This window comes from Electrophorus electricus, chromosome 4, assembly GCF_041902795.1.
Source record: "Electrophorus electricus isolate QZ-2024a chromosome 4, ASM4190279v1, whole genome shotgun sequence".
Lineage (NCBI taxonomy): Eukaryota > Metazoa > Chordata > Actinopteri > Gymnotiformes > Gymnotidae > Electrophorus > Electrophorus electricus.
In genome coordinates this window covers 40,203,011-40,274,572 of record NC_137500.1, presented here as the reverse complement: position 1 = coordinate 40,274,572, position 71,562 = coordinate 40,203,011, and the positions used below count along the sequence as shown (strand labels likewise).

Sequence of the window (71,562 nt, the reverse complement as noted above, 5' to 3'; positions counted from 1 at the left end):
ATAAAAAGGGCGAGTACCTGGCGCGCTTTTGCCCACGGTGATGAAGCCGTCTCTAACAGCTAAGATGAGTGTAGAGGCGTGCTTGCTGAAGAAAGAGTGGCTGCTCAGGAGATTGTGCGTCAGGGGCTCTGAAAACGCAACGTGTACGTTCAAAATACTGAAGAACACGCTCCCACTCTATCAAAAACTATAGGCTTTTGCAGACAGACAAGTGAAAAGCAAAAAAACGTGAATGTAAGCATCTCAGCATGGGGAACTCGCAGTCGTAGTCCTCACCGAGACTGAGTTGCAGTTTGCTCTTGGCACCAGCAGCGGCAGCCTGTGAGCCTAGAAAGTAGTGTAACAGCATTTCCAGGCCCAGCAGCTGGATGGAGGTGTAGGACTGGGGCAGGTTCATGCTGCTGCCCAGGCTGGCACGAGGGGTCGCACCTGGAGAGCTACACGACGGGACGCCTGAGACTGAGCCATGGAAGAAAGAGAGAGGTAGGAAAATGACTGACAAACGTACATGCCTCAGTTAGCCAGGATGATTAATACAAACGACAACATACGAAAACAAATACCAGTTAACAAATGTGAAAATAAAAGCATTGTTTCACTTCGCTATTATTAAAAGGTGTTAAAGCTAGAAACTGTATGAAAATACAGGTGTTTGACAAGAACCTGAGCTGGAAGAACCAAGTAAGCAATGTTTGTAAAATGGCATTCTAGCACTTGAGCAATATATCCAAATCAAAGTACTTTATTTCTACATCTTTAAACAAGGATTTTCAGGAAGTACTATAGAAATAAAACATATTACTATTAAATAGGTTACACGAGGGGAAGAAGAATGTGAAAACACTGGTAAAGAAGAAGTGGAAATTGACAATACCTGCTTTAGGAGTGGACAGGGCAATGCCATTACTCTGGCTAGCACCTCTAGCAGGCGTGACTGAGGACTGCAGGGAAGCGTCTGGGGGAAGTGTGCAATGCAGCAGTGGTACACCAACCTTTAGCCATCAAGACAGATGAACTAATCAAACAGAGCAAACTGATGATACAGAATACAGCGGCGTTCCTGCTTTTACTCAGGCTGGCATTCCTCATTTTTGCTTACCTGATCAAAATTAGCAGCCAGGTTGGGGCCCAGTTTGACCACCAGGTACCACCAGACTTCGAGTTTGGTGAGCAGCAGGGCTTCAGTCCTCACCAGGATGGAGCTCAGGGGCTGCATGAGCAGCTTCAGCCGTTTGCTGCTACAAAGGATGTCTGAGACAGATAAACAGCCAACCCGAAGGAAGGAGAGACTTTTAATGCACAACTACTCAGAGGGGACAAAGCATGGCTTGTTCAGTCTCAGAACAGGTTTCACACAATCTATATCAAAAAGGCATGAGGCAGACGTGTGTAAATCTTAGAAATACATGCACATAAATAATAAAAGCACTGAATTCAGATGGGATAGTCTGGATATCTGCTTACCTGGGTTAAGAGCAAAGTTATCGATGAGGCTCTTCCAAGCGATGAAGGCAATTTTTTTAATGCTTGGAGAAGAGCTGCGGAAACCCAGCTCTTCTAAATAGAGCAGGGAGTTTATGAAGGCGCCTCCTTTATGAAGCAACTGAAGAGAGAAGATTACTTGCACCGACAATTATCTCTTCATAGAAAAAAAGCTTATAAAAGAAGAGACCATGAGTGGCATGCTACGTCTTACCTTTCCCAGAAGCCTGACAAATAACGGCCAGAGTTTCAGCACATTACTCTCATTCTTGGTAGAGAAGAGCTTCTGCATCTCCGGGATGAGTTTCTGAAAAGAGGCCAGGCATGGGAGAAAGTGGCATTGTATCGCATTCATGCACTTCCACATATGAACCATCTACCCGAAAGACGACAGGTTTGTTAACCTGGGAGTTGCTAAGAAACAGCCAAATATGTCAAGGCAGATTACAAGATGAGATCCAATTAAGGTTACAATACTGGAAAAATTACTGTTTGTCCTCAAGCTCAGTGAGCTTCAGCACCACAGCCGCAAAGGCTTACATCAGCAAATCTGATGCATCAAGAATAATGAAACTCACAGATGACATCATGGGCTCTACAATGGCTGCCACCTCCATCTGTTTCTCCAGTAAAAGAGGCATTCCCATTTCGAGGGCAGCAGCTGCACGCAAGCGCACCTTCGAGGCTGAGTGGACCACCAGAGGAATGATCAGTTTGGCCCAGCATGTAGCCCCTTCAGTCATTTGAGGGGGAGCCTGCTCCAACAATCTGCAATTGACATTCGACCATGAGCAGAAAAAGAACGGCCTGCCTGACTCATTACATCTTAGGAGAGCGAGCAAAGCCAAAATGGTTCTTCCAAAAAAAGTCAGTACAAGAACTACGACTTGGTTAGCAGATTACCTGAAGTTGTCCCACTTGCAAGTGGTTCACAGTAGTTCAACAAAATTATAATATTCTAAAGAAAAAAAGCTTTGCGAATATTTACTTTATGACAACATTAAGTGACTCATGATCCATTAGGATTGACTGGATGTCTTTTGTCTGCATGGAGTCTAAAGTCTTGAGGATTTCTGGTGTCTGAAAAGTAAGAGGAGAAGGAATGTATATATGGCTTGCCTTGAAATGGAAACAGAAGAGCTGAAAGTACCGAATGCGTTCTGTTTACTAACCTTCTTGGACACCACTTCTGCAGGGAAGTTCTGCTTTGAGATCACCCATAATGCTCTAGTGCATGTGTTCTTATCTGTAGACTTTAATACGAGGGCACAAAGCACTGACAAGATCTCCTCTGCAAAATTTGCTATAAAAATAAAGAAATAAATAGGAAAACAGCCTAAACACAAATGATAAGTGGGTACAATTTTTCAGGAGACATGCAGTGCAGCCATGGTCTTTCCATCCAATTCTGTAATTTACCTGGGATGCCAGAGACAATATTTGTGTTGAACACACAGAAGCCCAGAGCTTGAAGTGCAGCCTGGCTTAGCTCCTCATTCTCACTGGATATGTGAGTCTGACAGGAACAGAACAAAAAGGAATCATTGTATCGGGCATAAATAATGTAAATGTTCATGTGAAATGAATGCACATGAAGTGGATAATTTATGGAACTATCGCACTTGGGCCCCACTCTTACCTGAAAAGCTTTACCCAGGCGTGAAAAGTGTTTTACGATTATAGGAAAGAACTGCCGTCCATCTTCTCCGCTGAGTCGACTAAAAATAATAAACATAAACAAACAATCTCTTTGATGGTGAGTCAAGGATGTTAACGGATGGCATGGGCTTTGGTTGCACAACAGTAGGCATAACACTTTAAATAACCAACATGACCAATGGCATCTGCAAGCAGAGTGGACCGCTCACTTGGCTATGGTGAGGTAGGCGTCGGTCTGCTCAGACACTCCAGCAGTAGTGTCTTCCAGGGATTCCAGGAGAGGGAGGAGGCTGGAACTGGAGAGGGGTACCGTGGCCATCATCCTCACGCCCTGCCAGAGTACAACCATTTACACTAGTGTTTCCCCAGCTCCAGTCCTCAAGATCTCTCAGTACTGCACAGATTATGGTTTTTCTACCTCCACTATGCCTGTCTGAAATGATCATCTAATTAACAAGCCCTTCACTGAAAAGGGACGTGTAGGTGTGCTTTCTATTTCTAAGCATTCAGGGATCTTTTGCATACAGGGAACTAAACTGTCTGTTAAAGACTCCTGGATGTGTGCGTGAAAAGGGATCCAACAAGATCAACGTTGGGTAGATGTCCAGTGTACCGAGATAGCTAGCCTTTACTGGCTAGCAAAGCAAAGTTCAGTTATACACGCTTTTTACAACAGCTGTTGTCACAAAGCAACTTTTAGGGCTTTGACCCGAACATATGTAGCGTTATAGATCAAGCCAAAGACGACAGTGGTAGGAAATACTCCCAAAGGCTGAGAGGAAGAAACCACAAAGAAACCAAGAGACCAGCTACAGAGGTACGTGCATCCAGCTAACAGGTGGCACTGATGCTAAAGACGGAAATGATCAATTGTGTTATGTAAAAATATCCATATTCAATTACTCTCAGCCGAGGAACCGACAGCAGAAATGGTCATTTAGAAAAAAGTGAACTGCTAAACATAAGCGGAGAATCTAGCTAGGTTAGCTTGTAGCTATGCTACCTAACTTCTTGCCCCATCCTTGCTGGGTGTAGGCCCAACGAACGGTCAAGTAGGTCAGGTTAGAGACACAGCTATAGCTACAACAATGAGAGTACCAGCTAACTACCTAGTTCGCCACTTTTACAAATGTGAGGTTTGCCTGTCATCATGCGTGTCCCCATTGCCCCAAATGCAGCTATACGTTTACAACAAGAGAGCATAAATCTAGTAACGTTAGCTAGCCATTTAGCTCACTCTTATCTCGTAACTGCCCTATTGTGTAAATACACGTTACCCAGCTAGCTACATAGCTAATAACATGCATCCAGAAAACCCAAATATTGGGCGTTAACAGTTCAAAATGAGCACACACAGCTAGACATTATACTTTGTAATGAGCAAGCAAAATACGTTTGTCGTTCAGCGAGCAAGCTAACGTTAGCCATTTCCTGACCCTGCAGCCCAACTCCTAGTGTAGGCTTGGTTACTTATTTATTTTTGGCATAAGCGTTAATTTGTGGAGTTTATAACATAAGCATGTTGTCTAATTAGGACAGCTAGCGTTAACTAACTAGCTAGCTAACTAGCTAGCTAGCTAACTTACCCAACCCCCTTCCCTGAAAACAGATACCAGTTAACTAGGAAACACGAAAAACGTAGCATTCTCTCACCTCACTGTTATTAAAAGAACAAAAACAACAGCATGAACGAAGGAGTTATATGATTCAAATCAAACAAGGATTTTTTTGCAAAAAAAAAACCTAAAAACTAAAAAATAAAGGTGACTGTACTACTGCGAAGTCCCCCTTTAGCCCCGCGAAAACACTGGCGCCAAACAAGCCACGCTGAGCGTCACCTTTCACCCGACGTGCTTACCACCCACTCATGAATAATTCAGTAAATCCACTACGGCGTGTCTAAAGTTCAAGCCAGTCACACTTGAAATAATTATCTCATCCTAATTTTCAGGACTTTTTAAATTGTTGAGTGTGTTGGTTGTTTCTCTTCTGGATTACGGTATTTGATTTTTTTCTGGATATCATGTAGACCACTTTCTCCGACATGAGGAATACTATGAATAAACTAACCCAAATCCTGTTCACAGTAACATCACAGACTGCTATTAATGCACATGTTTAATTGCAGACTCTGTAAAATACAGCGAAATAAAGATCTTTAACCCAAGTTAGCCCAGGTGATGAACATAACAGCATTTTAAACCAAGCAACAAGAGGCTGAACTGGAGTCAAAATATCTGAAGGACAAGTTTTGTCAGCTAATTTTCATTAAATCACTGCAGTTGTTTTATGATAACTTGCAGTACCTTTATTCAGCTGCCACTTGCAGAAAAAAAGTATATGAAAATGAAATTACAAAAAGAAATGTAATACACTAAACATTTCTTTACAAGGTGGATTACAAACACATAACTTAAAAAATACAAGACAGTGTCAAACAAAAGTATCTTTGTCATTGCTGAAGTGCAGAGAATCATCTACAGCTATGTACTGTAGCTGAAATCCTCCTGCAGAAACAGAAGAATCTGAGCGGAACTTCAGTGTCATGACATTACCTGTAAAAATGACAAGATGAGAATGTCAAAGACGAAACTACATTGCTGTGAAAATCATAGGCCTGCCAAGAAATTATTGACTATTTATCTGTAAAGTAAATGTTTATTTGTAGAAACACTATAATACAAAAATACAAATGTAAATGCAATTATTGCAAGTAAACATTAATTAACACAATATTTATTCATTCATTTTTAAATTTATAATACATAAGACTGGCCCCAAACCTCTAATTTTATTCAGTTGTTAAATAAAACAATTGGGGGCAGTGGTAGCTCAGTAGTTGACTTGACTTGTAATTGGGAGGCTGCTGGTTCAAGCCCCACCACTGCCAAGTTGCCACTGTTGAGCACCTGAGTAAGGCCCTTAACCCTCAATTGCTCAAGTTGTACTCAGTTGTAATTGTAAGTCGCTTTGGATAAAAGCATCAGCTAAATGTAAATGTAAAACCTTGAAAGCATAATGCCTTCAAAACATGCTGAAATACAAAAAATAACACAGAGTGCAGAGATGAAGTTACACAGGATCAATTGCACAGAACAAAAAGGATCCAGAGTAAAAATAAGTAGTTTGGGAAAAATGTAACTTGGGATCACTTTTAAACGAATAAACACTTAGTGTTCTGATTAATAACTCTAAACAATTTTCTGGGTTGTCTAAAATATTTGCACAATTCCGCATATCTGCCATACATGACTGAATGATTAGTCCACCACCCAAATAGAAAGAAATAATCCAGTCATTTCTAAATGAAGGTAGTATCAATTGCTCACTCAATTCAGGAACTTTTGGCAAAAGTGAGCGCACAGGCCAGCTGGGACTCAAAACAGAGTCCTGAAAGATTTGTAAATAATGTCTTCCTGAAAATCTCAGTGCTCGTCTGTATCAAATTAGAAAACCAATTCTGAGGAAGACTGGACCAAGAACCCACGAATAAATGTTTTATTACTAGACAATGTGTCTAAAAAAATCATTACATCATACCTGTGCTAAAAAAGTCTTCAGGCAGTTCATACCCACAGTACCTACAGAGATCAAACACATTAGAAGTAATAAGAACTGTATGGTATATACACTGTAAAGACTTGCATTGTAAAGACTTTGTGAGAAAAACTTCAAGACCTCTAAAAGCTACTAAAATGAGAAAGATGTTAAAAACGTGTTGATGCCGCACCGTCCAGCAAGCCCTGTGATGTCATCATAGCTGTCATAGATCTCCAGGTAATCACTGAGGCAGTCTGTGTCATCCTCTATGTCAAACTCCAGGAAATGCAGTCTGATTCTCTGGCCATAGCGCAAGCGGATGTGCCAGTAACATATCTGTTCGTCAAGGTACTCCTCTGGAAAACCAGGAGACTGTAAAACCTTTACCGGGTCGGTATGCACACCACCACACTCTTTTGCTGCAAAAGTTCATACAGGTCATTTTTAAATAAAGCCAGTTTTTAATACTTTCTCATGCCACATGATACAACTATGAATAAAGAGATCTGTGGTAAAAATTACTTTTTTTCCCATGATAGATCAACTGAAGTAATCTTCAGCTACTCTGTACCACTGTATTGGTCTATACTCGTCTATTGAATTGCATTCCAACTCTTAGATGTAGTGACTTTGTAGAATTTTGGCAATTTAGTGTAATTATTCTGTGCCATAATCAATACATGTCTTATCTAAACCCTAAATGACCATTACCTTAGTACCCCCACCCACTTAAACACATTTTCATATTTTTACTTCTTGCATCGCATCAGGAATTGTTATACTAATGTTAAATTAAAAGAAGCCATAATAATACCAATTCAACATCCTGTCCAATCTATTCTATTCTAAACTCAGCTTAGTTGGTTTTCTGTCAGTGCATTGTCATCAGAACACAGTCCCACCAAGCTTTTTAAAACTGTCAGCAATCTTTTTATCAGGACTTTTTTGACATTGTTGTTAGTTTACGATTCTTAATCATGACAAATTAGTGTGGAAATGTTTTTTTAAATGTTGTACATATGTCTTGAAGCCTACAAAATTTATGTTATACGCTTGATCTGAGCCCAAGTCATTTGTACAGCTGAAGTTCACCATGTGATGTTACCACACATTAGGCATGGTATGATTAAACAGTTGTCAAATTTTCCTTGGTTCATAGTCTCATGCGGTGTATAACTCTCAGGGCAGACCACAAATCAACATGATTTCAAAAGCTGAAAGGACTGTGTTATTCTGTGTTAAAGACAAATCCATTAACCCAGAGAGTTTACTACATTCACTAGCGGAGCTGCACTCCAGCCTACTTAGAAGAGCTTTCAAATAAACTGTAAAAAACTTTTTGAAACAGGGCCTATGATATGTGATTTCCTTGTCACTCCTTCCAGAATTACTTCACTTTGTCTCCAAGTCTTACTCACAGTTAGGGTTGTAGCAATACACATCCCATCGTTCGCTTTTATTTAGCCGATAACCATAATCGATGATTCCAACTTTCCCAAAACCACAGTTGGCACCAGGTTTGACAATGGGATATCCCACACGGCCTCTGTCAAACCATCCAGCTGCACACACATGGAAGCCTTTAGGGAAGAGAGAAATATTATTCTTGCATCATTCTAAAAGAAAACATCAATGTTCATATCATTTTAATGACAGTCCAGTAATTAATCTAATCCGTTTTACTATGTTCAAATAACCTAATTATTAACCACACACTCTAGGAAGGCAATCAGTTCATAAGTACTCTTAAGAGTTCCTTAGAACATAATCAGGTTTGTAGGGAAATTAATAATTGTAGGAAATCCGTTATGAGATTGCAGCGGATACGAGGAATAAAGACCCGCTGTGTTCTAGGGCATACTGACCCAATTTAAGGGTTACAAAGAAAGAGGAAAACAGAGATAAAGACCTCCCAGGCAAAGTCAGTTCTAATCACAGTTCTGTCTTAGCAGTCTGGGCCGGCATATCATCAAATTTAGCTTAAGTGGGAAAAAGATCCACCCAGATGTTGCTTCTTTAGTCACACAAGCTGTGACGTAGTGCATGCCATTTTTCTGCTTTTATGAATTAATGAAGTTACACTTATTACACTTACATACATTTCTCAGAACCCAGGGACACTTTACAATCAACACACAGCTTTTACAACCAATCAAGCAGCAGATAGTTGCTCACAGCATACTCTTAACCTGAAACCCCTGCCCCTTGGGGGACTGAATCAGGCACAGTAAAGGGAGAGAGGATAACAACCAGGACAGAGCACCATACATCACTAGACATGCAGGAACACTGTCATTCACACACACAATCGTACCAGGACAATTTTTAGGGTATGCAATTTAACCTAACCTCCACCCAGATAGAGACCTGAACCCAAGACCCTAGCACTTAGAGGTAAAAGTGCTAACCATGAAGCCACTCCACTTCAAGTGGTTAAGTTGGAGAAAGCTTCCACAAAAAACACTTCCTATTTTGAAAGTCTTGACCACCATACTGATTAACCACAGAATTATTTGTGAGTTTAAACTCCTTCTGTTTTTTGTATGTACAGCTAAATACCAAGTGATGTATTCACATTTTAACATCTAACTATGGGCCAAAATCTCCTCCTCCCTTCTCAGTGGTGCTAGACCAGAAATGGCAGCAGAGACCTATTTGTCTGGCAGCCTCCAGTTGATCATAAGTAGCTATTGTTCCTCCCTCGAATTTGCAAACAGCTTTGGCCTCCTTATATGTCAGCTGGTATCTTCCTTTACGAGACTCCCTGTGGTAAACTCCAGCTGCTTGCTCTGTGGAAAGAAGAACATATCTCAGAAAGTGCCATTATCAAGATGAGACAAACCACAAGTGGACTTGGTAGGGTCTGTTGAATGTCCTAAAATGTCAGTTGTTCGGTAATCTACCTGGCTGGCAAAAAATGATGTAAAACAGGAAACATATTTTAACAAACATCTGTTAGAGCAGAAGACTGTGTGAGGGATACAGTGCAATACAATGTTTAAAAATAAGTTGCTTTTGGATATTTCAAACATCTGAGTCAAATGTTTTGTGTCACACTTCCCCTGACTTGTGGATCAGCAAGCTGCTTTTGACCCATGTTGGCATAACCCATGCATGACCCGTTAAAAGCTGAACTGTACTTCAGATTACTCATAAGCTTTTTCTGGCTTTTCCCATCCAGGTGCTTCTGAACAACAGATCCCCTGGGCCAAAACTCCCATCACTCTAAAGAAATACAGGAATATACATAATGACCCATCATGCATAACTAAACTGCTTGTTGCTGCTTTCCAGATGTGCTGTAGTGGAAAAAATAACATGGTATGTTTATCAGTGGGTGATGTATTAAAATAGCTTTTTGTTAAAGTTAGATATAACTACTCAACTTTTAGAGACAGACATGGTTGTGCAATCTTAAGAACACAAAATTCGTTCCTAGAATTGGAAGCCTAATGCTCTGAAACATATTTTCAGTAACATTAACTTTTCAAATCACAGTTGAATGACTTGATTATTCTGAGGTAATTATCACATCGCATTCCTGTAATTACAGAGCTGCATTTTGCAAAGTACAGTAATTTCCCCTAGTTTACAAGATAGTCTCAAAGGTAGGTGGACTGTCAGTACTGAGGTCATAAATGCCTCTCCTTACATAAGCAACATGCTCGTCCACCAATACACAAGTGTGCTTCCGCAATACATTGTTTGGATCAATTATACAGGTAAGCATGTTGCCAAGTTTATATATTTCAAAAAAAACTAAAAGGAGGAGAAAACATAACCATATGTTCGTTCGTCTCTCTCTCTCTCTCTCTCTCTCTCTCTCTCTCTCTCTCTCTCTCTCTCTCTCTCTCTCTCTCTCTCTCTCTCTCTCTCTCTCTCTCTCTCTCTCTCTCTCTCTCTCTCTCTCTCTCTCTCTCTCTCTCTCTCTCTCTCTCTCTCTCTCTCTCTCTCTCACCAAGCCAAATGGAGTTGTGAAGTATTCCATTCTTGTAACCCCAAGCGCGAGCTTCCTTCAGTACGAATCCTAAAGCAACCGCGACGAATAAAATATGCATTGCTATCGTCCCTAAACCAGCACGAACACTTCAGCGATAACAACCTCCACCTTTCGCGATGTTCTTATCGGAATGTCTGCAAGTCAACGTTAAGTAGTGGCAGCAGTCCCTCCTGGTAGGAGGAGACTGCAATTATAATTAAGACGGACTGTGGCACCATGGTCAGCGTGCTTACTTCTAAACAACGGCAATACTGTTTTTTTTTTTTCATTTTACGCTGTAGACGACTTGTCAACGTTTGTTAAAAAAATATTAAAGAAGACTCCGATTCACACTGAAGAGTGATCAATCAGTTTGCCAGGTCACACTTGAAATAAAAAATTAATTATTCCTTAAAGTATTAAAATATTTCTAAAGAAAATCCAATTTCAGTATTAATTTGATGAAAAATTGCTACTTAATGCTGCGATATTCCATGTCCTGTGGCACCGCCTTTATTCATACCAATAACATAATAATAATAATAATAATAATAATAATTTGTCATCATTCATCATCATCAATGGTAGTAGTAATTAATTAATTTTATGGTGGGACATATAATAGCACAATGGCATCGGGTTTAGTATGTTTTATATGCTATGTTTAGGCCAGCTTTTAACAGTAAGATATTACATTCATGACAAATGTAACAGTTTCTCCAAAAGGTTCTGAGCATCTAATTCAATATACTTTAATATTATATGTGCTGAATGATCTTCCAAATACTTCTCAAGATGTAAAGTTTTGTTTGGTTTCCATCCCACTCTCCTGAGTCAGTAAATTATATTAGACACAGGCCCATGACATGATCAATTTGTATTTCTGGATTTACTTACAGTACTCTATTGCTCAGAATTTCCAATGGTGAAACATACCATATGGCAGAGAGTGGAGAAGACACTCAAGAATATGCAGCATAAGTGAATAATCGTTTTTTCCAAAACTATTACACACTGTCCATTCATAAACTCCAGATGGTTATAACTTGGACTATAAAAATATTATATTCTAGAACAGAATTTGGCATATGTTTAAAGTTACATTCTGTGCCAAAATCCATCATTTAATGTTTTTAGCCATTCATTTTATGAAATCATTTTTTTACTATATGAAAAATTACTATTTGTAAGAAAATCCCATTTTAAATGATGACAACAAACATGCAAATATCAAATTTATCTTTTTTGTTTTGGTGATTTTTAGTGATTTAGTAATTTAGTGATTACCACAATTAATAACATCAAATGACAAAAAAACCCCAAAAAACTATTAACTGTATGTTTTCAGGATTTAGAGAGCAGAGGGACATTCAGACACATTCACTGGATGCTTGGTCATCTTTGGCCTTTACAGGAGTGGAGCCATGGATAAGGACCCCTTTGTACTAAACTGTTTTTATAGTGTTGTGCTATAGCTGCCATGCTATGACTTAACATCTGGAAGTATGTGCCAGATTAGAGATGGTGTTCTGTCTGTGTATGACAGCTCACACACAAAAAGAAATGCTTAAGTCACCTAAGGCACACTCACTCTCTCCTGCTCTCTCCCTCCCTCCCTCTGTCTCCCTTTTTATAGTTAGCTTTTTCAAGAGTTCCAATTATCTCAGCTACACACATCAGCCACTTTAGATGTTAAAGTATATGTGTAATTTAGGTGAGAGTATAATGAGTGTATAGTAAGTGTAGGTGGACTGTTAGAGTCTGTAGCCCATGCACAATTGTGCAATGCAGAAATCCCTTAGTCCTTCAGCAGTGGTCAGTTTCTGACCACAGAGCTATTGGTGGCCGGGTATTTGGGAATGCTGGGCCACTCCTAATACATCACTGATACTGACACATGCAAAAAGCCTAGCAGCACTGCTTTGGCTTATAAACCTCTACCAGGTCAACACTGTCAGTGTTAATGGTAGGTTAAGAATAGTCCATCCAACAATATATGGTCCGTAGTGGCTGTGTGGTCTGAAACTAAACAATGGGAAAATGTGTAGAGGGTAGCTGATGAATCTGCATGCCATCAAATTGGCTACAGTCTTTAACTGTACACTGTATAAAATAAGATAGGTGTCCCAAATAAAGTAGCCAGTAAATAAAAGTGTTTCTAATGAGTGACTTGTGAGTGTAAATAGTCCATAGTTTTAATACAATACAAATCTCCATCATACCTAAAGCTCCATCATACCTCATTAGTATTCAGTGTTTCTCGGCTATGGGAATTATTACATTTTTACCAGTAATATTACCAATGCTGTTAGAAACCTACAGAAAGAATCATTTTCTCAGCAGAAGACTGTGTCTATCATTGGTCTCTTGTTATAGAACCAGCTGGAAGGGAAAAGCAGTGCTAGGACTACCCAATGTGCTAAGTGTAGTCAGTGCTAAGTGTAGTTAAAATATAGCTACAGACCATGCCAAAAGTGATTAAAAGAAATGTTCTTAATAAGGAAAAGAAGGGTTCAATTGTAGCCTTACTGGCAGAGGGATACAGTGAGCATCAGGTTGCTTCTATCCTGAAAATTTCAAAAACTGCAGTTCATAACAAGGTCAAGCAGCAAACACATGGGACAACAACAGCTACAGTGGGGTAAAGTTACCCAACAGCAGTGTGAAAGGCTGGTGAAAGCATGCCAAGACGTATGAAAGCTGTGATTAAAAATCAGGGTTATTCCACCAAATAATGATTTCTCAACTCATCCTAAGTTGAAATATTAGTACAGTGTTGTTTATAAATGAATATGACCTTGTTTTCCTTGCATTATTTGTGGTCTGAAATTTCTGTAACTATTTTGTTATTTTGACCATTAGTCATTTTCATAAAAAACATGCTCTTTATATATGTGTGTGTGTGTGTAAAATATTTGTGTTTGCATTATAGAATAACATTATATAATTAAAAAGTGTTTAAAATCAACATAGGACAAAACATTTTTATTCACTAGACGCAGTCTCTAAATCATAACTGACAGACTTTTCATTGGTGTTCTTCATCCGGAAAGTGGCATCAAAGGGCATAATGTGGAACCACAAACAAATTTTGTTATATCTAGAACCCTTGACTGTTGTAGAAAACAGACCATTTTTATCCAGTAGGTGGCATCATTTAAGCATTTGTCTTCTGGTTACAAAAATGTCTTTGACACTATTTTTGGTTGTTTTTTATGCAAATTGTAAATCTTTTAAAGATAGATGGTTTTAAAGTAACATGGAAAATGATATTTTCCAGGACTGTGTGCCATTGATGGGCTGAGAGAAAAGCAATTGTGAAATGCTGTACAAATTTACACAGAAATCACTTTCTTGACTTACATTCCAACAGTTAACATCCATTTTTAGAGTCACCAAATATAGTCAGTAATCATTTTGAGGACTTTGACAAATCAAAACATTCAGTCTTGGTAAACATGAAGTACTTCAAATGCTTTTCATTCAGCACATCAGTGACAGTCAAAGTCCGGCTACTCCGACAGGTGCTTTGAAGATTTTGACCTTCATTAAAAAAAAAGGTCAAAAAGGATGATGCTTTTTGTCATTTCTGTAAGTTTTATATAAGTACTTCAAGGTGAGAGAGTCTTCAGAAATATGACTTCTCTGTGAAATTTCACTGTCACTGTATTTAATAGTTTCATTTGCCATGCACCTTTTAGATGCTTCATTAAGTATTATGAATTACAACCAGTTAAACAATAGAATCTCACAGTTAGTTCTAGTACTGTAACACTAAGCAGAACCTTACTCCACACTGTAATATAGTGAATAAAACAAAAGTCTTGAGTATGCCACAAAAAGACCATCCAGCACTAGGTCAAAACAAATCACAGCAGATTTAGCTCAATTCCAGCATCACTGGTAGAGTGCAGTCAGCACCAACTGCATACACATCTCCAATGTTATTGTCCAAGGATCAAGACATAGAAACTAGACATGGAAATATTTTTGAAAAAATATTTATATGATAAAGTCATTAACATTATAATTATTTTACCTAATGACAACCTGATATCAGTTTAATGCGAAATCAGGAAATGTGCATCAAATGTATTCATTTATACAGAAAAAGAGGGCCCAGAGTGTTTTAGTTTTATTTTATATTTCAGTACAAGATGTATAAACTGTATGATTTATGTATACATACATCTGTGTTCATATAAAGACATCAGCACTGACCATATAGGCATAAGGATGAAAAAGAGAAAGACAAAAAGGAGGGTGATTAAAGTGAGGAAGAAACAGAAATAAAGAGAGTCTCAAAGTAAAAATGTTAATTTGGATTGGTCAAGCACAATTTAAAATCAGTCATAAATTAGGCCTTGTACAGATGGTGAAACGCTTTACTCCTAACCCTCCAGATGAAACATTTAATTTGGAAAAGTTATATTGGACTATGTAAAGTGACTGCACTACATATATTCATAAACATGCACATATACAAAGACATGTATATATAGATTGAATAAAGCAACCTTGTAAAGTTAACCTTGTAGAGAAAAAAAATGAATTCCTAGTAAGGGAAAAATGTAGGGGTACTGAGAAAGGAGTATGAAAGGTGATGGAAAGATGCACTGAAGACAGCAAGGCATCAGGGGAAATGAATGAATGACCCCAACATGTCCTTCTCGCGCACACACACACACACACACACACACACACACACACACACACACACACACACACACACCTGAGACGCACTTGGCATAAGCACTTCAATCATCTGTTGATGTATCTGCTTTTAGCACCCAGGAACCACTAACATCTCCAGCCCCCTCATGCCAAAGTAAGAGTCCCTAAAAAAAATAGACATGTCTGCCACGTTTATGTCTGATACAAGCGAACTGTCACAACAAGAGAAAGCAACCGAAAAAGCTCAGCCTCGCACTGGAAATCTTTTCTGTTCTGTGAAAACAAGCGAGCAAATAAACAAAAATGAATTCTGATTCATTTGTTCCTCTAGCTCTGCCAGACCATATATGTATAAAATAGACATTTGTATGAATGCATGTTAACTTCAGAGTGATGTCACTTAACACAAAGTCAAGAAAATTCAGTGTCAGCATGTGGATTCCTAATGCTTGATTTCATTACTCAATGTTGTACATCATCACTTTGCTTGCACCTATTTACTGTGTATTTGTACTGTGTAATATGATATGTCCTGGAATGGCCAACGCTAAATATATGTAGATTCAGTGGTATGTATAAGGTAAGTCATTTTTAAATTTTTAAAATACAAACGAGTCCGTCATCCTTTTAGCTCATAATATGTTGTCGTAATTAAGCTACTGAAAAAATATATTTATTTTATATCCCCCCAAACAGTATTATGCTAATAAACATTAAACGTCAAACAATAATAAATGACACAACTGAAAGGTTATGTTTTTACCTTCACCTTCTTTTCCACATGTAAAATACCGCTGTGCATAGATGGCGCAAATGTCCCTGTAAGCGAGCGTCTAACAATTTAACCTACTTTCACTTCTTCTTTCTGAAAGACTGGCCTTCACTGCCTGAGCAGTAGAAGAGACCTCCTAAGTACAGGGCTGGCTTACACACAGGGTAGAGTCTTCAAAACTCCATTACCAGATGTCCATGTTTAGGTCTCCATGTGAGGTTAGCAGACTCACCCTTAATACCCTTCACATCACTCAGGACCAGGAGCTGTGGCGTTAAAGTCACATCATTTTTGACAATGATGGCTGGGTGGGAGCTGTTGCATAGTCTACAAAGGAAAACCAAGAATATTCTTGCTGATAATAATACTTAACATCACACTTTCTTCATTTTCCTTTCTTGTGTTTTAGTGTAATGTGATGAAAAGTTTGATGCACAGGAATGTTGGGGGTGCAAATTTTCTTTTCAGAATGTTTAAGATACAAACACAAACACCAAGTGTTTCTAGATTAAGTAAGTTAGTATGTAATGTGATGACATGCAAGTAGACGGGTACTGCTGGGTGGACGGAAGGAAATACTACATACCGTCTGTCTGTCTCTCACACCCTTACATGACCTCCTGGCTATGTTGAATCAGGACAGAGATACCAGACCTTTTTTTGTCCAAACCCAAAACTAAGCTGCTACAGACATCCTCTAAATTATTTTTCCCTCTGTCTTCAAGTTGTATAAACATCATTTTTTCATATCACACAGCTTGCTTGTCAGCTTTCTCAAAAGTGACTTTTATAATGTATAGAGTATAAGTGTTGTAATAAAACTGATAACACGCAATCACTTATAACAGACATGCAGGCATTCAGTGTCCTGACATATTTTAAGATGTACAATGGTGATTACACCTCCAAAAGATATGATCAACTCACTCACCAGCCACTTTTATTGAAACACTTACCTTGTATCCACCTCACAGGTCCCTTTATTAGGTACACAAGCACGTATGCCCATTGCTGACTGGATATTATTTGCTGGACCATTCTGAACACAACAGGAACATCATCATGGTAGTGGTATGGCGGTGGGCGTCGAGTTAGTACATATTTATTTGGCACAGCAGTGAAGATGTTTACATGTGCCAGTGTCACTGCTTGGTAGATGTAATCTTTACATGCGCCAATGTCACTGCTGGATTGAGAGTGGTCCGTCATCCAAAACTATTCAGCCAATAGCAGTGTAATGGCCAGAAACTGACATCTGATGAAAAGGTAAACAATGGCTAGACCATGGCAACAGATGGACTGTAGTTTTTAAACTGTTCACTTACCAGGTGTTCCTACATACTAGACATTTCTAATAAAGTGGCTGGTGTGCATAATGTCTACTTCAGAAATGACCTCTCAACTGCTAATCAAAGATGTGCAGATGCTATTTTGTTCACTAAAAGTAACAATAACTGAGTGATGCCGATGTTGTTAAAATGATGGTCAATTTTAAATTATATTGGAAACTGATTAAAAACTATTTTTCCTGTTTACTTATTTTATCTGCTTTACTAAGGCAGTTTATGCATGTTCTGCTATGCATAAGGCTCATCAAGATTAGTCTTTTAAAACACACCAACATAGTCCACAGGTGTTGAAACACATCAGAACAAGACTTCATCACACACATCCTGCATTATTTCCCATTATTTATTTCAGACCCCAAAAACACCCTTTTGTGCCAGAGATCCACACACCTTTCAAAGTGCCCAGTCAGGGGGGCCTAATAAGTGTTCTAGGCTTGGCTACAGGATGTAATTAATCACATTTTTCCCTTCTGCACATGGGCATGTATTCAGAAGCATGCATAAAACAAAATTAGTTAAAGATGTGGAAAATAAGTGGATTTGGCCTTCACTGCAATGTGAAAGAAAGCCTAAACTAGCCACCTATGGAATCCTTATGACAGCTGGCTTATCATGTAATAGTCAAATTTTGATTACTGAGTATAGTCTATTTAGGTCTGCTTAATCATTATATCCACAATCTTCATGAGTGGGACTAAACTCAGAAATAATTTTTTGCTTTATACCTTCTCCACCTCCATTTCCATTGGGATGGGTGTGTAAATGTGACTCAGACCCAGCCACCACACTGATTCAATCCCTCCCTAACAAAATAAAACACTCCCCAATGATCAATGTACAGTGTTACTGCATCTCCACGGAAAACACTTGGCGGCCTTCAAATTGAGGAAAAAATGTGCAAACACAATACAGTTTATGCACAAAAACTAGTAAGAGTGGTGTTCTCAATTTTCACTTTATAAACCTTAATTTAATATGCACTGTGCAAAACAAAATGTAAGTTATTGCTCTATTAGTACCAAACCTATCAGTAAAAATACACTATGTTGTTCTACAAATTCAAAATCTTCAAGGGACTGAAAGCTGTCCATGTAGTAAAACAATCTCCTTCTATGTAGAATGCAGGTTTAGGTGACTGTGAAGGGCACTTATGTTAAAAAAATGCATATGTGCATAATCAATGCCTCATTTGTTTGTACAATGCAATTCATACAGCATCCTCCATAATTTGGAGAAATTGTGGTTAGAACTGTAGAAACACAGAATCAGCAATGCATGGGTGTCCATTACTCCAGAAACAAAACTCTCCAATTTATACAATGGTGGTTCAGTCATTAGACCTCAAGAAAGGACCACAAATGTCCAGGTCCCGACTTCTCAACCCCACATCAACCAGAACAGACTCTAATGGCAATAAAATACTTTGTTGTCAAAGTCTTTCCACTCTTTTCCACGGAAATGTAAACAGTGCCTACTGGACCAGTTCTGCCATGTGTCCAATCCCATCCAGCAGGTCAAGGATCAGTGAACGCCTCCATTATATGACTTGCCATGCATTTGGAAAACGGTCTCCACTGGCTGAGTGGAGATCGGCTGCTTGTAGAGGGGATTGGAGGCCTGGGAACAAGACAGGAAAGGACAGAAGAAAGGAGTCAGAGAGGAAACTAGGTCACATGGATTCATTGAAATGTACATGGTCGTGGGGAAGATCATCCAGAGGCTGTGGACCAGAGCCTGTGAATGCCCACTATGACGCGCCATTCTCCCACATGAATGGAGAAGTCCAGGGAGCCGTATGGTTTCAATAAGCATAGTGCTTTCACTCATTTCAGAATTTAAGGCTGGAGCTTAAAACTGTTTACAGTTAAGGGCCTAACAAACAGTATGCCTCTTTGGCTGCTTCATACAATAGAGCACAACTGGAATGTTGGGAATGACATGAAAAAGTTAAAAACACACACATGCACGCACGCACGCACGCTGACAATAAATGGACAAAATTTTATTATTATACAACAGAAAAGTGATTCAAGACCTACAATAAAATCTATGACATCCATTTACATAGGAAAGCACAACAAGCTATCCTCTGGAAACTCCACAGTCACTGGATCTGGCACAACTTTAGCTCCCAGAGGATGAACTTAACCACTCAATGAAAACGCAATGCTCACCAGTAAAAAAAAAAGGACTTCCAGAAATACCAATTAAATCTCAGAATGTCAGAACAGCAAGAAATAAATTCTAAAATACCATGAAAGGATACTTTGAATATATTGTGCTGTCCTTAAATCTAAAAGTGTTTTGATGAATGTGGAAAAAAACCAAACAAAACAAATAAACTAAAACCTTTTTATGTTAACTGCTCATGACAAAAATACATTTTCATGTTTATTTGGACAAAGTTAGCATTGCTTCTAAACTTCTGTTGTAGTCTATATTTTTAAGTTTTTATTCAGGTGGTGGCAGAAGATAATAACAGTCACTGAATACAGCTAAACTATTTTAGATTATATTACTATATTTAATATATATTATTCATGAGCAGCTAATTAAGAACTCGGAAAACCAAAGAAGCGAAATATTTTGTTTATTCCAGAGTTATTATTTAGAGATTGTTCCAGAGTTCCGTTAGCCCTTCCTACAATTGCAGATGTGTCACAAACATATTTTATTTCCCTTACCATCTCGTATCGTGCCCGTGAGCGAGCGCTTTGGAAGTTGGCGAATTCACGCCGGTCATGAATGGTTATCACCAGCTTCCAGATGGCCAGCAGCATGATACCCACCAACAGAATGCTGCCAACCACTGCAAGCAGCACTGTGGCAGCATCAGGGGCAGCAGCACACTCTGAAAACACACACATACACACCCACACCAAATATACATACATTTAGTGCACACACAAAGGGTCGCACAAAATGGACACCTTCATTTGAAAATAGTCATAGCTTGACTGATATTTTTATAAACAGTCCTACATACATACATCTCCAGATTGAACCCAAACTATTTAAAATCTTATCATCTGTCCTTTTTCTACCCTCTTGGAACCTTGACAGCAGAGGGAGTGTGGTGTTTGCAGGGGTTCGTCAGAGGCTGACACCTGTGCACACTGACCTGGCTCCTTGAGTGCAGTGAGGACAGACTGGCCACTGGCATGCTCCGAGTAGGTGAACTTCATCACACAGTCATTCTCTGTCTTATACAGGCACAGCACTGTGCTTGGATCATCTGAGTCTGAGAAAGATAGAAAGGGAGTGAGAGATAGGAAGAGAGTGAGGGAGGAGATAGGAGAGAGAGAGAGTGAGTGGAGATAGTGAGGAGAGGAATGGAGTGAGAAAGAGGTAGAGACAGAGCAAAAGAGAGAAAGGGGAAGAAGAGAGAGTGAGAGATCTTTAATGAAATAGCTGGACAAAAGGGCTCAGCCACAAAGTCAAAATGAAGAGAAAACATGCAGACCCTCGATATTGAAAAAAATTGAAAACTTGCATTCCAGACTTAATAATACAAGTTGGGAAAAAACAGTTTAGATCTATTTGGACATGTCCTAAGTTATAAGGGCTGAGAAGACACCATCTCGCTTCAATTCCCACTCTTCCAGTGTTCTGAAAGTTTCTGGAATGAACATGTGGAGTCCATTAGGGAAGTCATCGGCTAAAACAGCCGCCAAGTATTGTGAAACAGCAGCTCCGTGATCTTTGGGGCACACAGAGGCCCTGAATCTTCTAGACCTTCAGTCATGCATGCAAGCCTTAGAGTGCTGCAGAAGGCTGACTTCTTAATACATTCCTGGACTGGAAAATGTCTCCAGGAATGAAGCAGTTTATGATGTTTGAGCACAAAACTGGTGGCCTAGAGAAACATCCTGGTTTGTTTACAGACTACTCAAACAATTCAAAGAGGAATTTTAAAACACGTCTGAGTGCTTTAACACCACAAATGCATTTTTAATAAATATATACCTTAATTAAAATATTCAGCATGAGCATATATTTAACGGTGCGAGGCACCTGCTAATTATGTCATAGCAAGGTAATAGCAAGCATCTGCACAGAGCTAGATGAGTGTATTCAGAGGGCTAACCTCTGTAATTAAGTGATGGTTTTCACAGGCTCGGGGCGTTATAACTGGCTGACATAATAACATAAGCAGAGCCAACAAGGTCACTCCTGACCGTGTGTTTCTCAGTGAGGCACTGCCGATACTTAAGCGCTTAACGCTTGTTCGCTACGCTTCGAATGACTCCTTGCCATATGCCTATTTAATTGGAGATCAGTTACACCCGTCACATGATCATAACAATAACAAAAATTAAGCACCTGTCAGTATTTTCTCACAAGGAAACGGACCCTGCCTAATACTGGTATATATTTAAAGTGTGTATACCGGAGGGCTCCAAGCAGGTTCAAACTATCAGACTAGTTGTCTGATGCTACCACATTAGAAGCAGTTAACCAGTTGACTACTAATTAAACACAGAAAACCAAAAAGGGAAGAACCCAAATTACCTTTAAAAAAAAAAAGTTTGATTCATTCTTTGGCTAGACCTCAGTGAGTACTGGAGCTGAGTTACAGCTAGACTTTCTGTGTGTGTGTGTGTGTGTGTGTGTGTGTGTGTGTGTGTGTGTGTGTGCGCACACTGCAGCTCTGCTACTGAGAGAGGCCTGTTACGCAAGGCTCTTTCTTAAACACAGTGCCAAGGAAACAGCTTTGTCCATGTGAGCACACTTTAGGAAGCGTCGTGCCAGAGAGGTTAGAGACGATGCACTTTGTGCTCATCGGGGAGCAGTAACTCAATCACAGAACAGTTTGTGACAGTTAAAAGTAGAAACAGTCTGTTCCTTTTGTCCCAGGTAGGATCTGGTTCAGCTGAAGCACAGGCCATTAATGACATACCCATCACAATATATTAGTACAAGCAGTTGTTATCAGCCCTTTACAAGTCACATAAAAAATGGGTCAGCAAGCAAAAACTCCATCAAAGTTGCTGATGATCCGACTGTCATGCGCCTGACAACGAGGAGTCAGAACTCTGAGTGGAGAACACCACAGTCAGCAAGACAAAGGAGCAACACTTGTGCCAGGAGGCAGCCGTCTTTTCACATTCCTTCAGGATGCTAGGACTTCTACCTCCCACTTCTAATATTCTAAGAGCTGTAATTCTCTTTGCAATGCCGCTCAAACTGCCATGTTGTGTGAAACCTTTTGAACTACAAGCCTTAACTGCACTGCACTATTGAAATTTTAGGCTTTTTAATCCTGTTCATCATCTATGGTGGTCCACTACTGTACCATTATTGTAATGATTTAACTGACTTTTGTTTTGGTATTTATGCTAGTGTGCTGCAGTATCTCAAGGTGAGTCTGGATTTTTCCAGTACACCCACATGCAGCTCAGACATTTATTTATCAGGAATATCCATTTTTCCTCACTCCCATTTAGGTGCAGTTGTAAAACAACAGTAGTCCAACCTCAGGTGAGCTAACTAGGCCTGGGCTCAGTGACATCACAAAAAAGGCCCATGTGGGGACAGCAGTAATTCAACCGATGAGATTGTATTTTTCAGCGCAATGATTTGAGGCTCAAGAAAGGAATGGATGAGCTTCCTCAGAGCAGTGTTCACACCATAATACTACACATGAAATCAAACTAACAGGCCTACTCCAAGTCACCATTCACCATGTTCCTGTGCATTTACTTACTCAGTGATTCTTTGATGATGATCTCATCCTTACACATGCGCTGACAGGTGTCATTGTCTGTGAATTTCCCCGTGTTGAAGAGGTGACACTCAATGCACTCCCTGCAGAGAGACCTGAGGTTCACTGTCCGCCCACTCACCCACATTCCCCACACAATTAGCATGACTGGCACTGAGGTTAAAGTGAGTTCATAGACGTGGGCGAGTCTGCTCAAAGAGCTCAGTCTCTGAAGACTGACAAGGGCCATACGCCTCCAGAGACGGGCACAGAGGGAGCATCAAATGCCGATAAAGATAAATCTCATAACTGGATGAAAAAGCCAAACCCAGGCGTCATGGGGACCAGTGAATAAGCAATGAGAGGGTCAGGATCATGACCTTTTTAAGAACTCTAAGGGGCAGGGGTCATACAAGGAATGAGAACCTTGTTCATATCACTTTCACATGCCATGCATTAGTAATGGACAGACGAAAGAACTCATCACTGTGATAGACATCACTAAGAGACAACAATAACAAGGCTGAGGAAATTTGGTGCACACGGGTCACTACTGAGCTACCGAAAGAGCCAAACCGAAACTATAGGCCGATCCACGAGCCTGATCACTTGTTGAATAACATGAATAATCTTGGAGCTGAGTCACGGTCCCTAGGACAGTTCTGTGTCATACCTCTTTGTTGCACAGGCGTCAGGGCAGGTGGGGCACTTTTCACATGTGTCCCCAAATGCCCCTGGCTCAGTGCACTGGCAGCGGCCACACACACAGCTGCCCCGCCCGCTGCACATCCTCCCATCCTCGGACACACAGGCGGCTGTCTCTGTGGAGCAGTCGCAGTTATCTCCAATGTAGCCAGCATGACATTTACACTCCCCACAATGGCAATCACCATGACCTAGAGAAAGGGAGAGAACACACCCACACCCACAGACACACACACACACACGAACACACATCCGCATGAGCGTGCAAACACACACACACACACACACAAAACAATAACTAAAATGAACTAACTAAAACTTCATTTATATTCCCTGAAAACAAAGGGTACTTGTCAAACAACCAGTGCAAAACAGACCCAGGTTAAAAAACAGATCACTAAAACGATACCTCTCACGGCAAGCAAATTCACACACAAGACATTTACAAACATTGAGGTCACCGCATTTGCAGGTGAAAAGCTCTCTTGCATTTACCAATTTGAATATCACCATGAATGCCCTTGAGCTATATTTCTTAATCTAAAAATAAGTAAATAAATAAATAAATAAATAAAAAAATAAAAGTAGAGTTGTCCCAGGAGAAACCACTGCCCACATTCCAGACCAGTGCGAAACAACTGGATCGACTACATGCAGATTTTCGGCTTTCACGTCTTTATCCAAACTCCTGTGTCCACTGGAGAAGAATGAAATCAACTGAGATTATAGCACTGATGATCACTGTTCAAACCCCGATTAGGCCTGGGGCTTCAGCAAAGAGCAGAAACAAAACAAGCTTTCATAGCACAGTAGACAGCTCTTCTAAACAGGATCTGTGCTATGTTCAACACACATTTTCCTAGTTTCTTAAACAATAACATTCTCACGTCGGGCAGCTCAGTACAGCCGCAGTGTAACATGAAGTGGCAGTCAGGACAAACACCCCGAGTGTAGAATTCTTCAGCTTCTCTATGTGCCGGCAATTAATAAGGACAAGTGACTGTCAGTTGGAGACCAGAAAGCAATTAAAAAAAAACAACTTACAATTACAGCCTCCAATTATAGTATAATCTAGATTTTGTAAACTGACATAATGGAAGTATACAATGTTTATGCAACAGGATTTGAAACTATCAGGGCTTGTTCATAAAAGCAAATGGAGGATTAATGCTTGTGAAGACAGAACAACAGAGAGAAAGCTCACTCTTGTGCACACCTTTACTGAACCAGGCCAGATTACATCTGACAGCAGAGCAGTGCTCATATACTCTGAGTGGGTATAAAGTCCGAGAAACTCCACTATTGGTTTACAGAGGACCTTTTAGAGCGTAAAACTTAAATCCAAGTTAAACATCTGAATCCCTTCATTAAAGAACCTAATATTATACATGTTTAATCTAAAAAAAAAAAAAAAAAAAAAAAAAAAAAAAAAAAAAAAAAAAAGCTAAAATAAATAAATAAATGAATGAATAAATAAATAAATAAAGTCAAGACTTTATTTGACTGAATTTTGTTTGGCATCAAAATATAGAATTCCTGAGGAAAAGTACAGAAAGCATTGTGAAACTGCTGGCATGAAATCGATTTTTGGGTTGTTGTAAGGCTCCACACCCCACAATGGTCACAATCATTTTTCCTGTGACACCGGACCGCAAAGGGAGAGTCTCATATGAACGCAGAGGTGAGTCACTCTGTGAAGGTGCCATTTATTCAGGGCATGGCAGGTCAGAAAAAATACTTCCCACAATTCTGTCTGCATGTTCAACTCCTTAAAGATCTAGTTTAAGAAAGCAAGTTCAGGCATGCATTCTCAACACACCCGTTTCCTTATTCCCCATCAAAAATGACAGAGGGAGAAAAAGTAAGTAAGTGAGTGAATGAGTGTGTGTGTATGTGTTTGTGTGTGGTGTTGCGAATGAAATTGAGTTTGGGTACAAAAACAATGATGAAATTCAGTGCTAACATAGCAGGAATCTTTTAACATGTTTGAGATCAGTATGTTCATTTCACAGTGTACCATGGTTTATTCCAAATGTCAGGCCTTTTATGTGCAGGGAAAATGCACAATACATTACTCTCACATTACTATGAGGATAAAATGTTAGTTTGAATATAAGATGAGAGTAACACCACAGATCTTGGGCAGGGAAAGACACTCCTCCTTGCATTTTGTACACCGGCTGAATTAGGTCACCAAGTTATTGTGCATCATGCCAAAAAGCCTTTGGGAAAGAGACTTTCCCGGTTCCACCCCAGACACAGTCAGACCCACTAAGCTCACCCACAGGGTAGTCAAAGCCACAGACAAGACTAAGCTCACCCACAGACAGAGTCAGACCCAATAAGGTCACCCACAGGACAGTCAAAGCCCCAGCAGCGTGGAGCGATGGAAATTACAGCAGACCTCAGCTATTAGCTTGGTTGCAGGGTGTTTTGTTTCACAGAGGAGATGATTTCTGACTGTTGGCATTTAAAGATACACCCCCAATAAAAACAAACAAACAAACCCACAAATGAAAAACAAAAACAAAAAAAACACACCACCAAACAAACAACCCCAGGTATTTTATGCATCCGAAATGGCAAAATAATACCCTTTGGTACAGAGCAATTTTTTCCACAATGTACTAAGTTAAAAAAACAATTAAATACAAGTAAATACCAGCAATCCCTTCCTGTAAAAGGCTTAACAGTGAATCATGCAAATGTAACATCAACTGTGTGTTAGCTGCTCAGCTGTTAAAAATAGTACTCTAAATCTAACACTGGAAAGATAAACACAGCTTCTGAGAAATGTACTTTCATAAAATAAATGCAAATTAATTTTTTTTTAATCTGAAATCTGGAATGAGCACATTCTCAGATGTTTCCTGCATGAACCTATAGTGTATATACTCGTTCTGCCTTATACACCCATCCACATCCTCGTTGCTTACATTCCACAAGAGCTACTCGCGCTACATAGTTTTCTCTCCCAAGAAAAGTCAAAACATGGTGGCTTTTAAAATTCGGACACTGGTCTTCAGCATTCCACTTGAAAAGATTTCATACATGTGACTAATGAATCATACATACATGTATATCTGTATTCAAACTTTTCTGATGACACTGTCAGACATGAAGACTGCAGACTGCAGATTGCAGACTAGCAACGGACAAAGAGACACATGACATTGTGGCTTTTCCTGTGGCCATCATGACAGACAATTCTGCAAAATCAGCCATTACAAATGCGGTAGTACATCTTTCCATTGCCACAGCAGACTAATGACAAGAAATGAAAGTTGCCACCACAGCTTGAAGGGGATTTTGTGAAAAGAATCAAATTTCTTCCTGTTTGTCCACAGACTACTATTTAACTAGTCATACATGTCCTTGGCACATGGGCAAAATGAAGGCAAGTTTCAATTAGACCTGAAAAAAAAAGACACCAAACATGGACCCTAATTCCAATAAATAAATAAATAAAGTTTTGCAGGTTAGGTGCCTTTGCCACTAGATTTTTTCCTCCCTAAAAGTCTTCACTGTAGCAATCACTATAACATGACTAGAATATTTTGTTTATATGCAATGTTTATTACTGGCAATTATAATCATTGACAAAAATGTTGAAAATAGTTTCAAGTAAATTTAAGTCCAAGTTAATTTGCAATGAACGGCAAGCACGCAAATGCTAACCACAGCAACCACTGGTGACCCCACTTCAAACGCAGAAGTAGCAGGGGGATAGAGGTCTGTCAAAAAAAAATGTCGTCAGTACTAGAGCAGTGCTCTTCTGTGTAGGGCACTCAGGAAGGGGAAGAATACAGAAAACTTCATTTAGACTTAATACATGAAGCCTAGTTAAATATGATTGTGGCCTGATTCATGTAGGATCAACAATCAAGATTAGGACAAATATTGCACATCAGGTCATACCATTCTTATATCCTTTCTGGAGCATTCTCTCACAGCCTTACAGGTGTATAATTATTGGGGAGAAATGGATTATAAACCTTGCATGACAAAAAAGGTGATCGTCTCTAACTGCAAACCCTCAAGATGTAAACGATTCTAATAATGTGGGTAGTAAGCATGTGTGAACACACTTTTGAGAACTACTTAAAGGATTACACAAACAGTATGAACATGGATTGTATTAATTAGGGCTGGAAACCTGACCCTAACCGTTGTTTCTAACAAGGTGATCTCAAATTTTTGTCTGTCACAGAAAGGGCACCTGGGTCAAGACGAATAACGTTTGTCACATTACCTCCATGTCATGCTTCAGCACAGCATGTCATTGCTTTTGCTGTTAAGTGCAACCAGTTTCTTTGATTTTATAGTGAGAACACTCTCTGCATGGTTTACTGTGAATGATGAAATCTTGGGGAGTGAATACACAACCTCTAACACTCTACATTGACAGTTCTACACTGAATAAAGAGTTTGAGACAAAATCATTTTGGCATGAGTCACATCATTGATATTGTCATCCAGTCAAAATTATCCAAAAGACTCTCTCATGCTTTCTCTACAGGCAATGTACAGCCATCATGAGGACTCCTTTGTACTACGTTCCAGTGGTCCCCCAAAAACAGTATGCAATCACTGTGAACACTAGTTTTGTTTCTCTAACCAGCATGGATGTCAAGAAACAGTGTTTCACATGCTTCATAGAGCTAAAATCAGCTAACAAGAACTAAAACAGCTCTTTTTGCACCCACCCAAAAAAAAAACCCCAAACAAACAAAAAAGGAGGAAATGTGAGTAAAAGATGAGTCTTTTGATGATAAAAAAAATCTTTAAGGTTAAGTTACAGGTACCACAACTTTGCTTTAAAAAACATATATAGAAAAATTAAAAAAGCTCTATGATCAAAAATGATCATTTTTACCAAGCAAAACGCATGCAGGTGTCAGGGATTGGTAAACAGGTTATACAAATGTATGTGTTACAATGTATTTTCACTAAACCAGAGGCATAGACAGAGTACGGGTAAGTCGGAATAGCATGAGAAGGACAAGAGACATTACACATTCCTAAGAATGCAGCCCTGAGCTATAATTATGACTTCGTATAGTGCCAACTAAGACTTAAATAACTACAGACACTGTACTGGCTACAGTGTTGTTAACTGTTTCCTGTTTCCCCATAAAATGCTGGGGAACTGTCCTAGATGTCCACGTAAACTCTTCACTATTTGTTCTTCTCTCCTTTATCCTCCCCCTCATCTCTTACTCCTGAGGATTTCACCACCTTCTTTGAGGAGAAGGTTGCAGCAATCCGCCAGTCTTTCCTCTGTTCCCACTCCGCCAACCAATGTGCATTCCCCAACACCCAACTCTCTGACTTATTTTTCTCCTCTCTCCTCAGATGAAATTCTTCAACTCCTGACTTCCAGCAATCTGACTACATGTCCATTGGATCCAATTCCTTCCACTCTGTTCCAGACAATCACAAGTGATCTGCTTCCTTTCATCTTTGTCATCAACAACAACTCCTTATCTTCTGGATACATACCAACTGCATTCAAAACCACCAGGGTGGTATCAATCCTCAAGAAAGCCACACTTGACGGCTCCAATGTTACCAACTACAGACCTGTATCACTTCTCAAAAGACCTTGAACGAGCAGATTTTAATCAATTGTCTCTCTTCCTCACCCAGAACCAGCTGCTTGATCCCAATCAGTCTGGCTATAAACCGGCACATTCTAACCCGGTCTTGCAGATTTCTACTTTGTAACATACGAAGGATTCGGCCCTTTGAAGGAAGCTACCCAGGTGCTTGTGCAGTCTCTTGTGCTCTCAAAACTAGACTACTGCAACTCGCTACTTGCTGATCTTCCTTTAAGAGCCATCAGACCTCTACAACTTGTCCAGAATACAGCAGCATGACTGGTCTTCAATGTTCTGAAGTTCACACATTACTTCACTGCTGCGTTCCCTTCATTGGCTCCCAATAGCTGCACGCATCAGATTTAAAACCTTGATGCTTGCCTACAAAGCCAAAAATGGACCAGCCCCTTCATACGAGGTCAATGGTCAAAGCCCGATCCGTACCTCGAGTACTTCGAGCCTCAAGTATGGCTCGGCTTGAAACACCTTGCTTCAGGTCTCATGGACGACAAGCATTGAGACCATTTTCTGTCCTGGCTCCAAGATGGTGGAATGTGTACTGCTGTGTTTTGATTTTGAAGCCGCTACAGCTGCTCTTCCACGTTCTTGCCTCTTACTTAAAATGTGATTCAGATCATAGCTAGGAATACAAACACACACTCAAACTTATACACAGACATAGTATAAATAAACAAATGATACAAATATTAAAATTGCTATTCAAAATGTTCAAGGCTTACACCCTCATAAAGCTTTAATTCTGTCGTGCTTCCTCACAACGAGTACGATCCTCTCAGAGCTCAGTGAAAAGGAGCAGGGTGCCGTCTACGGTTTCCTCAGTAGCATGCTAATACAGAGCCTGGGGCATACAGAAGGTCTCCCTCTGTCTAAGCAGGGTTTAAACAGCTGGACTTCTTATTTTTCTACTACAAAATAGGTTGCCTTTGGGTTATAAAGTCCCATGTAGAGGATTGGTGTCCAGAGAAATATCATAAAAGTACCTGAAAAAGTACTGCACTGTAATTTGTTTTTTCTCAAAAAAAGTTTTTTCCCCTGATTCTTCAGATTTAAATGTTAAAATTATTATTATTTTTTTTAAATGCCAGCAAGAATGCAGACTGCATACCCATAAGGTTACTGCCATCAAGTCTAGCATGATTCTTTGGTATGTGCCCAGGAAGGACTAGAGAGAAAACTCTACAGCCATGCAAGTAAAAATGCTCTCAGATTGGCTAGGAAATAAGATGAAGTGCTGGCCTCATCTTTGTCTCAAATTTGACCAAATATTTTAGTATGCTTTTGTGGAGAGCCAAAAACACAGCACATTACATGCAAACATCCATGATTTGGAATGGCTATACATGGAGACTAGAAAACTAGGTTAGGACACAAGGTACCATGTCAAACTGTCACTGCACTAGCACAACACATCAGGCCTATACATGCTACGCAAAGCAGCTCATCCTTCACGTGCTATTTATGATTTGTGCATTTTAACTTCCATTATGAACAGTCACGCATGTGTTTAAGGTCTCATATACGGTGTCTCACTCCACCTTAAACACCGAAGTTCATTTGCACGGCAGCCGAGGAAAGCAAGGCTCTGGTCTACAGCACTGGTGGGGTACTGGAGTAGACCATAAGCAGTGGACTGCCAGGTGCTGAGGTCATGCCCAGGCTGGGGTGGGAGAGGATGGGGAGGCAAATAAAAGTACTCAGAGGTGCAACAATGTAGTGCACATGGTCACCACCACCAGATGGATATTCTATTTTGGTCTTTGTGCATTACTAACAGGTCGAGTATTATTCTGCAAATAAAACACAGATGTGGCAATGTGCTACAAAGTCAGAGTTTTACAAAAAAAAAGGCATTAGTTTGAGATTACTTGCACACAAACATGCCTATACAAGCAGACAAGAAGAGTTCATATAAGCTACAAGTTCATTACCCCAAACACTTAAGATAAAAGCCTTATACTACCATGTAATTCCTGCCTGCTTCTGCACAAATTTAATGGAAAACCACTTAAGCACAGTGTCAGATTAAGAATAGGCTTTTATGCCAGTCTGATCCTGTTTGTAGCGTCCAAGTCAAAGACAGAGACAGACAACTCATCCTGCAGCGTCAGCCTGTCTGCCCCGCCCCTCCAGCCTCTCTTACTACCCCCTTTAAGGGGACGCTGAACAGCAGACGGCCTGAAGCGTCTGCTGCTCCGGCCTCACAGACTACTGGCGTACAGCAAGGCCGAGCTCCTGTCTCCTGCAGTGAAAGTCACAGCACAGGCAGAGGAGCAGGAAGTCTTGGACATAGGGAGATTTACAAATAAGCACAGACGCGCCAAGAGACCACAGCCAAAACAGAATGATATTTGTTACTCAAATGGAATATTCTGTACTCTCACCAGTTGATAAGAGATGGTGAATAAAGTAATGTGGAGGCCTGCATAAAAACCTCCTTCTGATGTCAGTAAGCAGGCTGAATAAAGATATTTAATCACTTTTTTTTTTACTCAAACCCACAAATTCTCTCATTAATCAGAGAGACTGTGCAATATTTACTTAAATATTAAATGTAAACTAACCTTGGCACAGAGTTGAGAAATACTACTCTTCATAATAACACAACAGCTTGTTTAAAAAAAAATAGCTTGTTACTGTAAATCTTTGTTTTACAGACTAAGCAGGAGTCAGTCTCTCTGCAAACTGCTTTGATTCTGGCCCAGTGGCAGGTTTAACTAAAAATGCCATAGCAACATACCATTTAGTGCTAATATAATATAATGCTGAGATGATAAACCCACCAATGGTCAACCACAAGAAAAAATTGGCTGCATTTTTGCACAAATAAAACCCAAATTTCTGTAGCTAAGCAGCAATTTAAAAACTAGAAGTAACTATTAGAGTGGGAAAGCTGCATAAACGAACAAACCCTGTCCGTTATTGTTCCTCTACAATCCTGCATCATTTTGCGAGTGTTCTACATTAGGAAATTTTATCCTAACCTTTTTCCTCCCTCAGACACCATTAAACTGGTCCCACTTAAGCAAAACCAAAACAGGCCCAAAAGCACACTTGCTGTAACAGATCTGCTGGCCCGAGTGCCGGTGGGCGTGGAGCAGGACGCACAGACTCCCTCGATGAGATGACATTTATTAACAAAAGACACAAACAAGAACGGTGGCACTCATATACAACATGAATGAAAGACATGACTCGTACACGTAACAGAACACAGACTCTAATAACATTGAACGAAGATTACATACACGTTTTACATTCAACAACAGACTAACGATGACCAACACAGTACACACACCATCAGAGATTTAAATAGACAAAAGACAAGACATTAAACCCCGTAGAGGTGCGTGCACTTACAAAGGGCGTGGTCCTGTGACACTTGCAAGGCTTTTAACAAGAGAGAAACAAGAATGTTCCCATTGACAGCAACTAGTTCAAAATTGTTATCAAGTGGCTTACAGCAACCTGTCCTAATTAACTCCGAATGGCAAAGAGGTGGGAAAGATTAGAACTCTCAAGATTAGAGTAATTATGGCATCACTGCTAATGAAACCCAGAGTTTTGCCATGGGTGAGGTGGCAGGAAAGCAGCTGCCCATATGCGACTCTTGTGTTCAATTATTGCTCTCCAGTCATCAGCATTCATATGTGCCTGCTGTCAGCCCGCTCTCAAACAAATGACCACTTTGTGCCGACCAGGCAGTTCCTGCTGACTGAAGGAAAACACAGATCTTTTTTGGTTATAGAGCAGTGATTGTGTATGGGGGATAAACAGAACGCATCTCATTACAAAGCTCTCACTGTGTCATGGTGGGATGAGAGCTTTGGAGTGGGATGGGCAATGGGCTTGAGTTTGGCATTTCAAGACGCCAAACTCTTGCAGTGGTTGCACCAGCTGCCATTCACTAGGGCTCAGATGGGCCCAAACACATGCTCTCCATCAACAAAACAGGATCTAGGACTTAAAGTAGGGCATCTTTAATACAGTCATATTGAGCCAACATTTCAACTTTATCGTCAGAAGGTAACAAGATTGGTTCAGCCACTTCAATTGGTTAAGCATTACCCAGCACACACACATCAGATTGTTGTAACTGAGTATTCCAAGACAGAGCAGATCAGGTGAGAAAGACACACCTTAAATTCAATGTTCATTCTCCTCTTTGTATTAACACAAGCGGAATACGAAAGCAACACTAAGCCCGATACTAAGAGTTACTACTAAACACTATCAGTATTAATAAAACATGGACTGATGCTGTACAAAACAAGAAAATCAGAAAGCATGCATCTCAGTCTGTCTCAGCCCAGACATTCTAGGCCTGCCATACACCGCTCACCTGAACACAGGATCCCTTTGTGGCGGGCACAGGAGAAATCATCGCACTCACAGAAGGTGCCGTAGATTTTGCCAAACTCCGACTCGAAGCACCAGCACTGGTTGCAAGTGCACTCGCCCCGCCCGCTGCATACCTGCTTGCCGTCTGCCTCACGGCAGGCAGCCAGGTTAGCTGTGCCCACCTCACCCTCCCCACACTCACAGTGGGCACCACGGTAACCTGGCTCGCAGCGGCATGTGCCACAGGCGTATATGCCGACAGAGCTGCAGCGGCTGCTGTTGGCCTGTGTGAGGCGTGTGCAGCCACAGCTGCACCGGTAGTCCACGACCACCTCCAGACGATCCTTGAAACCCACCGGCTTGATGGTGAAGCTCTTCTGGGTTCCCTGAGGAGGACAGTTTTGAGCATCAATGCTCACGTTGAAGGAGACCTGAAGGAGACAGCAAGAGTTGGCTTCAAGTCGGTGTCAGTTTCAAGATACTTTATTAATGTTGGGTTCAGTAAGAATAACTAAAAAAAGTAAGTAGGTATGTTATCATGTAAATCGATCAAATGTACTTATTAGTTAACCATGCTGATCATAAGGCATAAGCTAAAACCAGATGAACCCCCCAGTAAAGGAAAATGTAATAATTCATTTAAAAAATATGTAGCCTTAAATTTAGGAATTTGTTACTGGCTGAATGTCAACTCTGTGTGACACAAGCAGTACTTGTATGCATGGCCTTATCTCACCTCTCTCAGAGTGATCAAGAACAGCTCTCTGACAGATGCAAAACATGGCCAAAATATAAAGACCACTCATAATTAAAGCAGACGTTGAGGGGACATGCGAGACCTACTAGAGGACATGTCTACTCTGTGAAAGCTAGCATGGAACAGGACAGGCTCAACATGTTGACCGTTTGAGTCTTTGATGTAAGGTCTCTGCACAGTGGGATGTCCTGTGTTTACGCCGAGGCCCCGGCTAAATATTTGGCCACAGTGGCAGTATTGGTGTTGGCAGACTATACATCAGTCATCCTTCTCTTTAGCGGGGAACAAAGGCAAAAAACATCTTTTCAACCCAACCGCCACATTATCAAACTTTCCAGTCAGTGCTTGTGATCCAGTGGGAAATTATTGCTTTCATGCCATGATCTGAAAGTGGAGTGCAAGACAATTCTGAAAGGATCTGGAGCGTATGACAAGCATATGCCATACGACAGATTTGTAAGAGGAATGAAAATACTGATTCCTCTGCTGTATCCTCATTTTTAGAACTAGTCTGCAAATAACAGTTAGCTATTCTGCTGAACCTTCTGTTACAGGCTGTTGGACTATGCCCCTCCCTCACCTGCCTGGTTGTGCTACGTGGTTAATTTCACAAGAAAACATGATTACCCAAGAGAGGCCCTGAAGGAAGGAAGGATGGAAGGAGAGGACAACAGCAGTACTACCCTAACAACTTAATGAGTTGCAGAATCCGATTAGCGAGGCATGTGAATCACGTGGACATAGCATCAGCACCTGCGAGACATGGACCAGAGACAGAATGAGGACAAAGACGAGGAGAAGAAGTTGGAGAGTGGCTGGACAAAAGGAGTGGGTCGGCCAAGTTCGGTGGGTGAGTCACGTGCTGTTAGAAAAACATCTTCATATCTATGGTGATTGGCTATGGCAAGCTTGTTTTAATTGGACCAGTTCCACATGGCCTACGACTGGAGATTTAATTTGGCAGATAACAAACAAATAACTGGAGGAGCTCATTTTAAGAGTGTCAGAGGCAAGATGAAACGATGTATTAGCAGCAGTCAGCCGTAAAACCAGCTATGACAATAGAAGTGCAGTGCCATACTATCAGTTTAAAAACAAGGAGCCTTTCTGTTGATTTTGAGACCTGGTGTGATCAGACTAATTAAGAGTATAAACTGTAAATGGCTGGTGCCCCTGCTGATGGAAAAGCTCTGAACATCAGCAAAATTACCACATAATATTCATAAACAAAATAAGAATAACAAAAAAGTAAGTTATAGTAGATTTCAAACTTTAAAAGAACAGCCAAACCACTATAAAATAGATAAATAAAAAACAAAAAAGTGTTTGTGGAAAACACAAAAAGCACAAAATGAAACAAAAAGGTACCCAACAACAACCACCTGATGTATCCTAAGAGACATGTGAACTCGATATAGAATTAGTTCACTCTGCAATGTATAGGACTTTTTAGTATCCTCAGGGGGATGGGTTTGGGGTTTGAGCGGGGGGTAAATCCTGCTCTGTTAAAATGGATCCAAGCTTAGCTTTAGAATCTGAGCTAGCGCTTCTGTTACCAAGGCTCTTGGTTTTTTTTTTTCTCCCTGTTCCACAGTTCCTCTGTGTAGAAAGAACTCTGTGCTATTGTCCAAGGCCATTGAGATGCAGCATCAGACTCTCCAAGAGGTGGCCGGAGGCCTGCAAGTGACGCATGGGCTTCTGCCTATGCTGTGACTGTTTTAGTGACGGGAGATTGGCACTTGGGCACAATGTTACACATTCCCACATGAAAAAAAAAAAAGACTACAAGAGCCAAGCCAATTACATTGGCTAGGCAAAATTATGCTTTGCCTTTCACTGGGGAGATTCACACTATGGTTTCCCTAGCCAATTCGTCCCTACACTCAGGCAGCCTAAAGGTGCAGGAGAAAAGGACCCTGAGCTTTAGGGATGAATTTTTGAGGGCCAGTTCACCACATGGTGGCATGTACCAAGTGGCTTTACAATAGCTCCTCAATAAGGAATGCAAGGAAGGCTTTGCATAAGAGAAAAATCAATTTACATGTGTAGCTATCCAAGACCTTCAGGAAACAAGCAAAAAAAAAAAAAAAGCCCAACAAAAAAAAACCCCAAATTCTATAAGCCCATGCTTCGGGCAGTTAAACTCACCTATGTTTCAAACTTATATTCATTTTTAGTTTGTTTGGAAATGGTGAGATTCTTTATATTGCACCAAAATATTAAAACTAAGTTATTAAATGTATCAGGACTTCATATTAAAACACTGGCTTTCATCTTCTGCAGACTCAAGACAGTCTGCTTAGGTCATACACATCATTCGGAAAGCACACTTACACGATAACTAGTACTGGCCAAAATGACCCTCTGGGGCAAGAGCCTTTGGGCCAAAGGGACAGGATGTTCCTCTGACAGAGCTCTAGGAAAACCAAAACTCTTGTTGGCATCTACTTTTGTTTGTATGCACTCAGGTTTTGTGCAAAAGGCCAGTTTGACTCCCATAATAAACGCAAGTCTGAGGTCTTGGCCATTGCATGCACGTCAAAAAACTCTGTTTTTTTTATACATAAGAGCATAAGAGCAGGTTGAGAGCATAAGAGCACCATATTGCAATTTTTTAAAATGTATTTCTCTCTCTATTGCTCTATTTAAGTCCTTTTAAGCAATAGGAATGTCTGCACATTTAACACTGAGGGTAATTTTGGAAAAAGAATCCTTCCACTGGATCTAAACCAACATGAACTATACATGTGAGAAGATGAAAAGGTCACACAGATTCCATTTCACCATTGGCTTTCTCCACTGGCCTCTAATCCTCACTGATGATTCCTCTGGAAGGAACCCAACACAGTAATAAAACCCAAGGCTAAACTAGTCCCGAGTCCACACATTTATTGCAATGACAATAGTAATACTGACTGTGAAAGCCATGTATGAGAAGCATATCAACTCACCGTGTCTCCGATCTTTAGGTCTGCACATTTGCGGAGACCCGGAAGGGGCTGTCCGTCTTGACATATGGCAGTGAAGGCCAGGCTGAGGTCTTCAGGGTGGTCCCACACGCTCAGCTCCACTTTGGACCGGATATTCTACACACCAAAAACAACAAATAATGTTAAAATTAACAATGGCAACTATCCAGTGTTAAGAGCTTTTTACTAGGACCTCAACTAACCTCAAATAAACTAATAATAAACTAAATCAACTAAGCCTATATGTTAGTTCACTATTAGCTACTAATAAATACTCAAAAGAAAAACTAATTAAATATGGCTCTTGCGCTGAAAAAGTAAAAACTAACCTATAATGACATTGCTGCATCCAAAAATCAAAGCATGTAACCACTATTCAGATTAATCATACGGCAATTTATTTAGCCTGGTTTACAACGGGTTTCTTTCCTGCACCTCCAGATTCTTACATTATATTTTAAGACCTCTGGAAGCCTTTTGAATTCTGTATAGTGACTTGTTCTGATTTTTACCACGATTGTCAAATATGGCAGATCCCTACTCATGGTCTGAGCAAAACATACATTATGCTTAATTTTATCACTGGCTGCTAGCTCAAAGTACAGTGAAACGTAGAAACCTGAGTTTACACACTACACAAACCATAAAATGCCCTCATCTAATGCTGGTCATCTTACTAGTCTGAACACCAGTTTGAAGGATTTTTGTTCCTCTCATTCCAAGTGTTTTTCCAAATTGCTTTATAAAACTCAGTCCTTCAATACTGCCTTATCATCATTCTAATAATATATTGAGTGAGTCTGGGGACCTTGAGAATAATAAAAGGGGCAGACCTGACACATCTGGTGCATATAAAGCAGGTCAGCTGTGCTGCGCTATTTTCACTGGGGTGTTTTGAAGTAACAGCACAGTGTGACAGTCATTAAGGGACCAGTAACACCCCCACCAATCACCCCATGTTCTTTGCTCAAAGTGAGCAAACGCAGAGTGGCCCTGTGAATGATATGAGGTGTCACAAAACCATCCAAAAAAGAAAGAAAAAAAAAAAAAAAGAGAGAAAAAGAACTGCAGCAGCCAGCTTTCTCACGTGCTCATTTCACAGTGGGAGAGGTGACCTTAAATTCAAACCACAACAAACAGCCAACACCAAACCATTTATCTCAATCACAGAAAACCTGTGCTCAAAACCTGTACTTAAATAAGATGTTCAAAGATGTTAGGAAGAACTGCATGTAGTTTTCTGATTGGAGATTTACTGGAAAGGTCATTATCTTACATTGTAGGCAGTGACAATCAGCTGGATTATATTTTTGGAACTTTGATCCAGAATCTCCACTGTAGTTCCTGGGATCAGTGCAGTAAAATTCTAGGAAAAAGAAAAAGGTTGTGAATCTTAACAGTAATGGCTCATAGATGCTGTAATGGGGAGATCTGATGCATGTGCCTCCTCAGGCCATGAGCCAATTTACTTCTGATACCTTATAAAGAACATAGTGCCTTTTGGTCACTGCAAAGATCAGGAAAATGTTGCTTTCAGCCAGCTTCTCTCCAAGGAGAGCCAGTGAAGGGTAGTCCTGCAGAGACAGACACACACAAAGCCATATGTGAGAATACCAAATGCATACGCGCCTGCACTGCTTATCCTTCCGCTCTTCCTGTCCAGCAGACTGTGAAAGGAAGTCATTGCTCTTCCTATTCTCCTTCACTGTTTAAACTTCCCATCCCAGCAACTCCTTTTTCCAAATAGCTGAATGGTCTTGTTCTATACAATGGGCCACATTTAACAAAAATCTCATGATGGGAATTCTGATCTGAAATCAGTTATCCCTGTTTACATTGCTGCAGTTATGAGGAGGTAATAACCAAACAAACAGCATACTAGAAATTATAGCACAGTTAACAGTTAATGAAGAAAAATGCTTTTCTTTCTGTAGCTAAATTATTTAGTCAATTACAGAGAAAAGAAAAACACCAATTAAGTTTATGCAGAAATAAATTTATGCTAAATTTATCCTAAACACAAAAAAGAACTTGCAAGTAGGCAGTGACATTTCTTTGTGCCTATTCCTGTGCACTTTTGGTATTTAACCTCACAGACATACAATAAATGCATTATAGATGATATGGATTAGGGTTGGCCAGCTAGGCAGTAAATAAGTATCCAATAAAGTCATTTAAAACTCAGCTGGGTGCACAGTCAGCAAGTGCCATCTCCACATGTGAGGCTCAAAACTCAGGTTTCCACTGCTTATGTACAATGGGTTTATAAGGTTTGAGTGATTAACTGCAAATGTTAATTTATGTGGCTCACTTACCATCTTGGTGGAAGCACTGTACTCGTTCTTGTCGTTCAGATGGCACTGGCCATCATGGGGCTGAACAAGCCCAGCCAGTTTTCCATCCAAAGCCAGGTGGGGAACATCATCTGTGGCAAAAACCAGCAGATGATAGGCTTCTTTCCTCCAGCCAATTCTCTCCTGCAAGGAACGGTAAACGGTTTATCCCCGATAGTTTTTGGTCCTTTTTGGTCCTACCCCATGAGATCACAATCACAGTATCTTGTTTTTGCATTTACTGGAAAGGTCAAAAGAGGAATGTGTCTTTTGGAGAAAACTCTCTGCACAGAGCAGTTATGAGAAATGTTTATTTGGATGCAGATCACAGAGCAATTTAAAATTTGCCCATAAGCAAAAACATTTTTCTATGACACACAATATTAAAAGTTAACTGTATAACAAGTTCATTTCCAGCATTTTCAACAAACCTCAAGTACAAGTTAAGAGTCTCGTGGCAGATAAAAGCAAAGGAGCAAATACACTTTAATCCAACATACTCCTCAATCAAATTATGAAAGGAAGAGGAGATAAAAGACATAAATCTGGTTATTGTTCACAGTTCTGTGACCGCAGCACAGCTACACAGACTGTCCTTTCACAAGGAAGACAAATAAGGCAGCCATCAGTGTTTAGCAAAGCATTATTACAAAGAGATGCATGCAAGTCACTCCCATGCAGACATGCTAACCATGTACAAGCCACATCTCTAATGTTTTTGAGAAGCCTCAGACCAAAGACAGTGTATAAATCCTGTTGCTGTGTGGATGAGAGGACTGGTTGTTTATCTAGCGAGAAGGCTCAGAAGCTGATATTTTAGTGTTTGTTTAGTATTTTGTGTTTATTGCTTTAGTAATCCAGAAAAGACAGACATCAAAGACAAACCAAGTCAATGACCATCAGAACTGACTGCTGACCTTGCAAACAGCAGCCTGCAGAATAGCATCAAAGCCGCCCTCGGGGGCATCCCTATTGCGTGACACCATCTGTTTTTGCACCTCCTCATTAAAACGGTCAACCTTGTCAGTTAGAGAGAGGAGGTTACGGAACCCGAATGAAGGAATGCACTTTGGGAATGGCTTGTATCTGAAATGGCAGTAAAGTGAGAGAAAACATCTTATTATCAAGGATGTAGAGATTTTTTTATTGTTTGAATCTGAAGTAAAAGAGATGATAGCAATTCATTTTCTTGTTCTAACACACTATCCTATAAAGTCTTCTAAGTACAACAACTGTTTAAAAAGTTATGAATTTCCTTTTATTATTGTTATTAATCTTTTAACAAAGGTGGAACTCAACATTCACATTCATGCTCTATAACACCATTGTAATGGTAACTAGAAAAGCTACATGGGAGAGAAAAGAGGTGTTTTGTGGGTAAAAGCCTAACAGCTCCCACCCCCAATGTGTTTCTTTGGTGGTACAGACAGCAACACACAGAAGGACTTGGGACATAACCTACATGGGCACTGATGCATAGTGGAGTACACCAACATGGTTTTATCACCCCTCTAGGGCAAACACAATCTGTCAGCTCTCTTAAACCACTGAATTCTGCCTGTTTAAAAGCCCCTCCTTTTCACATAGTTTAGAAACACTATGAACATGTAAATTATAACAACATTACAAAGAGCAATTAATCATTAAGGCAGGGAGACTTCAGCAGATGTGCGCATTAGAGGGTTCTGTATTCCAGCCTCTGTATTTCAAAATTTGGCTTCTACAGAAATCGTTAGAACATTAGAGGGTTCATCACTTACCCATTGCAGGGGTTTTCCTGATACTTGGGTGCTGTGTATGAGAAGGGTGACATGTTTTTATCCACAAACGTGCCAAAGCCAAGACGGAAGTTGCTGGTTAGCTTCTTCATCTCTTCTGCCAGTTTTGTGCCCAAGTTGCGAATGGTGTCAAGGTCGTCTTTCATTGACAGTGACAGGTCCATCAGATAGTAAAGATCTACAGGGTAGTCTTCAACTGGTCGCACCTGTACTTCAAACGTGGTTGGATCGCCTGAGACATTTTTGAAAATTCACTGATCGTTTTGTTGAAGCAGCAATGTATAATGTCAACACTTTGAAAACTGTGATGACAGGTTTTTTAGATTATGCTCTAGATATGACATTTAACAAAAGCACCAACAAGCCATATTTGGACACAAAACATTATATCTAGAGTAACTGCATACCAGGCCTGAGGCTAAGTGAGATCTTCTGCGGCTGTATCTGGATGACGTCATGCTGGGTAGACCCAGAACTTTTGGAACTCAAAGGTGTGTTCTTAAGGATGGAACTGACACTCCTGGGATGTTCTATAAACTGTGCCTCACAGCCCCTGTATATCAAATTCTGGCTCAGGTCACATCGTGAGAAGAGTGTCCCTACCCTCCCAAAGTCCTGAAAAAGAACAGACATGATAGTTACCATTGTGTGAATGGAGGTAAGTGGCATATAGCAACATCAAGGCTTTATCAGTGTCTGTAACAAAAGTCAATTGAGCCAAGGCTATACAATCTTACTAGATAACTATTTTAAAATATATTATATATTTTATACACATTATAAATAAATGAATAGATACATTTATTAATTTGCATTTCATTTTCTCATCTTTGTGCCTAGATGCATTCTTCATGGCAATGGTACATAATAAATGAGTGCCTATGGAACGTGGCATGTGCTTACCTCTTCGGCGCACCAGGCACAACTCGGGTGAATAAGAAGGCATTCTTCGCACGATGTGGCACTACCGCTCATACAAACATTAAGACCTAGTTTCGCGAACAGCGTCAACACGAAAACTTAAAACTTGATGGTATGATAAACAAGAAAATCTGACAAATAGGTTTAACAAGGGTTAGAAAACCGTCTAAAACATTTACGAGAAATATATTCGATACTGGCACACTAAAGGTTAAATTTCAATTCATCTTTCAGCTTCATACGAATTTCTGCTTTAAATTATTGAATTATTTCACAGCCAATAAAACTCACCTCTTGCGGTGTGGCTGAGAATGTGAAATATGATGGACGTTACTAGAGCCGCGCGGTAGGTACAATACCACATTATGCTTAGAAAAGTTTGGGAAACACCTCGAGCTCTTAAGTTGCGACAAAATGCATTTAATCATGAATGGTATACACAGTTCTTTAGGTCGTGGGTCAGAAAACACTTCCCTCGGTCCATCCCAAGACCAACAAAGAGATAAGCACCCAGTGTACAAACTTTCACAAGTCGCTGCATTGCATTAGATCCGCCGAATAAGAATATTGATATTTTAAGCAGTTTAATCCACACTGGTTCGAAATCAAGTAACTATCACCTTCTCGGCGGGCAATTCCGTTAAAACTGCGTGAGTCACACTGCATTACAGGTAACTGGAAAATACTCATAAAATACAGTCCGAAAACCAGAAAATGTTTTGCTTGTAAACGTCGAGATCCGCTCTCAAGTTGTTTTCCCCGTGGAAGTTTGGCCACAGCATTTCCATTAACTCCGCCCACAGGAACGCGAAGCGCGAGGAGGCAGTCCGATTTAACCCTGTCGTGCATTTTTATTATATTCCATTTTGTTGCAAGTTGAACGTTGGGAGCTTGTAAACACATATGCAATACCAGTGTTAACCACTTTTAACAAAACCAATGCATAGCATAGCATTTATAGTGACTCTACATATTCTAAATGCTTGATTAGTCAAGGTTGTAGATAGTTATTAATTGCCCTGTATTTAGATTCTGCTCATGCACAACCTACACAGCCCATATCCTAAACCCATTACACTAACGGCTAGATATCGGAATATTCCTTCTAATCGGAGTCATCAGTCATGTGACCCTTATTAACATGGCAGCCGCCTGTTAAATGCTAAAGCTAAAGTCTTAACACAGAAGAGCTTTTGTTATCCATATGAGTGCTTAGAATTTATTAAGTACCGGTGACTACAGAAATCTTTCGGTCATGCCAGAGTTAATGTTAATCTGACTCCATCTTTTAGAAAGCAGAACGATAAAGGCGCGCGTCTCGAACGGCCTCTGGAAATCAGATGTACTTCACCACTATTAAAGTCACAAAGAAGCTAAACCGTTGTCTAGAGACATAATTTAAACAAAGAGGAGATTACAGATCAGTTAGCTAATGCACCACAGTTTTAAATATTCGTTTGTTTATTTGGTCAGGGACCGTGTACAAAACCAAACACACTTAAATGAGTAGAGATGCTTACAGTTACCTAGCTAGATAATTTCCCTCTTCAGTCCCCGGGAAGGTCAACACTAAAGAAACAACAAATACAATACAAATAAGGACAAAAACAACCCATAAACATAATAAAACAAAGCCATCTCCCACAATCCACCACAAAAGCCTACATTAATTAGTACCTATATGATATACATTACAAAGAGAGCACAAATAGAAGCCAATGAACTTCTACACGATTCTTTTTTTTAAAACTACAAGAAAGTCTGCGAGTTTTCAGATCAGTGGGGAACATATTCCATTGACTTCCATTGAGTTTGTACTGGAATACTAGTCTCCCAGACCTCTTGTTAGATTCTAAAGGAAGCTGAACAAAGCTAGTCAAAGATGTGGGGGCAATATTATGAACTTCCCTTAACCAGACAGATATCTGAATAAGTAATTAGATTGTGAGAATAAAACATACAGCACAGGCAGAAAATTCTGACCATTTCAAATGTTCCACATTTTGGTAAGTTTTAGGTACCTGTTAAAATGGATTAATTTCCCATCTACACACAATACATCATATAAACATTTTTGGAATGTGTTGTACATTTGTTAGAAAAATAAACAGAAATATTCCTTTCACATAAATATTCAGATCATTCACCTAGTAGTTGGTTAAAGCACCTTCGGCATCAATGACTGTCTCCAGTCTTCTGGAGAGTGAACCTTTAACTTTGGCACACCATTGTTTCTCCCATTTTTGTGCCAGAATCATTCAAGTTTAACCAAGTTGAATGGGGAGGGTCAGTGCAAAGCAATGTTTGAGTCCCAGATATGTTCTTCTGGGTTCAGGCCCAGATTCTGAATTAGACACTGCAGAGAGTTTTCTCCAAGCTACTTCTATGCTTTCTTGGTGGTATGCTTCAGGGTAATTGTCTTGTGGAAACGTAAACCATCACCCCAACCTGATCTTGGGCACTCTTGAAATGTTTTCAGCCAGGATTGCTTTATATTTTTCTGCTTCCATCTTTCCCTTCATCTTGACTAGTCTCCCAGCCCCTGTTGCAGAAATACATTCCCACCACCATATTTGAATATGCTAAATGGAAGGGATGGTATTAATGAGGTTAAGTGCATTGCTTGGTTTTCTCCATACATGCAGATTGCTAGGGGTATTTTTTTTACTCTTTCCATTCCATTTTTATATTGTGCCATTCTGCTGTCTAGTAATTAAATTAAGACTATGATTCAATATTGTACATTGTTACACAAACTGGTTTAATAAAATAAAAAAATAATAAAAAAATAATAAAAAAATCTAGGTTTGAGCAATGTATCACCTGAGTTAACAAACTGCTAGGCAATATTTTTAAAATTGTGTCATTTATCCTAACAATTTTACTTAAAATCTTACACAAAGAGTAATTCCATCGTTTAGAAAAATGGTTAAACATCCTTCACAGTTGATGCTCAAGCAATTACAATGAGGGCACAACCGCTACATTTACACAAACACTAATTTGATATTAGTCCAAGTCTGCTAGTCAAACTAGTGACCACATACAGTGTGGCTTGATTGTCATAAAGGTCATAAGGTTGACCTAAGTATATCCTTGAAATGTGTGACTATTTGAGGGAAATCCAGACATAAACTTAAGTTGAGTCATAAACTCACGCCTAGTTCCCAGTTTTTGCACAAGATTTGGGGGGTGGGGTGGTGGTGCTGTTGGTGAAGAGACATCCCTAATTGCAGTTTTTGGTTTGTTTGTTTTAACTTACATAAGGGTAAACATTGTTGCATCAAGGGGATATTTACCATTTTAAAAGAATATGCTTCTGGGCAGATAAATGGGACTATAAACAGAGTAAGTCATTTATTTAGCTCTTGTAAATGTCTTGGTTCAGTTTAGTTTCATAGACAAAAACTTAGGCAGTGTGCGCACGTTAAAATGAGGGTGTAATACTAACACCAAAAAATTGTCAAATATCCTGTTGCTAAAATTAAATGTCTCTCTACATAAATCAATACACCACCCTCATGTCTGTGAATTCCATTCTCTTGGTAGGCTTAGTAGCCTGGAAAATGCATACAAGTGTGCTTCCAGTGATCCTCTACTGAAGTTTGTAAATCATACCAGTGGTAGGCCTAACCACAAATTAGATGGGGGGGGGGGAAATCAAAAAAATAATTAAAAGTGAAACTGTTAATTATAAGCACCCCCTTATTGGAAAGGAATAGTATCACAGCTTGCTCCAACTGATGTAAAGAGCACTGTTCCATGTGCTTCTGTAGTTCAACTGGTTGATCAAAGTGCTAGTAACATTAAAAGTTGATTCCCTGAGAGCGCACAAGTTTCCTACTGACTGATATGCAGTTTAAACTGAATAGGAGCATCTGCGAACATTAAAAACAAAATCATTTCATGTCACTTGACAACATTCCAGTAATACTGAAAGAGTTTACTGATTAAACATGAACAAAATTGTTTACAAAAACCAGTGTAATTAAGTTTCACATTAATGTTACAATTCTCTTGGTTGCTAAACTTTATGCACAACTGAACTTAAGATCTAACAGTCTGAACAGATTTTTAAATCTTTCCAATATGTAGTTCACAGGTAATCATATAAACTACACTAAAAAGGTAACATTTGAAGACAAAATGATAAGGAAAGTAAATAGACTATGACAGAAATCAACTTAACCATGTAATGGTACTTCCAGAATATTGACAAGCAAGGGAACAAAAACAACATGCCACAAACCAACATTTGTACCTACAAAGAACCAATAATATTTTGTTCCTACAAAGACTGAAGGAGGAAAGTGACTTTCTCCCACTCACTTTGTTGTGGACTCGGCCATCAGAAGCTCAGAGGTCATGTCCACTATTTGTCTCAGGGGCAGGCCGCTGAGGACATGCTGATGCTTAGCTCGGAGCGCCAGCAAGGCGCCAACAATCCTCTGCCGGCCCACCTCTGGGTGGCGCTCTGACAAGCGGGATATGATTGTGTCAAAGCTGCCCATGGTGGCATAGTGCTGTGGCACGCAAGTGCCCAAAGCAGTGGGTGTGTCATGTATGTTAGTAAGCTTGTCCAAACTGCAGTGGAGGGGCTGTATAAAGAAGGGCAGAGAAGGGGGAGCATTGTATGAATAAAAAACAGTGATAAATTAATGGATCTCACTTTTTGCAGAGGTTTACATCAACTGATTTTTTTTAAATCAAGTACTCCATCTGAAATATTTATTAAGTACAACTTTATCATGTTACTTTTTCCTCCTCACAAAGATGTTGCTGTTCGGTCAGCCCAATGTGAGGAAAACAAAAACAAAAACAACTTCTCAATTTTAAATCGGAAGCCAAGATCTCACTTCCTCTAAACTTGGGAGTGTCTTGCTATACTCACTCCGGACAAGCGGATGCTGCTTTGCGAGCCACGCGTGCTCGGCCGTTGACCTGTGGACCGTGTTTTATGGGCAGCTGGGGGATGGTCTCTGCAGGACTCTTTTATGGGTCTCCCACCACTTGCTGGGGACTGTTGGACATGTTCCACATGGAGTGTGTGGCCTTGAACAGATCGCCCACTTACCTCCCTCACTGCAGCCTCTGCGTCTGTGGGACTTCTTACACTCACTATTGCAACACTAGAGAGAAAAGCAGGAACATCAAAGAAATTTGTCAAGACTAAAACTACAACAAATGCTTGCTGAATATTCCCATATTCCTGAATAAATGAATATTCCCATGCAGTTCTGATATTGTGCACACTACCAGACCATCACCACCTTTGCTTGTTTTTAAATATTCAAACAAAATGGCATTAGGCTTTACCTGTTGTTGCTGAAACTGGTGATGCACACTTGATTGGCATGATATCTCTCAAACCAAAGCAGCAAATCACACTACAATGTGGAATAATTTAGTGAGTGATGCTGCTCTCTGGAGGTCAAACTGATTAACTACAATGACATGTTATAAAATTGTTTCTTTAAAAATCAAGATAACTTTGATGTACAAGAACTTTTCAAATATTTTAAAATGTCAGAGCCCCACCTCAGTAACATTACTTGATAGGCCTGTGACGTACACTAAGGAAGTGTGGCTTTTCTTTTCATTTGCATCCTCTAGAACAAAGTACAAGTACATCAAGACAGTAGATCTATTTGATGGCTGTTTGGTTTTGTAATAAAAGCTTTACACCAGTTGTTTACATACCCACACCTTTTTGTTTCATCTTCAACTTCCCTTTATCCCTCCATCTTGCTTCTTGTTCTTCTTTACAAATTTGACCAGAAGATACAAGTTCCTCCTCTGCATCAAACCAAGCCTCACTGCTGTTCATCTCTTTTGAAATACCTGTACAAGTTAATACACAATTCAGAAAAATAAGACCTTCATTCTTGTACCTAGTTTATTTAACCATTTAGTGGAGCAAGAAGTCATTTTCCCAATGATTCTTCTTCACATTGTGACATCCATTATACAGACACCTAGTGGTCTGGATATTTCAGAGATTCTGTACTAAATTTATTTTTTAAAACATGGCCATCTTGATGGAATATAAACTGGTTCATTTGAGGGCTACAAAGAAATTCGATCCTTAATCTCATATGAGCTGCACTTTACAGAAAAAAAACTATCACATTATTTTTTGGTGGTAAAATGACTTATTGCTTTATTGCACACTTCTCATCTGATATCTGTCTGTAAAGTGTCCATAGTGCCTGAGAAAGTCACTACACAAATGTAAATAACAACAACTTGAACTATTCAATTTACAGGATATCCATTGTTAATTGCACATGTATTAAATCACTGCATAGATCGTATCTAAATCTTGCCATGATTCCCCAGTAAAATTACTCAGTGTTTAGTATACCTTCTCTCTAAGCTACAATTAGTGAATCTGAATGCCATGTCAGAATCTACATACTATTTTAAAAAAACACTGCCTAGTTACTCACAGCTAATTATTTAATGCTTTGGAAAGAAAACAGATATGTACCCAACAATATAAACTGGCTTTTAAACATTTTTTAAAAACATACCAATCTTAGTTTCACAAGAGACATCGAATTGCTGTTTGAGGAGAGACAGCTCTGGTTTTCTTACCACCTCCATCTTGATAATCTAACTGGGGGCCAGCATCATCCTGCCAGTGTTATACAGGTGCAGGGGTGTAAGGAAGAAAGGCATCACAAAACACCAGTGTTTCAGAATCACTTCATGAATTATACAAAGCTTACAAAAGGACTTTTGTGCTTTTAAATTTCAAAGCAATTTAAATTTCACTTGTATACTAGCAAAGAAAGCCTAGGTTTCTATTTTGAGTTGAACAAAACTTTGACTGCCGAAATACTGCTTTGCTTAGGAAAGCATTTTTCAGTAGCTTTGGTCTCAATTTCAGCTATGTGACTGACCCTTGATGTCTCCCAGATCTTTTCTATGCATATTTATGTTTACAGTAAAAACCTGAGGTGGTGTTGTCCTGTTGGTATGTTGTAGTCCTCCCTCTGCTCCTCCCGTGCTCATCCCCTCAGCTTGGCCAAACTCGCCCTCATGTTCAAGACCACTGGGGCTTCTGACAGCCAAACCAAAAGTATGAAATCAGCACGGTATAGTGAGAATAAGCACTACAAATAAGAATTCACTCTCTCAATAAGACAAACTTACCTGGATGAAGCCTCAAGTAGGATGTCTCCTAAATAGGCCTCAGATATCTGTAAAGGAACAAAATTAGATTGAAATGAGGTTCTACAAGAAAATACAATGACCTTTCAGGGATTTTGTCAGGAGTGTGTAAACTACATACCCAAGCAGGAGAATAGCATGTTCCTGTAGCAATCTTCTGAGAGTCCACCGACAAGGGCTTGAGGTTCTCTAGAGGAACCCCTGCCAGAATCTTCCTCTTTGCCTCAAAGTAATCCTCCTCCAAGCACTTAAGAGTCTGCGCCATTACATCAGGCAGTGCTTCGGTTCTGCAATCCCAGGGACACTCACTTGAATCAATTTCTACTCACTTTAACCTCTCAGCAGTAAGATCACTATACGATTCCATTATGACCATTGAGCTCTGCTTGATTTCTGTACCAACCCGTGAAGTGCAGCTTCGCCCTGTGGCGAGGTGTAGTAGCGTCTCCAGCAGTGCTGCAGGCACATGGCGAACTGCAGAGCCAGCAGACGCAGTTCAGCACGCTGGGCACGCTGAACAGCATCACATGCGCAGGCCCTCTTCTGCCTCTCACCACCAGCTTCCTCTGCACAGACTCTACTGTAGCCACACCACACATTTAAAACATGTGGGCTTCATTTAAGCCAGCTGTTTTGTTCAGACTGCCTGGTTATATTCCCCATCTATCTGCCCCTTTAAAAAGGTATAAAAACTAATTCTCAGCTTCTGGGTTCTGATATGGAGCACAATCACAACAAAATGTTTTTGAATTTCTTACAAGCATATAATTAAAAAAAGGTATACTACACATTTACAAAGACTACACATATTAGAAATTAAAAAACAAAACAAAAACAAACAAACAAAAAACACCACACATTACAGATGAAAAAGCAGCTTCTGAAATCTAAAAAGCAAAAATTCAAAGCGGCAAAGATTTTTCAGTTGTAACCTCTACTGCAAAACACCCAACAAGTATAGGGTGCAAGTTAAACCAGTAATCTGGTTGTGTGTATGTGTGGGGAGGAAGGGATGACCAGCATGATCTGAGGCAGCAAAATAATCTAATCTGATTTGAACATACCAGACGGGACTTGGAAATAAAACATTATATATGTTATTTTATACATCACTGAACATTTTGAGTTACCTTGCCACAGTATCCTTTAAAAGCTTCAACTTCTTTTCCTAAACAAGAACAGTTTGCGTCAGCAAATACATTTATGAAGAAAAAAATCCATATTGTTGCACAGAAGATGTAGTACCTCAGAAACAGCATCCAAGTTAGACATGTAAACCTCAGTAATGGTGCATTTCTCATAAGCAGACACTTGAACTGTCTGCGTCTCTTGCTCATGGTTAATAGTAAATGAATCAGAGCCAGAAGCAACATCTCGGCAAGGCCTTGCAAAGAAGCTTTGACTCATTTCTGTTGCCTGGTTAGATGTAAAGTTATCTCTAAAGTCACTGCTGACATCCACTGCCTGGCTCATGAGACAGGCCACAGGAGAAACATCACATCCCTCACGTTGTGTGGTGCTCTCCACAAGCAGCTTGTGTTGACCTACAGACACAAAAGACTCCTTGAATACAGAACCTCTCTCTAGAGTATCCTTGCTGAATAGTGCCAGTTGAGGATTAATGTATTTTGGATTGCATAGGACCCGACTGACAAGTCACCAAGCTTGAACCTCCTTCAGTGACACTCATCCAGCTTTGGCTCACCTCGCAGTTCATCCTCATTGCTGAGGTCTTGGTAATCCTCTGTGAAGCCAGTCCACTCAGACAAATTGCTGACACAAGACACAGAATCAGGAAAGCGTTCTACATGTTCAACAGTGGAAACCTCAGCGCTGCCCATAGTGGCCATCATAGAATCACTGCAACATGGCTCATGCGACTCAGTAACATCATTCCACTGAGCGGAACCATGAGCCAGCACAGTACTGTTAAAACTGTAGTACTCTGGCAAGGTCTCTTGCTCCAGCCTGGTGAGATCCGCTCGAGTGCCTGCTGGCATGGGCCTCTGGCCTTGGCCACTTATCTGGTTGTGGCTCTGCATATCAAGCTCAACATCGAGTGAGAAGCTTGCCTGTGCCGAAGGATCTTGAAAGACTGCAACCTCAGTACCGCCACACCACACTCCTCCCTCCCACATCCTAGATAGGAGCTGGGCTTTTGTGGTATGTAATTCCTGCTGGTCTGGACAGGCCTGGGCTGCATAGCTGCCATCAAAGGCATGCTGGGATCCATTTGCAGAGGTGATCTGGCTGGGTGATTCATTTGAGGTGCTCTGATCAAAACCCAACTGCTCAGGGTTCCTCACAGAAAACACTTCTTGTTTTCTGGCTTTTAGCAGATTTAATTCCTCTCTCACATTGTTTGGGAGCAACCTGAGTGTTTTTTCCTCTTCTGCAAATGCACATACAAATGTTAAAAGGTATCCTAGAATTAACTTGGCTAGTAAGAAAGCAGATTAAGTCATTCTTTAAGGTCACATCATCTGAGCAATCCAAATATACACAGCATCTCTTACCCAATATGCCAACACTTTCCTCTGGGTTTAAGATGAGCTTGTTACACTGTCTGCATTTTTTAGCACCAGATGGACAACTAGTACCACAGTTCAGACAGTGAAGCACACCATAAAACATTGGCTGACGTGACCTGGAGAAACATGTGTTTGCAACATCAATAGAAGCTTATAACCTACTTCAGTTGTACAAGAGCACATCCAGTGTATTAGGGCATGAAATTAAATCATACATGTTCAGCTTTGATGACATATCTGTTCCTGGAAGGGGAAGGCAGTTTCCTACAATCTGTTCTAAAAGGGTATTAAAAGAACATAAAATTGTGTGCTTCAATAGTCATGGAGACGATTTATGAAAAATCTAGAATCACCGTAAGTGAAACTTGAGCAATTCAACTTACGTTTCAAACGAACAATATGGCTAGACACTTCAAGAGCAGGATGTCTCTGTAGAAAGTGAAGAAACCCCCCTTGTTCTGCAGACAATACGGTGCTATTCAGTTATGCTCATATTCCAGGCCAGGAACAGTTAGTCGATTAAGAATTTTAATCCAAAGTAAAAAAGACAACTCTGGTTTTTACACCAATATCACTATGTGCAGCATCCAACATATCAGTCTTACCTTCTATCAGTTGCCTATCTTCTACTGGTAAGGAGAGATACCAACTAAGCAACTTTGGATCACTTAACTCCAGAAAATGACTGACTCCAACAAGATCAAACACAGATCTGAAAGAATCATAATTCCGCCCGCAATTAGAACGTTAATGTACACATATTACTGTGTATAAATTTGCAGTTATTCATTCATTTCTAAAAAGGGTCCCAAAAATCGTTTCCCCTGAATCTTGTATGTGTGAATAACCTACTTATTTAGTAGGAATTGTCTTCCATCATCGACAGACAAGGAATGACCCAGATCGCCTTGGAATATATGCAACACATCATTATTATCTGAAAACTCATAACTTGCATATCAAGAAACCTTCACTAGACAGTCCCCATCTTTACGACACAAGTTAAAAACACACCTAAGCCGCTCCTGAAACCAGGTGGCCGATGACTAAAAGCATGCTGACTCTGAATTAATGTGGTAATAAACTTACCGACCACCTCGTTCATAGCAAGGCACACTTGTTGGTCAAATTGTATCATTTGCCACATCATGGTGGTATACACGTTTGAAGAGCTGCGCGAGTTTGGCTCAAAGTAAAACGGTACCAAGGCGGGAGGTGGGTACCACATGTTCTGCAAAACGTTGGACATACAACTATTTGGAAACCAGATTGTGAAAATACATGCGGTTCTAAATGAATCAACTTCATTTAAGAAATGCAACGGACCCACTGGCTGTATTGCGGACTCCATTAACTTACTAGTTATATAGCTACAAATGAAAGGTTTTATTTTACCGTGGTTTACGCATCTCCAAAAACTGCGCGCGAGCCAACACAGTGTGCACGTGCAAATGGCTTTAACCAATCACCAATAAGATTTTTCTATCAATTAAGCAGCCAATTCAAAACATATTTAATATGAATGTCCACTTATAAATCAACAGCCATAATTCCCGAACCTTTCAAAAACGGTTACGAGAATCATCCGAGGCTCGGTCCTAAAACGTGACGTTAAGGTTAGTACAGGCTAAGAACCAAACAAGGAAGCTAGCTGGCTAGCGATAGCTACGATAATCAGCCTACTAGCTTAGCTGTGCATTTTTAAACTAACGTTAACATAGTTAGCTAGCTAGCCAGATTATTGAAACAACGCTTTTGATACTTGGTCAGGTTAAATATTTTGGTTATTATTTCTTATTTTGCTAATCCTGAGGAAGCATTTTTATTTAAAAAAAACTTGTATCGTAAATAGAAAAACTAAATCATCTAACGTCCAAACAGTGTAAAGTTGAATAGCATCTTAACCAATTGTAAGAATTTATCGACCACACTAAAAGAGTCAGCATAACGTTTTAAAGCCGTTTTTGTTATGTTGTTTCAGATCAGTACAAAATATAACACGAAGCGACACATAACCTAATTACCGAAGTTGTTCACTTTCTTACTGCTGAACCAGATTGCCACTCTTTGGTAACGGCAGCTGTTTGATTGATTTTAAAATGTCCAGAATTATTCATTCGTCATGATGCAATAGTAAAATGTTGCCGCTAGAAGGAACTATTACCACCAAAATATAGCTAAACCTCAACTATATTTCACAAGTTGAAGTTCAGATGCCTTAGAGGAAGTGAAATATTGATAACTTTATCGGTTACCCCTCCATATATGGTCTGTGATCCTGTCATTAATTGTTTTTTTCGTTTCTAAGTCTAAACGTCTTCTTAGCGGGACCGGGTGCTTTTTGGTTATTCTACTTCCGCTTCAAAAAGTAAAAAAAAATAAAATAAAAAAAATTAAAAAAAAAAACCCAAACAAAAAAACAAACCGTGGATGTTATTTAATTACCGTTCCAATGTCTAGAAAGAACCAGAAAAACAAGTAGTTTTTACTGTCATAATGATGATGATAAATAATCAAAAGTGAGTTGTTTAGTTTCTTTGCCAAACAATATGAAATCCTAATGAAACAAAAATAGAAAAGAGGTCACTGATCTATAATAAAGAACTATACTCAAAATCCTACACTTTTTTTTACTAGATCCACTGCCCACACACTTTCTTAAGGAAGTCCTATCTGAAATAATTTAACTTTTACTAAATTCAGTTAACTCCTCCTTGAACGTTCCTAAATCGTTCAAATTAGCAGTAATCAGACGACTTATCAAAAAATCTAACCTCGACCCATGTCAGCTGTCAAGATACAGGCCGATCTCAAACCTTCCACTTATTTCCAAGATCCTAGAAGAAGCTGTAGCTCAGCAGCTAAGCTCATATCTGAATCGGAACCAGATACATGAAGACTTTCATTCAGGTTTTAGACCTAATCACAGTTTGGAGGGAAAAAAAACACTAATTAAAGTAGTTAATGACCTGTTGTTGACTTCTGACCAGGGGAACAGCTATTTCCTGGTTTAAATCTTACCTAGCTGTTCACTACCAGTTTGTTGATGTAAACAGAGACTTCTCAGCATACAACAAGCTATGGTGTCCCATAAGGATATGTTCTAGGGCCTTTGCTTTTTTCTGTATATATGCTAGTTCTACGTGACATTATACATAAACACTGTGCTAGTTTCCACTGCTATGCTGAAGACATTCAGCTATATGTCTCAGCAAAACCAGAGGACATGTTTCAGCTTAGTACTGTTGACGAATTCATAAAGTACATCAGACACTGGATGTTTAGGAACTTTCTCTCACTTAATAGTGACAAAACAGAGGTGCTTCTATTAGGCCCAGAGACAGCTAGGTCCTCACGCTCTAATTACTCAATGAACCTTAGTGGTAACACAATCACATCTTACCTAATAGTTAAAGATCTTGGAGTTATTCTGGTTCCCAGTCTCTCATTCAAAGCTCATATAAATAATATTTCTAGGACTGCCTTTCTCCACCTTAGGAACATTCCAATGATTAGAAACATGCTCTCTTCACATGATGCAGAAAAGCTAGTCCATGCATTTATTACTTCAAGACTAGACTACTGTAATGCCCTACTATCAGACTGCACAACTAAGTGCCTAAACAAGCTCCAGCTAGTTCAAAATCCAGCAGCCAGAGTGCTTACTAGAGCTAGAAAAATCGATCACATCACTGCTATCTTAACTACTTTACAATGGCTCCCAGTTTTGTATTGATTATAAAATACCTTTAATTACCTCTTGCCCCACAGTACCTTAGAGAACTCTTAGTGCATTACGATCCGCCACGTCTGCTTAGATCAAAAGGTGAAGGCTCTTTACTAGGACCAAGAATAAGAAAATCTACCACAGGGGGCAGAGCTTTTTCCTATAAAGTTCCCACACTATGGAATAACCTTCCTGTAAATCTTCTAGATTCAGACACTGTCTCAATATTTAAGGCTAGGCTGAAAACCTATCTGTAGTCAGGCATTTTATTAACTACTTCCCATCTTAGGTAAAGATGTAAATCTGGGGGTCCATGGGCATTGAGAGTTATGAAGTTTGTTGATTGAGAGAGAGAGAGAGCAGTGGAGATTCCCTCATGCTTGTGTTTCCTTCTTGTTCTTTCCTTTTAGCTGTGCTGCCATAGCTAGATCTGCCGGAGTCCATCATTGCACATTATAGTTCCCTAATTTACACACCCTCATACCTGGACATGCCTAATCTAGCCTCTCTTTCTGCCAAGGTACACCTACCCCTGATGTTGTGATGAAATTGAACCTCATCCCATCACAGCTGCCTTGGCTACTCCTACCACCCCCTGATGTCCCCTGCTGCAGCGCACCACACCTCCACCCCAGCCAACTACTCTCTGTTGCCCTTAATGGACACTCTCTTGCAGGTTGGGTCTCACACACATGCACACCTCAGGACAAGACTAGTACCTCTAGAAAGTTGGACTAAATATTAATTGCTTATTTCATTTTTTTTCTCTATAAACTGTTATTATTGTGGTGACCATTGTCAGCCAGAGAAGGATGCACCCCCCCCCCCCCCCCCCCCTTGAGTCTTGGTTCCTCTCAAGGTTTCTTCCTCATGCTCTAGGGTTTCTTCCTTGCCACTGTCACCCTTGGCTTGCTCACTGGGGGCTTGGACTTGGGACATTTGTAAATCTTCTTTGTGACATTTATATTTTATGGCATTTAGCTGATGCTGTTATTTAAAGCAACTTACAATTATGACTGCCTACAGATTGAGCAATTGAGGGTTAAGGGTCTTGCTCAGGGGGCCCAACAGTGGCAACCTGGCAATGGGGCTTGAACTAGCAACCATCCGATTACAAGTCAGGTACCTTAACCACAGAATTTATGTGCCTATTTATCAGTGATTTAAGCTTTATTCCCAGTGGCTATGTTACTGAAATGACTCAGATCCAACTTTTCTTTGTTACTCAAATCTGTCTTTTTCAGGAATGTGTAAACACATGTTTCAAATCATATTTGAGTAACTTAAGTCCTGGACTGGATCTGTAACTGATTCATGGTCATGTCACTTGATTGAGAACGGTCAGTTTGAAATTCATGCACTAGCACAGTTGTTCTCAAAACAACAATGGAGAATGGAAGCAGCAGCTGCAAAAACAAAAACCTAGCCATCTGGCCTTTTTCAGCTTCTAGACCTGATCATGTAGGCTAAAGATGATAAACTGTTGGCCATACCCCACAGTAAAATGCATTGCATATATGAGCTACTAGCACCTTAATTTTGTTTTAATAGCCATCTCACAATTATGTTTTTTTGGTAGTGATGACGCAGGTGACTTGGGCAAAAATGAAAGTGTGCATGCATGTTGCTGGGAGGACAAATGCTTTTACATTAAAAGATACAGGTCATGATAGGCAAAAAAATGGAACTGAACAATGTGGTAATGTAAACAGACTGCTGTCACATAATTTGGTGGGCTTGCTGTTTCATAATTCACTCTGTAGTACCACCAGAGCTACCCAACACAAGTGTTTTGCAAACCCGGCACAGGCCAAGGGCAGGTTTTGCAAATAATCTGTATGTGATTTTAGCAGTCAGTTATACATAGGGAAGTTAAGTCCTCATTTCTCACCTTATTAAAGTTGTGATTACAGGGAATCCATCCAGAAGAAGCAACTCTCAGCAGTTCAGGGTGAAAAAGCCAAACCTGTCTACCAGAAATGGAGTGTGTTCACATAAGGTAAAAAGGCTGAGCTTTTGTTTATTTTATTTATAGTGGGGCCACTTCCTGACCCTTTATGCTGTCTTCAGCTGATTCATTGAGGAGCATCAGACTATATACACTGATTTTCAAGATCCTACATGGCATGTCAGAAATGAACTTAGTGGAGTGAAGGTTTGGACTGGTGCCCAACTGTTGTGTCGAGGTATGTCATTAAACATATAGATGTGTCTCCCTTCTCTAAGCTACAACTAAATGGCTTCAAAGTGGACAAAAATGACATCTTGTCTAACTTTCATGAGCTCCACTTCCATAAAAGCTTGGCTGTTATCCATAATCTCAGCATAGAATTAGATGAAGGCACTACAGATTAGTCACATTAGCACAGTGTGCCCTGTGTAGCCAAATGCGGAAGTCATGGCTGACTGCAAGTAGGTTCTGTGAGGCATGTTATGTGAGAGGAGAATCCATCTTCTAAAAGGGGTTCATCAGACTTCAGCCATAAAGTTTGGACTGAATCTGGAACCAGAATGTTCTGCTCCAGTACTCAGACATGACAAATCTGAATTTCTTTCCATGTGAATTTGTTATTAATCATGTGGCATACATTGCCATGAGCCCTGATGGCAGAGTCTATGAACCTGCTGAAAACTTTGGACTGGAAAAAGTTAAGTGCCTGACGTGGACAACTCTCAGGTAATTGCCAGGCACAACTTAAACAAGCACAACAAGGACTACTGGCAAGTTTAGGGTCTGCTGGCACTAACAAGTCTAAGTTGATGCAATTTCATAACACACCAAAACTGTTCTCACCATTGAGCACGTCAGAGGAGATTAGTGCTTGATTACCCTAATGATGAAATAACTGGATATTCTTTAATTTAATATTAATATGACTGTCTATCTTGGCTCTAAGATTAGATCTATTAAAATGGAAATGACATGGTTATAACTTTTACATGTTTGTGTATTTAGTCATGAGTATGCAAATGATATTTTTACATATGGTATTAGTTTGAAATAGGATGAATGTAAGAGATGTATGCTTGAACAAATTCTGACAGTGATAAATATAAAATAATCTTTAATATTTTGCATATGTAACATTGCATTCAACAAATCATTCAATTTAACACTATTCAAATTAATGTTTTATTCTTACTTGAACGCATTCTTGAAAATACTCATTACAAAAGTAAAATAACTGGTTGATGAGTTTCTGACAGAGACTCAAAATATTTTAAACTAGAACCTCATCTTATAGATCCTTGATAGTTCTCCATTAAACAGCCGTTTGCCCAGATCTTGTCAGAGGTTCTGTCCATCACAATCCTGAGATGAGCTATTGGTTGTGTGCATTTTGTCTCTGCTTTTGAGACTTCTGCTGCTCTTTTGAAGGGGAGGGATGTTCAGTCTGGCTACCACATTCTCATGCATGTCCTCTATAGTAAAGCCTTTGTCTGCCATACAAGCGTCCCCAAAGCTCCACCCAGATCAGAATCCCTGAACACTTGGTATTCTCTTTGTCAGAGACTAATCGGATGCTGTAGGATGCTCTGGGCCCATTCCAATGCAGCATAGTGATATAACATGTAGCCGGGTATCATCTGTGAACTGTTGGATATCCAAGTGGTGCTCACAAAACAATGAGAGGTCCATAGATAATTGGGCTACCTTTGAAGACATGCCCGGTGTTTTTAGGACAGGATGTGCAAGGAAAATGTCCCTATTTTCCTTAACCTGTCCCACTGGTCCCACTGTCTGCCTCACCTGGCCTGGTTGTCCTTCCTCAGGGCCCTGGGGCATGTTTCTCAGAATGAGTGACACTGAGTCAGAGATGCTGAGAGGCATGCACACTTTATTCAGAGATAGATGAGTAAATATATAGATGGCTAAGCAGATGTGTATGAGGAAATATGTAAATGATCTAGCAAGTGCAACATGTTCAGACTTGAATATGCAGTATCAAAAATGAGACAGCTGTCTGTCATTAGCTCAGACCATAGTTTACATAGCCTTTCATATATCTAAAAATACACATGCTAACATGATAGATCTTTAATAATCTTGATAGAAAAGTCTTGTTTACCGTAAAGAAAAAGGATTCGCATTGTGGGAAATTCTAACAGGATGCTTTCTGTCCTTCTCGGGAGGGTGCTGCTCTCCTTTCCTGTAGCATAGTTAATAACAATCTAGAGAGGTGGCCAGGCAGCAGACAGAGGCTAAACCAACTGTTTGCTGATTGCTATGAGACACCCCCAAGTTTCTCCATATTGACACTGTCTGTTCCCTGGGATAGACAGAAGAACAACAAAACAATTATATAAAATTAGTACTAATTACATATTGGTACTAATGTAATTTTAATTTAGTACTAATTATACAATTAGTATTAAAGTAAATGATTCACAGAACATTACCAGTACCTTTGATCGAAAGCTAAGATTACTAAATATTAGATCCCTAACATCTAAAGTGCTTATAATAAATGAAATCACTGATTATGGATTTAATGTACTCTGTCTAACAGAAACTTGGATCAGGCCAAATGAGTAAATGAAGGGAGTACTTCTGGCTATAGCTGTGTATACCACTTTCGTCTAACATTGGAGGTGGCATTGCAGTTATTTATAATGACACTTTAGGCATAAACCAGAAAGCTGATTATGATTTCAAACCCTTTGTTATTCTTTTTATTAACATAAGTCATGTAGCAAGCAAATATAAGTCTTAGTCTTTTTCACTAATTAGTATATACAGGCCACCAGGACCCTCTTTTGAATTTCTTTCTATTATCTTGGTAATTTTGCAGAAAGAGCTATTATCAGAAATTTCCATATTCACTTTGATAATCTTTAAGACCCTTTGAGATCAGCATTTAGTTCTGTATAATAAGCAGTTGGTTACACTCAGTGTATAAGAGAACCCACACACTCTGGTGGACATATGCTTGATTTAATAATGATGTATGGCACAGACATAGAAAGCATAGTTGTCCTATTACAGTCTGATGCCACATCAGACCAGTACCTCATTTGAACTACGCATCAGTGTAAATAGTCACCTCATCTTGCTGCCACACCAGATGCATGATTACATCAGCGAGTGCACCTGGATTTATTGCAAATCTCCCACATTGATCAATTATGACTGGGATACCCTCACTACCTGCACACTTTGATCAAATCACTGAAATTTTTTTTTTGAATGCAAAAAGGTGCCAGACTACCTTTACGGCATTTAGCAGACGCTCTTATCCAGAGCGACTTACAAAAGTGCTTTGTCATTTACTCAGAATATATCCAAGTACAGTATAATAGGTTAGAATTAAACATACCACTGAACTAGAATACAGGAATGAATGCTGATACCTAGAAGAACAAAATACATAAAGGTATATCTTAAACAATAAGTGCTAAACCATAAATGCTAGAGTTTCTTAAAAAGCATAAATAATGCCCTACAATAAGTACTAAATTAGTCAGTCAATAAGGGAGCAGTGTCAGTTGTCCTTTAAATATTCTGTAAATAGATGGGTCTTCAGTCTGTGTTTGAAGACTGCAAGGGAGACCGCTGTCTGGACAGCAAGCAGGAGTTCATTCCACCATCTTGGAGCCAGGACAGAAAATAGTCTCGATGCTTGTCGTCCATGAGACCTGAAGCAAGGCATTTCAAGCCGAGCCATACTTGAGGCTCGAAGTACAGATCGGGCTTTGACTATTGACCTCATGTATGAAGGGGCTGGTCCATTTTTGGATTTGTAGGCAAGCATCAAGGTTTTAAATCTGATGTGTGCAGCTACAGGGAGCCATTGAAGGGTGCGCAGCAGTGGAGTAACATGTGTGAACTTCAGAAGATTGAAGACCAGTCATGCTGCTGCATTCTGGACAAGTTGTAGAGGTTTGATGGCTCTTAGAGGAAGACCAGCAAGTAGTAAGTTGCAGTAGTCTAGCTTTGAGATCACAAGAGACTGCACAAGCACCAGGGTAGCTTCCTGCGAAAGAAAGGGTTAAATCCTTCGTATGTTACAAAGGAGGAATCTGCAAGACCAGGTTAGGTTAGAAACATGAGTTGAGAACGACAACTGGTTGTCCAAAGTTACGCCCAGCTTTGGATGGTGATACTAGGGAGTTCTCAAAGAAAACAGTAAGGTTGTGGTAAGGGTTGGGTGTACCTGGGATGAACAGAAGCTCAGTTTTACTAGGGTTGAGCTTCAAGTGGTGGGCTATCATCCATGACGCGATATCAAGCATGCCGAGATACATCTGAAGACCTGCGTGTCAGAGGGTGGAAAAGAAAAAAATCATTGAGTGTCCTCAGCATAGCAGTGGTAGGAGAAACCATGAGAAGATATTACAAAGAGAAGGGGGTCCAATACTGAGCCTTGTGGAACACCAGTGGAGAGTCTGCACGGTTTGGATGTGGATCCTCTCCATGTCACCTGATAGGACATCCATCCAGATAGGACTGAAACCATCTCCAAGCAGAGCCAGTCACACCAAGCCTGGAAAGAACAGAGAGAAGAATGTTGTGGTTCACTGTGTCAAAGGCTGCTGAAAGGTCTAGAATAATCATCAAAACAGATGACTGCTTGGCAACTTTAGCGGCATGAAGTTTCTCAGTCACCGCTACGAGGGCCGTTTCTGTAGAACGTGCCGGTTTGTAGCAAGACTGATTGGGATCATGCAGCTGGTTCTGGGTGAGGAAAAGAGGCAATTGATTATAAACTGCTCATTCAAGGGCTTTTGAGAAGTGATACAGGTCTGTAGTTGGTAACGTTGGAGCCATCAAGTGTGGTCTTCTTGAGGCTTGGTACCACCCTGGCAGTTTTGAATGTAAGGAGGCAGATCTCTTGTGATTGTCTGGAACAGAGCAGAAGGAATCAGATTCAGCGGACATGTAGTCGGATTGCTGGAAGTCAGGAGTTGAAGAATTTGATCTGAGGAGAGAGGAGAAAAAGAAGTCAGAGAGTTGGATGTTGGGGAATGCACATTGGTTGGAGGGGTGGGAACAGAGGAAAAGGACTGGCAGATTGCTGCAACCTTCTCCTCAAAGAAGGTGCTGAAATCCTCAGGAGTAAGAGATGAAGGGGAGGATTAAGGAGAGATTAAAAAAATTGTGAAGAGCTTGCGTGGATCAGATGATGATGATTAGAATATCTCCCTGTAGTAGGATGACTTTGCAGATGTTACTTCCAGTGAGAACTTGGAAAGGAGAGACTTGTATGAGCCAAGATCTGAATCTATGCAAGATTTCCTCCACCTCCTCTCTGCAGTCCTTAGTTCTCTCCTCTGGCAGCGAAGTGTTTCTGTTAGCCAGGGGCAGGTGGGGAGGACTAGAGGAGAGAGGGCACAGAAGATTCATTGATGAGGAGAATGTAGAAATGAAAGAATTTGTAACTGTATCCAAAGAGAGAGGAGAGAGTCAGGGTGAGGAAGGGAGGACAAAATAGTAGAAGTAAGGGAAGAGGGAGTTATGGAGTGCAGATTGCGACAGAGGAAGAAGGAACATGTTGGAGAGGACTGGATGGAAAGAAAAGGAAGGGAGAGAGAGAAGGATAGAAAGTGATGGTCCGAGAGGTGGAGAAGGGGTGACTGCGATGTCTGATGATGTGGTGGTACGGGTAAGGATCAGATCCAGAACATTGCCCGCTTTGTGAGTCGGAGGAGAGTGGTTGAGGGTGAGGTCAAATGCTGTCAACAGCAGAAGGATGCAGGAGGAATGCAGCTTGTCTGATGTAAGGTTGAAGTCACCAAGGATGGGGGAATGGGGAAATGACTCAGAAGGATGTTGAGCTCATCAATGAAGTGATCTAGGAAACCTGGAGGGCAGTAGATGACAATGATAAGAAGTTTGGTGGGGAAAGACACTGTAATGGCATGAAATTCAAAAGAGGAGATGGAAAGTGTAGAGAAGGAAAGTGGAGTGAAACACCACTCTCGGGACATTAGTAAACCTGTGCCACCACCCCTGCCAAGACGCCTCGGAGAATGTGTGAATGAAAAGGCAGAGGACAGGGCAGCCGGAATCGCCAAGTTCTCTGGGGTGATCCATGTTTCTGTCAGAACCAGGAAGTGTAGGGAGTGGAGGGATGCTAGTGCTGAGATGGAGTCAGTCTTCTGGACAACAGATTGGCAGTTCCAGAGCCCTCCTGCCACCACGATATGTGATGGTGTGAAGCATTGTGAGTCAGTAAGGTTGCTGAGATTGCGATGTCTATGATTGTGTCGAGGAGATCTGGGGATATGTGGACAGGAATTGTGAAGCACATTTCAGATGCTTGATTTGTGGATGTATGAGATAAAGGATTAAGATAATATGAGAAGATACTTAGCTGAGTTTGTGAAGTCCTGTAGGTGAGATGTAGATGAACTGATTGAAAACACCACCAAACCTCCTCTAGATGTTGATTACCACTACAGGAGTTGTCCTAATTTAACTCGGTTCAATAAGTGCTGAGCCCACCCCTCAATTCACACCTAAAGTCAGGGTGAAACTACACCTGTAGTGAATAATCACTGCTACCAAGCAACTAACAACTAGGCTTAGACAACAAGCCTTGAATTTCCCAGAATCTAAGACAAAAGTAAGTGAACTCAGAGCCTACCTTAACCAACCAGATGATAATCCAACAAGACAAACCAAAGCACACTGAATCTGATGTTAGAGTCGTCCTAATTTAAGTCAGTTCAATAAGTGCTGAGCCCGCCCCTCAATTCACACCTAAGGTGTGAACTTGCAGTCTTCCAATGCACATGAAAGGAGAGCCTTCTTAATTACACAAGGGCACATATTACAGTATATACACATATAACAGTCTTCTCTACTCTAACAGAAGATAAAAAATAATCCTAGACTTTTATTTAGTACTATATCATAATTAAATAGGAATAAAACCAAAACTCAGTTTCTGACTTCACATAGCAGCAATGATCGTTAGCAGAAAGCAGATACATTACATTTTCTGTTAGGGATTAGGTCTCATCATAGTACTGAGACAGGACTGATTAAAGTAATTAATGACCTGTTGGCTTCCAATCAGGCTTGTGTTTCTTTACTTATATTGCTTGATCTCAAGTGCAGAATTTGATACTATACATCACAACATTATACCAGACAGGCTCGAAAATGTTGGATTTAGGGGAATAGCCCTTTCCTGATTTAGATCCTTCTTAAGTGATTACTACGTTTAACATAAATGATGACTTTTGTGCATACACCATGGTTAGTTTTGGTGCTCCACATGGGTCTGTTCTAAAGTCCTTGTTTTTTTCATGATGTATGTTGCTTCTGGATGAAATTATTTGTGAACAGTGTGCTAGTTTCCACTGCTATGCTGATGACAGTAATGTCTCAGTCAAACCAGAGCTTAATACTATTGAGGACTGTGTAAAGGACATCAGACACTGGATGTGGAGAACCTTGACAAAACAGAAATGTTCTTATTAGGGCTATAGGTAGCGAGGAGTAAGATCTCTGGTTATGTAAAAACCTCAATGAGCTCCCATAGTTAATGGTTAAAAATCTTTGTGTAATTGTGGACTCCAGGCTCTGTTTTGAAGCTTAAGCAAATAAAATTTCTAGGATAGCATTTTCCACCTCAGGAACATTGCAAAGATTAAAAGCATTCTATCATTACATGATGCAGAAAAGCTAATTCGCATGTTTAGCACTTCCAGATTGGATTACTATAATGCCTTACTATCTGGTTGTACCACTAAGTGCATAAACAACCTCCAATTAGTTAAAAATGCAGCAGTCAGAGTTCTTACTAGATCTACAAAGTTTTATCATGTTAGTTCAATCTTAGCTACATTGAATTGGCTCTCATATGGTTATCATATTGATTATAAAATACTTCTAATGACCTACAGAGCATTGAATGATCTTCAATGATCTTTAAAGTTACATGCTTGCTTCCACCTACTGTGAACATGCCCATCATTTGACACACCCACTGTCCTTGCGATACTGTGGATAATCTGGGATTGCAGAGAGGTTAGGGTCTTATACCAACAAAGTCAAATCAAAGTCAAAGTCTTTATTTATATAGCCTTTTTATATAGCCCTTGTCACAAAGCAGCTTTACACATGTTCAAGTTCAAGCCACCAGTGAGCAAGCCAAAGGTGACAGTGGCAAGGAAAAACTCCCTTGGGCATGCGGAAGAAACCTTCAGAGGAACCAAGACTCAAAGTGACGCATGTCCTCTGATATCTATCAGCCCTCAGCGGCTTCACATCTTCCTCAGAAAACACTTTCTCATGGAATCTGAGTGACAAATAACCTGGCAGTCTTCTGCAGTCACAGAACCACCCAGCATTCTGTTTCCTTATTTCAGGCCCCCAGGGGCAGTACAAACACTATGGAAGCCTAGCCATCTGAAAAGCCAATATGATTGGGAAGGCAGAACTCTAGGAATGAATGCTGGGACAAAGAGTCACACTACTATCAAAGGGACCCCATCTCATGCATGAGTGGTTGATTTAGAGAGAGTGCAACTTGCCAATATTTTTGGCTATTGTAAGTATGAAGGCTGTTTTAAGAGACTTAAGAGCCACTTAATGTTTGTCTTACTGCCTGGCTCAAATGGAGTGTTGCAAAGAGAAGCTAACACCAGAGCCAGGTAACATGGTGGGCTCTGGGCTGTTAGCTGGAGCATGTGAACCCAAGGCACAACCATCAACGACCTGGATGGGATGTGCAGATACAGCAGCCATGACAGCACACTCGTTTGTCTTGCTGGCCAATGGGGGGCAACCAACAGAGCCTGATGATGTTGTTGAACTCTGTGTAGAGTTGCCTAGAGGAGTGTGAGCGGAGGAAGGCATATATGAAGTGACTGAGCAAGCTGGAGTCCGTGGTCTTTCTGGACTCCATGGTCTGTCATTTTCCATATCTGTATTACTTCTGGATGTAGTCTTCAGTTCCCCTGAGTATATCAGTCTGCACGAATCAAGTGAAAACAAAAGGGACAAGTGAAAGCCCAAAAGAAAGCACTGTAAACTGGTATGCTTTGTCTGGGAAGGTGAACTGCAGGAAACATCTGTGCTCCAAGGCAAAAGGAACATGGGTATATGCATCCTTAAAATTGACAATGGTGAATCACTCGCCTACCACTATGGCCGAAAGAATAACGGCTGTTTTTAGCATCTGAGAGGGTATGTGTCTTGAGAATTAGTTAAGCCTGCGCAAATCTAAAATTAGGTGAAACCCACCATACTTCTCTGGAACTAGAAAACAATTTAAATCAAAGCCCCTATTGTGAACGAAGGGTCTAGTTTCTCTATTGCACCTCTGCTTAGAAGGGAATTCACTTACAAACCCAGAGTTGCTGCATTGTGTAAGTCTGAAAATGTTGTCCATCTTACATCCACACTCCTTGGGTAGCGAAATTGTAGTCTGTAGCCATGGATCACTATGGCGACAACTCAAGGGCCGTAGATCAGTATACTCGAGAGATTTGACTGCTGTGATGTAAGCCTTCCTGCCACCAACATGAGTCTCTCAACGTGTACTACACTGAGTTTTGCTGCCAGGGTGGGAGCTTGTGTCCTGTAACCCATGTCAAGTTGATGATCTGCATGCACTCAGATCAGAAGGGGGCGGGGGGTGTGGCTGTGGCTAGGGGTTGACTGACCACTGATGACTGGCTGATGACTGCCTTCACATGCCTCTGCTTGTCTCTCCAAGGTGTCCTTCACTGCAGAATTGAAGAACTGGACCAGGGACATAGGTCAGACCATGCAAGCCAAACCTATCTCTGTGTTTGAGCCAAGAGTCCTAAAACTCTGTCACAGTCATGGGCCATGAGGACCACTCCCTGTAGTGAGGCCTTCAGAATGAGAATCTCCACAGAAGGCATATAGTGAAGCCCTACACTTCCTGGGTCTTCCATTGCACTCATAGCCTGGGTTAGTTTAGATTTCTGCATGTGAGAGGCAGAGGCGGTATAAGCCATTGTCATCTATTTAATATAACTGGGCCACTGAGGGATCATAAATTCTGAATGGTGTGTAGACGAAAAAATACACTCAATGCTTCAACCAGAGTTGGTGGTGCATCCATGGTTAAGATACGCTAGCACTGCCCTCAAATGTTGTGAACTATGGCCACTGCAGAGGCCTCAGAGAACTCAAAACCATCCTCCCTAGATGAGGAGTGAGACAGCAGCTTAGGGAGGGTAAAGTGGAGTCATGGTCCTAGTTTAGCTTCTTAGGAGATGCATTGGCATGGGAAAGACCAGCTCATGATAATTTTGCACAGTATCTTGATGAGATGAGGAGCAAGTATATTCTGTGAATTAAGTTGCAGGTTAGCCAATAAGGTCTCAATACATTCTAAGCCTGAAGATAGGTGGTCCACCCTTTGAGCAAAACCGCTGGTGGAAATTTTTTTCTGCCTAACCAGAAGAGTACTGGAAACTGCAGGCACTGATCCCTTGGAGGAATGCTAAATTGTAGGCCCTGCTGTGGAGGGAGGAGAGGCTCTGTCATTGGGCTCTAGCTGTTCTGTTCTTTTGATTTGGGTCTTTACTGGAGAGATCACATGCTGCAGTCCAGACAGGTCGGTGAGCACTTCTCTGAGGTGATCCAAACCCAGATGAGAGATTTTTATCATAGGGTAACATCATCTATGCAGTAGCAGTCAGTATTTATAGCTGCTGCACAAATAGTTAGCAGTGGCAGTTGCTGTGTAAAACTATAGCCAAATAACTATCAAGGATTAGTAGTGCATATGTGGCAGTAGTCGGCACAGATGGCCATTGAGGGTAGAGGCATGGTTCCATGTAGTATGAGTGGACAAAACATGGACGAGTGATGGACATACACCAAAACCTTAGGGTCTGGCTACCACCTATGCCACAGCAGTTGGCCACAGCCCAATAATGGAAAGGAAAAAGCATACATACACTCATATATAGTACTCACAATCTCTCATCAACCTGTGAAGGACAGCTGTACTGAAGGTATGATCGAAATTTCAAACTTCTCAGTCACCGGGATGCACAAGAGATGAAAGAGATGAAAAACAACAGACTGGCTCTCCCAAAATGAGAATTGTGAGGAGGAATCTGTGACACAGGTGAGGATTGATATATCAGTCAGATGTCACATCTCCCATGAAGTTGACTTTGTTGGTATAAGAAGCAAGTGCCCATAATCAAATGGCAATTGTCACTCATTAACAAATGTTAATGGGAGGTGCTGTCCGCAAAGTGGCACTTTCCGATAGGTGCCATTTCCAGATAGCATAACAGACACTTGCTGTCATATGCAGAAGGACCGAACCCCCTCTCAATGCTATTCATTCGATATTTAAAACTGCCCTCAAAACATTGCCCATAAATGGAACCCCAAGTTTAACTGTATGTTTGCATGTTTCTTATTCATTAGTGTGTTTTTCCTTGTTTTTTTTTTTGCAGTGGTCACTGGGAATTGTTGTCCTTACCAATGTTGAGGCCAAACATACACCCTTGGCAATTTTTTTGTTTTGCAAAGATAGAAAAGTTATCTGTGGCAATGAAAACAAAACAAAAATACTTCTTGTGTTTCTTGTTATTGGATTTTGAAACCAGATTCAAATGACCTTTTCATGTTTTAATTTATGTTTTTGAAATAAAAATAAAATTATTAAAAGGTATACGGACCCAATATCTGATTTGGTATCAAGAGTAGGGGTTAGTGACGGCGCTGTGTTGAATGTACATTTCCAAGGGACACATTACCAAAGATTTCTGGAACATGAGCCTTTAAAATTCATCCTCTCTGATTTATTTTAACAAAAAGATGCACATTAAACCACAGGAATTGTGTGTGATCGTATGATCTGTTGTAACCTTGCATTGAACTTTAAAACCGCAACTATGCTGATGATGTAAAAAATAGTCCCCATGAAGTTTATTAAAAATAAAGGTTAAGGCCATTGCATCCCAATTTTGGCTCACCTGTACTTTCTAAATCACCAGATGTAGAGTGTTTGTTCTGTCTAACTTGGGCAGCATATGTGGTTCTATAAATGGGAACATCAGCTTCTATGTCTAACCAGTCAGAGTAGTTGCTGAAAGGGTTTGTTCTTGTTGATTTACAGTTACTGTTTCAGTGGTTTTGAGTTTTGATAGATTAAAATGCACAGGCACTATGTATATGTAAAATTAATACATTATTTAGTTCTCAGATGTCTCAGCTGTTTGATTCAGTGATACCATTTATTAGAGGCACCAGAGATGGCTAGTTCTGAGATGTTATGCTTGCTAGTTAATGTAGTTTCTGTGACTAACCTCAAGCACAATTTCCCTCTTACACCATTGAGCCCCATTATAATCTAAAATTACATTTTCAGCATAATCACTTGCTGTGTATAGACACAGTGCAGAGTGGTAAATGGCAGGCATTCATAATTTTACAAGTGAACTAAGTCCTTAAAATGCAGTCATTGCCAACTGCATATTAATTCTGTGGGCTGTTAACTACTCCAATAGCATTACTCAGCTGCACAGCACAAGACATTTAACTTTGAATTAAAGACGTTGTTTTGGCCTTGACATTGTAAAAGGACAGAGTGGGATTAAAGCCAAGGGAGCTTTCATGAACAGTGTGAGGACATGGCTGTGAAAGGTGGCCCACTCCCACAGTGACTTACAACAGTGGTTTAAGGCGATCAGCCTGACTTGCTCATTTTGTATTAAATTCATCAAACCCGAATGAGTGTTAGTTGCAAGACCTCAAGTTAGAGAAACGTTAGAGAAAGGGCCATCACATACTGTTTTGATTAAAAACATTGTAAAAACAACTACCTGTGCAGGGCTCTTAAAAATTCAGATCTATGAACCTGATAATACTTTATATTATTCAGAAGGAAACTAATGTGCAGTGATCATGAGATGGATGCACATGCTGAGAAGAGGTAAGATTTATTAAGGGCAAATCCATAATCAATCATGGTTACTGTCCAGGGTCAGTGAGCCAATGTGGTGAGTCCAGGAATATATAGTAAATAACAGAGACAAAACACAAGATAACAGAAAGTAAAACACGATAACCAAGAAAGACAACTAGACAGACTGAATAGGAATGGACATGGCTAGAACAGCGAACATGACAGAAGTTAGAATAAACAAAACAGGCTAGAACAACCACCATGGGCAGAACAAACCACACACAATCACAATCAGACATGCAGTAAAACCTGGATGGATTACAAAGACCAGCAAACTAACAGGGGAAAAACAGGGTTTAAATACACAGGGTAATGAGGACTAACAATGCACAGGTGATACAAATGAGTTGAAAACCAAAACAAGAACTGGAACACGAATGGAGAAAATGAACTATTGACATGAGAAAGGGACACTATGGAGACAGGGACACTAGGAGGGACCAACTATGACAGAAATACTGATTGTCTTAGGTAAAATCTTGATATTTAAATGTTGAAAAATATAAAGGTATCTCAAAATACAAATTACAATGTCAATAAATGTGTGGGCAATTTGAAAAGTAAAAATAAAATGGTTGAATTTAAAATATAAGTATTCTCAATTTAGAATATAAAATAACCAATGTTTG

General features: G+C 40.1%; 4 protein-coding genes and 1 long non-coding RNA gene across 9 annotated transcripts in view; 1 reads left to right on the top strand and 4 right to left on the bottom strand.

Annotated features, from left to right (window-relative positions):
- Positions 1-4,972, bottom strand: part of rif1 (replication timing regulatory factor 1) — a 15,505-nt gene extending 10,533 nt beyond the window's left edge. For all 4 annotated transcript variants that reach the window (XM_081713817.1, XM_027009571.3, XM_081713818.1 and 1 more), the window contains exons 1-13: positions 4,795-4,972; positions 3,351-3,472; positions 3,122-3,200; positions 2,902-2,998; positions 2,655-2,785; positions 2,471-2,562; positions 2,061-2,250; positions 1,697-1,789; positions 1,465-1,603; positions 1,100-1,251; positions 875-992; positions 277-459; positions 18-128 (exon numbers count right to left, since the gene is read on the bottom strand). In XM_081713817.1, coding sequence (XP_081569943.1) covers positions 18-128; positions 277-459; positions 875-992; positions 1,100-1,251; positions 1,465-1,603; positions 1,697-1,789; positions 2,061-2,250; positions 2,471-2,562; positions 2,655-2,785; positions 2,902-2,998; positions 3,122-3,200; positions 3,351-3,463 — 1,498 coding nt within the window. In that variant the 5' untranslated portion in view covers positions 3,464-3,472; positions 4,795-4,972. The remainder of the gene's footprint in view (positions 1-17; positions 129-276; positions 460-874; positions 993-1,099; positions 1,252-1,464; positions 1,604-1,696; positions 1,790-2,060; positions 2,251-2,470; positions 2,563-2,654; positions 2,786-2,901; positions 2,999-3,121; positions 3,201-3,350; positions 3,473-4,794) is intronic.
- Positions 4,973-5,246: 274 nt separating this feature from the next.
- Positions 5,247-10,832, bottom strand: tnfaip6 (tumor necrosis factor, alpha-induced protein 6). The gene is made up of 6 exons (XM_027009585.3): positions 10,640-10,832; positions 9,333-9,470; positions 8,100-8,261; positions 6,872-7,100; positions 6,682-6,722; positions 5,247-5,696 (listed from the first exon to the last, which is right to left on the bottom strand). Exons 1-6 carry the CDS (start codon positions 10,737-10,739, stop codon positions 5,575-5,577), a joined length of 792 nt encoding a protein of 263 aa, XP_026865386.2. The 5' UTR covers positions 10,740-10,832; the 3' UTR covers positions 5,247-5,574.
- Positions 10,833-17,779: 6,947 nt separating this feature from the next.
- On the bottom strand, positions 17,780-43,604 carry itgb5 (integrin, beta 5). 2 transcript variants are annotated; one of them, XM_081713816.1, is made up of 15 exons: positions 43,202-43,604; positions 42,564-42,649; positions 42,068-42,275; positions 41,643-41,892; positions 40,800-40,968; positions 39,865-40,026; positions 39,028-39,123; positions 38,826-38,915; positions 37,532-37,666; positions 33,825-34,254; positions 23,833-24,055; positions 23,163-23,263; positions 20,577-20,696; positions 20,140-20,306; positions 17,780-19,072 (listed from the first exon to the last, which is right to left on the bottom strand). In XM_081713816.1, exons 1-15 carry the CDS (start codon positions 43,482-43,484, stop codon positions 18,977-18,979), a joined length of 2,616 nt encoding a protein of 871 aa, XP_081569942.1. In that variant the 5' UTR covers positions 43,485-43,604; the 3' UTR covers positions 17,780-18,976. The 2 variants fall into 2 exon arrangements, with proteins under 2 accessions (XP_081569942.1, XP_026865392.1); XM_027009591.3 differs by having other exon boundaries at positions 42,873-43,333.
- LOC145657595 (uncharacterized) lies at positions 42,223-42,807 on the top strand. The gene is made up of 2 exons (XR_014123485.1): positions 42,223-42,318; positions 42,501-42,807. It is a non-coding gene; the product is annotated as an uncharacterized LOC145657595 (long non-coding RNA).
- On the bottom strand, positions 42,981-54,931 carry rbm44 (RNA binding motif protein 44). The gene is made up of 20 exons (XM_081713815.1): positions 53,378-54,931; positions 53,141-53,195; positions 52,894-53,000; positions 52,672-52,746; positions 52,504-52,564; positions 52,274-52,404; positions 51,463-52,149; positions 51,003-51,301; positions 50,888-50,925; positions 50,161-50,337; positions 49,879-50,044; positions 49,740-49,786; positions 49,539-49,647; positions 49,179-49,218; positions 48,282-48,422; positions 48,120-48,190; positions 47,898-47,968; positions 47,473-47,710; positions 46,911-47,179; positions 42,981-44,150 (listed from the first exon to the last, which is right to left on the bottom strand). Exons 1-20 carry the CDS (start codon positions 53,637-53,639, stop codon positions 44,129-44,131), a joined length of 3,066 nt encoding a protein of 1,021 aa, XP_081569941.1. The 5' UTR covers positions 53,640-54,931; the 3' UTR covers positions 42,981-44,128.
- Positions 54,932-71,562: the final 16,631 nt, after the last annotated feature.

Coding starts and splice junctions, on each gene's coding strand:
- itgb5 (XM_081713816.1), bottom strand. CDS start 43,484: ATGTGTTTACAAGCTCCCAACGTTCAACTTGCAACAAAATGGAATATA. Junction 42,650..43,201: donor CGGAATTGCCCGCCGAGAAG/GTGATAGTTACT, acceptor TCGCGAAACTAG/GTCTTAATGTTTGTATGAGC. Junction 39,124..39,864: donor ACAGTGCTTCCACCAAGATG/GTAAGTGAGCCA, acceptor CTGTCTCTGCAG/GACTACCCTTCACTGGCTCT.
- tnfaip6 (XM_027009585.3), bottom strand. CDS start 10,739: ATGCATATTTTATTCGTCGCGGTTGCTTTAGGATTCGTACTGAAGGAA. Junction 9,471..10,639: donor TCACAACTCCATTTGGCTTG/GTGAGAGAGAGA, acceptor TTCTTTCCACAG/AGCAAGCAGCTGGAGTTTAC. Junction 5,697..6,681: donor TGAAGACTTTTTTAGCACAG/GTATGATGTAAT, acceptor TCATTTTTACAG/GTAATGTCATGACACTGAAG.
- rbm44 (XM_081713815.1), bottom strand. CDS start 53,639: ATGGAGTCCGCAATACAGCCAGTGGGTCCGTTGCATTTCTTAAATGAA. Junction 52,747..52,893: donor AGATAGGCAACTGATAGAAG/GTAAGACTGATA, acceptor TATTGTCTGCAG/AACAAGGGGGGTTTCTTCAC. Junction 44,151..46,910: donor ATGGCCGAGTCCACAACAAA/GTGAGTGGGAGA, acceptor TTGTTTCTTTAG/TGTTGACCTTCCCGGGGACT.